Source organism: Macrosteles quadrilineatus, unplaced genomic scaffold (assembly GCF_028750875.1).
Source record: "Macrosteles quadrilineatus isolate MER2022 unplaced genomic scaffold, UCM_ALF_1.0 Scaffold_8__2_contigs__length_117827958, whole genome shotgun sequence".
Classification (NCBI taxonomy): Eukaryota; Metazoa; Arthropoda; class Insecta; order Hemiptera; family Cicadellidae; genus Macrosteles; species Macrosteles quadrilineatus.
Genome location: NW_026542601.1, coordinates 33,631,704 through 33,692,733, shown reverse-complemented (window position 1 = coordinate 33,692,733; position 61,030 = coordinate 33,631,704). Strand labels below are relative to the sequence as shown.

Genomic DNA, 61,030 nt, shown 5'->3' with positions numbered 1-61,030 from the left:
GTCAGCAACAAAAAATAAGGTATACAATAGAACTTTAGACACTAGCGCATTCTGTGACTGGCTCACACAACTACATTCTTTTTTAATAACAAATAATACAAAAACAGAACCAACACACTTTAATATAATAAGTTATAGTACAATTTTGACATGGAAAAATAATAAAACATTTGCTATTTAAATTAATAAAAAGCTGGTACTCCAGCCCCATCTTCAAACTCTCTAAGGGTCCTCCACTTCTTTCTTGTCCTCCTTAGACACATGCTGCTGGCCCTTAACGTCGCACAGATGGTTTTTACCCTATCCAGTTCATCACTAAACTGTATGGTTTTTTTAAAAAGGTTTAAATACCTGCTATCAAGCAATCCATTTAATTGCAGTTGCAACTAGTTTCAACTCCTATGTGGAGTCATCATCAGGCGGTACAAGGACTTCTTCTTTCTTCATATGAAGAGCGTCATATTTAACACGTAAAAATAAATAAACATTTACACACGACACAAAACACGTTACGGACACGAAACATTTACTGATCAGTTACGACAACGGACGACGCTAACCCGACGGAGTTTAAGTCCAGACTGCGGGTGGTCATTGCAGTGGTGTACGTCTGTTATCTTATCACTTCAGGTTAGGTCCTAGTCCTGTCTAACACACTTCCACTCTCCAGTATCCCTATGGCAGTGTCATATATAAAATTGGACGAAAACGTTAGTTGGTCGTTTAACACATTTTCGTGGTCGGATGTTACTGCCTTATAAATCTCAAATTCTTCTAAGGTGTTTAATTTAAATCTGTCTCTTGAGAAATGTAAAATATTCATGTTGTTACTAATGCTGGTATAATTGTGGCCTTGAGAAATTAAATGTTCTGCAAAAGATGAAGTCTGGTGTACTGTTGACGCTTTTGGGAGATGTTCCTTGAAACGTTTTGTAAAGGAGCGTGCCGTCTGGCCGATGTAAAATTTAGTACAATCGGTACAATTGATCTTGTATACGCCGGATCTGTCTAAGGGTTGCGTCAATGAAGGACTGCGCTCTTTTAACAATGCGCCAAGTTTGTTTTCTGTTCTGAAGGAAACTGTAATATTGTTTTTTGTCATAAGATTTTTAAATTTGTTACTCATGAAGGTGCCATATTTTGCAGAGATGTAGTTTTTTCTGTTTTTTAGTTCCTGTTTTATTTTTATGTTTGAAGATGAGTTTATCAATAATAATGCTTGGATAACCATTTGCTACAGCTATGTATTTTATTGTATTTAATTCTTCATTATAATCCTGTTCATTCATTGGAATTGTGAGCAAACGGTGGACAAAACTGTTGTACGCAGCTAGTTTTTGTGAGTAAGGATGATGGGATTCATAATTAATGGTCTGGTCAGTGCATGTTGGTTTCCTGAATATTTTGAACTCCAACTTATTTTGATGTTTTATTATGGAGAACATTTAATTTCTCAAGGCCACAATTATACCAGCATTAGTAACAACATGAATATTTTACATTTCTCAAGAGACAGATTTAAATTAAACACCTTAGAAGAATTTGAGATTTATAAGGCAGTAACATCCGACCACGAAAATGTGTTAAACGACCAACTAACGTTTTCGTCCAATTTTATATATGACACTGCCATAGGGATACTGGAGAGTGGAAGTGTGTTAGACAGGACTAGGACCTAACCTGAAGTGATAAGATAACAGACGTACACCACTGCAATGACCACCCGCAGTCTGGACTTAAACTCCGTCGGGTTAGCGTCGTCCGTTGTCGTAACTGATCAGTAAATGTTTCGTGTCCGTAACGTGTTTTGTGTCGTGTGTAAATGTTTATTTATTTTTACGTGTTAAATATGACGCTCTTCATATGAAGAAAGAAGAAGTCCTTGTACCGCCTGATGATGACTCCACATAGGAGTTGAAACTAGTTGCAACTGCAATTAAATGGATTGCTTGATAGCAGGTATTTAAACCTTTTTAATATTATTTGGCAATCCGGAGGCTACATCCACAATGAAGTATGGTTTTTTCCATTTCTCTGTTAGGCGTTCTGCAATTGCTCTGAGCAAGGTTTGAAACTCTTTGCCTTGCATTCCGTCCACAGACGTGACTAGTGGGGTGAAAAGAAGCATTTCTCGTTTCTGTTGTTGTTAAATATTTTCTCTTCTTCTCTCTTTCTGCATTTTCCAAAACTTTTTCGTATGGGAGGTTCAAGTACGATGGAGCATCATTGTCAACGACACGTACAGTACATCGAATAATGCTTCCGTCTGCTGAACCTCCCATACACCCCTACAAGCCAAGTCTGATTTTAGTGCTGCAGTATCCAATGACCCTTACTCAGAGATCATTGGTTCTCGAACACAGTTTCCCCATGCAAGCTCCATCAAGCTTCCAAGGGTATCCCTTACCTCATTATGTCTTCTTATTATCAAACCACCTGTGCGACAGTTAAGGGCATGTTCCATACTGAAGTTTTTGCCACAGCCATCACATGAAGAGGGGAGATGTATAGGAGTCTTCCCATATCTTAATACAAGAGCATCTCTGAACTCCAGTGGAGAAAGATATAACATATAATATATATAAGTTTTTTTAGAGGAATGCATGACAGCCATCCACTGTGTTTCGCTTTAGTATTTGCTCCTCGCAAGATAATTTTTTGATATTTTAGAGGAAGATTTTGAATATTCGATTTTGAGGAGAGAAGATTAGAAGAAGAAAATTCTAATCTTCTATCCTCTTTCAAGTCCTTTATTGTGATAATCAAATGTTCTCCATGTTCTTGCATACTTATTTTCCTCTTAGTTTTTATTTAAAAAACCGAATTATTCTTTTCCACATTCTCACTTCGTAGTGAAGCACGGGCAGAGAAACTATAGACATCCCAGAGACAAAAGAACCCTGGGCCATATCGAGCCCCGCAGGTTTGAAGGGTACGCCACACCTACCGGCGCGAACCACGTGATCTTTTAGTTATTGTGCAGGTTGTTTGTTCTTGGGATGTCTATAGTACCATATAATTTAATTCATTACAAAATATCCTCCAATGTCAAATATGGCTAAGAATAAATAAGCTAGACGTATATTCTAATGTTTGTTTAGGTAAAAGGTAAAATAAAACTATGTAGATGCAAATCGTCAAAACATGTACCTACGTATTGAAACGAATACATTTTATTAATATTTAAGTGAAGGAAGGAGTAAAAAATTAATAGTCTATTAATTCATAAACACCACACACACTATCAATTGTAAGCCATAAATACAGTATAAACAAATGTTGTTAATTAGATTACATGTAATAGCTTTTGCAAAGGCGTAGGGCAAATGGTGCCCCTTGTATACATATAAATATGTTAAAGAGGTTTCATGATTTAATTTCTTTCTTCTTCTCCTTTAAGGGGATTCGCCACTGAAAAGGGTGCATTTTTTTATTTAATGAGGAAAGTCGTTAAACTATTTTTTTCCTAGTAGGGTATAGTTTAACAAAAAATGGAAAAATTTTGGTTTACTTCTAAATATAAATTTTAGGCGGTAAAAAAATAAAATAGAGGTTTTTCGATCAATTTGTAAGGGGTTTTAAAAATTGATATTCTGAAGAGAGTTCTTTATGGATTTTGATAAATTTGGTGTTTTTTTAAAGACAGATATCTAAACTTAAAATTTAGGTAGATTCATAATAATATCTCAGATACTTTTTTTGCTGTGACATATTAAATATAATTTTTCTTCAGAAAAAAGAACTAGTTTGAAAAAAAACGTTATTGTTCAGTACCTAATTAACTTAGATACCTAATTCTACCAAAATATTTTCCTAATACTGTCTAGAATAAGTAGTAAAAATTTCAACAATGTACCTTTAGTGGCTCTCAAGATATATCAAATTTTGTTTTGAAAAACGTGAAATTTCAATGTTGCGGATAACCGCGTTTGAATAAGAAGGTGTCCTATGATCTTGTAGCTATCGTAAAGAGCGAAATCCCTTGGTTATAACATATAATAACATTCATACATGGATTATATCATACTGTTTGGATGTAATAGGGTCCAATGTACAATGAAATGTAAAAAAATATTTTTACAATTTTTCATGATTTTTACCTATTTTCAGTGGCGAATCCCCTTAATGTCTGAAAACCAAGCTATATACGGAGTTTGTATCCTAATATTGCATTGAAATAAACTGTTTTACTACACACTTATCTTACAACAATGCACTTAGATTTTTTTACTAAGAGTTGGTAAAACACTCGACTACAAAAATTTAACTTATGTATAAAATATACAGAAACGCCTACCTTCAAACGAGCATTCGGAAAAGGGAAACGATTCTGATGTTTGAAGGAAATTGTTTGATTTAGCAGAAAGTTTCACTTCGGCGAACTCCCTACATTGAGAAGTGTCTTTCAGTAAAATAATCTTTCATATCTATGTTTCTCTTCCTATATCTATTGATGTGCAATGGACCAAGTTTAGGAAAGACAATGTTAAAAATGTATACACCTATCAATGCGTCTGAAACAAAATGATAAACTCGACTCTACATTGCTTGTCATTCGATTACTTGGCAAGATACACTTGAAACAATCCACTTTAGAATACACTGTGATATTTTATCCATACATAATTCGATCCCTTATTTTCCATGAATATTAGATCTTGAAACTTAACAACTTATGGTAATATCTTTTAACAATGGGAAATGTTGAAATTTATCTTTGATATCTTCAAAAAAGAAACTTTCAATAAATTTATTGGTGAGAGTTCGAGGTTAAGTTTACACCATGCACTGCTGACCTTAAGTTAAAATAAGTTTACTTTTGATTTGAAAGTTTAAATCCGCTAACAAACTTCAACTTGACTCGTTTTGGTTAGCCAACAGAAAAGTCACATTAACTAGCACTTTTATTAAATGAACTGTAACGTGAAGTAATTAAATTGATTACTTCTCACTAAACCGATTAATTTTAACCTTACCAAGCGCACTGTTGAACGTGGATTTGAATAATTTTACTTACAAAAGTTAAGTAGATAAGCATAAGCATACCTACTATTATCATAATATGTCTAATATTTAGAATTAATGTGCTATAGCAGATTTTAAGAAGCAGTGACATATCGAAATACATTTTAATGAAGACAGCCTTGAGTAAATTATTACAAATCAAAAGGCAGTAATTGTGATCTGTAGATAGAGTTAACTTGTTGTAACATAATTAAATTGACTTATAGCTTACCTTACAAAAATAGAATAATAATTGAGTAACAACCAACAAAAATGTCTAATGTGCCGTATTAGTAGGTATCAAATATATTTCACAATCGTAGGTATCTTTCGATAAGGGGTTTACACCAAAACGGGAGAGGTCAGTACAAAAAGTACCTCCCTTGCGTATATTTCTGGAACAGTTTCGAGAAAACTGTCGACGTTTGCTGACATACGAGACCTGCCCGAGTCCCCGAGCTCAGAAATCAATTTAGAAATACTGTATTTCTTCTCCTTCTCGTAAAACTGATGAGTAAGCGAAGGCGACTGATACAAATATCTCTGACATGTTCCAACACGTTGTGCATAATAGTAGTGTGCTTGGAGAAATCTGCATGGATAAATATGTTATTGTAGTTTGGGTAGCCAAGTGGTTATAGTGCTCACCTTCAAACGTCAGGACTGCTGGTTCGATTCCAAGCAGGGTCTGTTATATGTTCTGATACCATTTGTCACTTGGCTATTTAATTAATGGTGTTACATATGTCTAACGAATGGTTGGAATGGTCGACGTTAAACAACAACAATCCCATAATTATAACCATTTAGTGCAAAAGACGTTAAAACTTCAATGGCGTTGATGACAACTCCAATACTAGCCATATTTTTTTTATATACAAAACTTAAAACAGGCTAATTAGGTACTTTAATATAACAATTATTAGAGAAAAATGATTTTTATCTACGTCTATCCGTCTATGGCATTATTGAGGACATTTTCCATTACGTTTTTGAAAAAAGTCTCCACAACTGTATATCTTAAATGACTTAAACTCAGGAAAATAACTAAAAAGAGTTTATATGTAGGCCTAATTGACTACATTGATATAGCGTGTACAAAAATACCAATAGACATAACAAATATGAAACATATAATTGAAACTGAGCAAATGTTTATCCTGTCCTGACATTTCTGTCGTAATTCTTGAGTTATAATGTTTTCGTTACCTTATTATTTTCATAATTTGGGGTTGCCTGACCAGGATTTGCTTTAATATATTATAATTATTATTTTCGTTATTTTGGTAGTTGTTTGACAAATTAATGGTGTCAGTAAAATGTCCTTTGTTAAATGAGACATGTGAAAAAATAAGTCTTAAATTCTATACAATATCTATCCAATATAAATAATAACAGGTTTAGCTAAAAGACTAGATGAACTTATTTAAAAAATTAAGGCAAAGCATTATTGAAGGCCGAAACATTCAAATGTAAAATAATGTTCGCTAAAATCTCCTTGAACATTCAAAGTCAGAATTGTAAATTAAAACATTACATGGTCAATTTTAATTTATCTATACATGCAAGACGGAAAGTTCATATAAAATCGAACTCAGCAGTGACAATTTATAGTTGGTTATCGATTTTTAATTTAAACTTCAATCATCACGTCCAATGGGCGTATGATCCGATAAATTAACCAATTGTTCATTCCCTTGGTCTTGGGTGGATATAAAGATGAGTATCCAATCTAAAAATTGATTGCTTAAGATAAGTTATTAAATTATAATTATGTGATATGTGTGCTTACTTGTTTTGAGTGGGTTAAAAAACTATTGAACCACTTGTGTTAAAATTTTACACCAAGACGGATAATGAACTTGGCTAAAATGTAGGCGTACCTCAGTCCATAAAATTCCATTGAAAGTCCAACGCTTTAATTGATAACTTTAAAAAGTAAATATGTATAGATAAACCTGGCAGCAAAATAAACCAAATATTTGCATTTACTTTGTTTAAATTTCTGTAAAATTACCGGCAATAATTTATTTTTGCAAGACAACTGATTGAATGGAACAAAAGAGACATTTCAGAAATCAAGCTGTAAGGTTTATCTTAATTTTATAATCCATTGGGGTTTTTGACAATGAGCAGAATATAATACTGCAATATGGTTCCATACAGTTGCTCATTTTACAATTTCATACAGCAGAATTTGGTTTAGTAAAATTAAAAATATTATTGATGCGTTAAAAAACAAACAGTTATACATAACCATCGATGTGTTGTTAGATTTTTCAGATCCAATCAATTGTAAAATAACCTACCCTGCCGATATAAAAAATATTTATTAAAATACAAGGGTCAAAAAACCTCAAATACATCGCATTGTGTTGATTTCAATCCATTCTTGCTACAAAAAATGTATAAAAACGATCTCTTTAGTAACAAACATCGTCATACCAACAACCAATATCTGAAAAGAATTTGACAGGAATGTTGTAATAGAACCAATTAAAATGCTCCTAACTTTAAACATCCCAAGTTAAATATTTATAAGCTCTAATGAGAAAACTGTAGAACCGCTGAGCGTTTCATCTGCAGCCAAAACAAACTTTGGGTTGAGTCTTTCTCTGGCGAAACGTTCATTTTAACTCTTTCAGAAAACTTTGGTGCCTATATAAATTTTGGCTATTTCGATTTTCCACTTGTAAATCTCTTAAGTGGCAATAAATCCAATCGCCAGATACTAGCAACTTTTAGCAAATAAAACCGATATTTTAATTTTCATTGATCATTACTAATGCACAGAGTTCCTTAATAAACACATATTACTTAAATTAAATTGAAATGTCAGTTACTAGACTAGTAGTTTTATGAAACAGGGCCAAGCTGTTGTCAGAAATGGTTGGCGTAAATATTACAATGGAAATAAACGAGAGAGCCTGGATAAATTGATATACTAAAAAAAAGTGAATTGTCACTTTGCTGCATTTCTTAGCAATCATTGAAAGAGCCTATTTGCAAACTATGGAAACATAAGAAAGTCATAGGACACCACAAAGGAGCAGAAATAGAAATGTTTTTTTTATCGTTATGGACAACCTAATGCGGCTCTGACTATGCAGCTATGAGTAAGGCTATCTGTAGAAAACACTAAAAAACAAGAGCAGTTTTTGAAAAATTATAAAATATTTACAAGAAATGTTGATCGTAGGCTATTGATCTTTTACGTACATCTTGAGTGTTTCCATAATCTTTGAGTTGAATCTTTTAAAGTCATCAGAAATTATGACTGTTATTACTTAAAAAAAAAAACACCTGTAATACTTAGCAATTGCTCGAATTCGAGCAACAGGGACACTAGTATTATTAAATGATTCAAGTAGTATAATTAGTATAATAAGGTATTAGCCCAGAGTATCATCTTTAGCTCCCGCATCATCACAAAGGGTCAGAGAAATGTTTAGGAGGGTAAAATAACAATTTTTGGTGGTCATTATTAGGGGGGTGGGAGAGGATCATCAATTGAGGGTAAGAGTATATTTTTTAGGGGGAGGGTGTAATTTTTTAGAGGAAGCATCAATTTTAGAGGAAAGTTTAGTTATTAGGGGGCATAATGATTGATGCGTCATAACTAAACTTCTTCTGAAAATTGATTGAATTCCGAAAACGTATTTACCTTTTCCCACGTAGAGTTTATGCATTAATACTGTAATTATTGGTAAGCACATTTTTATTCAGAAAATTCTCTGATAAACTTGAGATCATAGCTGTTTTACTTTTTGGTTTGTATGCCTGAATGTTTTTTAAATAGTTTTAAAACTTGTAAAAGCTGTATAAATAACGTACTTTAAATTATGTACATCAGCAATCATTCAGCATGTTTTTCGGAGATGTCAGTATTTTAGTTTTGAAAAAAAAAATTCTTTGGTTGTAAACGAGTTTCTTAAAATATTTTTACTTATATTTAGTAAGGACACACAAACATTGTTTTGTTTAATGTAAAATTGTCTATTTATAATGGTTTGTACAATACTTTATCATGGTTTTTTTTATCATGGCTGGTTTTTTAGAGTATGATTTTTGCAACTTTCGTTTTATCACTTTCTTTCACAAAAATGTTTAATAATTTTGCCCAGACACTATTTTTTCACTATATTATTAATAATATTATTTTTGGACGTTCTTGATGTTTCTAAAAGATCATAAAAAATATCATCAACATAAAATATAACATTCTCAAAAGAGTTTTCTACCAAATAAATTACAAAAAACAAAAGATTCATCATGATGGAACTTTTAAATCGTTATGATAGAAATGAAAAGGAAAAGTTTTGAAAAGTGTGAAAGTCTTTTGAAAAAACTGGCGAGAAATGATTTATCTTTTGATTAAAACCGCTTGAATTAGCATAAGTTTCACTTCAGTAGTTACATTGAATAGCGATCATTCGAAGTAAAATTTTCTTCTCTTTGTTCCATTTCTTACGATTTCAATAAAATTAAAAATTAAAAATTTAAATAATATCGTATACTTTATGAATTTAAGCGGGATACAAAACTATTGATTAATTGTTAAATATATAAATTTATTTAATCTTTGTCATATTAATGTTACTGTGTGAAACAACTTTTTTACCATTTTAATTTTTTATTTACAAATTTACTCATATTTTTTAAGTTCTATAAAACTAACACACCATTACGGTATATCTCATTTCTTCGTTCTTCAATGCCCCCAGTACACTCTCGCCGAGGCAAGGCGAGCGTTGGCGAGTGCGAGAGTGTACTCGGCGCGCTCGTCTTGTCTCGCATTGACTCGGGTCGCCTCGCCTCGCCTCGCCTCGTGCTCGCCGACGCTCCATCTGGAGTCGGTTTTTTGACACGAGTCAAAGGACCCGAGACTGAGCGAGTGGCGAGCGCGAGGCACCCCAGTTCACTCTCGCCTTGTCTCGTGGTTAGTTTAGCTGTGCGTTGTTAGTTTGTGGGTGCATTTTGTGTTAAAGTAAACATGGATTGGTCAAATAACACAGTTCTTGACTTTTTAGAAGCCTACCATGGTGAGTCGTTATTGTGGGACCCAACACACGTACACCACAAGGACAAACGTAAACTAACAGATGCTTGGTGCCGTTAGAGCGTAAAACTCAACCGTCCAGTAACCGAATTGAAGAAAAAGTACGCGTAAACATAATTAAAATAAGCATATACAAAAAACAAGGTTAATGTTGCTACTTCCACATCGAAGTTTGCCTCCATTTCGACTGCGAGACAAAGCGAGAGTGTGCACGGTTACCTCGCATAAGCTCTCGCCCGAATTACTCGGCGAGCACCTCGGCGAGGCGCCTCGGCGAACGTCTCGGCGAGAGTGTACTGGGTATCTATGAGTAGTATCTATGAGTAGGGTATCTACTATCTATAGTAGATTATAGGACTTTGACGAGTTAGGGCGGGGAACCTAACGATTTATTCATCCAGTGTATTTAGTTAGTTTGATCACATATGATTTAACAATTTGTTGGTATGGAATATTTTTGGGTGTTGTATGTTGAATTTAGTAATTCTGAGATTAAATATCTTTGCAAATGTTAGATAATATTGGTTGTAATAAATTTAAAGTAAACTATACAAAAATAAATAGCAAACTCCAACACACACCCTACCGGGCAAAATTATATCTAAAATTTATCTTAATCAGGTCTATGATTGTGGTCAAATGCACGCCATCCCATTGAAAATATACACTAACAGGTTTTCTTTGGGACAACTTTATGAATAAATCTACAAAATCTATTTCATTTACACAGAAGCATGGTTCTGCTTTGACTTCGAGTTAAGAGCATCGAATCAGTGAATAAATAGTACACTACGAGTAGGTAGGAAGCGAATAATATTTGATGCCGTCAGATTACAAAATCAAACACAGTTTTGTGTATAAGCTTTTCTACTTTTATTCATAATTGGAAGTTTTGGATGAAACTTACTTTTCTATTTTTGTGGAGAAATGGTTTTTAGGTCGGTAAAACAGTTTAACGTTCTGAATATTATATTTTAAAGAAAAACGTCTGCTACGCTTTTATACTTTGTATATTAGACTACGATGTTGAAATATTCGTATTGATATAATAAATATATACATGTAGGTATGTTTTTCTATCAGTTATGTTGTGTTAACTATATTTAGATTGTATGTTCTTATTATGTTCTCTTAGGTCTAACCTAGAATATGAGATGATCTGTAGAGTCGGCACAATGCGATTTGTCTGTCTCATGTATCAGTATGATGTCAATGTTCCTCTTATTAATGACCATGTGATCAAAATCTTTTTTGATTAAACTTAAAAGCAATAAACTATTAGTTTTTACACTAAAGTAAATCGTAATTTCAGTAGTACAATTCGCCAAAAATACATATCACGTATGTTATCAGATATACAACCTATTATTGGTTAGAATAAGAATAAGATTGGGAATCAAAATCAGAAACGAACGTGAAACAAAATCAAAATAACGCGGTACCTCTGTTATTGATACCCTAGTGTGCGATCCAATATTTTCTTTTCATGACGACTTTTGACTTGAACACTTTCTTAAAAGAAATGTTGTACGTAATTGGATTAGAAGTAGCGCTAGGGTAGTCTGTAAACCAGAAGTCGCCGGTCTGATCCCAAGAAAAGACAGCTGTTTAGTTCTATAACGGAGTTTAAACCAGACCCAATCGCCTCTGTCATTGGGATAGTTAATGACCATGACAAATGAACCAGCTGGTCTTTGTCAGCGACAAATCTACACAATGCATTTACCCATTATCATCTTCAATATTCAGCCTGAAAACATAACCGTATGTGTATAGTTGTACCTTTGACTTAAAAGCTTGTTTATTTTTTTAATTTGTAAGATATAATAATGAAATTGTTGTCCTTATAAAAAGGAAAGGAATAAGAGTTCGGGTGCAAACATGTTTCTGTTTATTGAAAATAAAAACGTGAGATAAAAATACATTAACTAGTAAATCAGCAATACTCTTAAGCAAGGAGGGCAATGCTTTTAAAAATCAAACATTTTTACTTGCAAATAATCTATATATTAAGAGGCAAGCATGTTTCATTAAAACTTTTTTTCTCAGCTTGTGTGCATCGCAGGGAAAATCTACGTATTCTGTTAGAAAGATATTTTCCTGTAGATATGCAGAATGCCTTTATAAATTAAAATAGCCTAAAAAATAAGCACTAAAAATGAGTTTGAAATAAACAAAAATTAACATAGGCCTTATGGGTTGTCATGCTGGTGACGAAATAACAACGAAATATAAACAGAAAATAAAAACAAATGGAAGAACTCCTATCACATGTTTTATTTACAGCGTGGGGGAAAATAGAGAAGTCTGTACATTATATGTTTTTCGACCACTGGACGACCTCTAGTTCATTATAGCATTATTATAGCACACATGGGTTTTGGCGTATTCTCTCTTGCCATAGGGTATGTAGTTAATACGGTTAGTAGTAAATACTGTAAATGAATTTGTAAAATTTTTAAAAATATATTAAACTACCTATCTTAGATGTGTCATAAGTTTTTTAACAGCTAAGTATTTATTTCAATTTAACACTACATACTATTCTTTATAACTAAGAACAGTATATAACTAAAGGAGATTTTCTTTGTATTAAATACGTACCATAAAAAACTAATTCTATAATTCTAGTAAAAGGAATGGCATAACTTTAATTTATTTAACACATAAAACTATAAAACTCATTATTTATATTTCTGTCTTCTCACCTTCTAGAAGTCGTATTAAATTAAAATATAGTTACAAAACTGTATCTACGATAACTAAAATCCTTAAGAATTTATTAATCCATCAAACAAAGGAAGTATGCAGAGTTGCTTCCAAGGGGTAATGTAATTTCTCATCTAAAGCTGAGCTAATCTCGCATTATATTCTACTCCACAATGCAATATAAAGCAATATTGCGGTATATTCCATCCGATCCCACGGCAAATTTGATTAAATCTTTCAAAAGCCTCCATATTCTATATAGGTGACTATATCATATTGGTTGCTATTCTTGAAGGTCCATGTGGTATAGAAGTTCTTAAGATGTTTTTAATATAACTTATTTACATTTTAACCATTCAATCCTAAGAAAGAAGTAAATAGTTTTATTATAAACTGTTTTGTATTTACCATCTTGTGGTTTCACAGTATATTTCAAGTGTTATTCGACGTATTTTTATTTACTTTCCGTAAAATGAATCTTAAAACAGCTCTTTACTAAATTTGGTAAATACTGATTGCGTAGTGGTAAAAACAAAGGTTCCACAAAGAGTGTTTAAGTCTGTGTAATTACAAAGCAAACTTAGTCATGTTTTGATTAAAACCTGTTTTGGTTGCGTTTTTGGGAAAAATCTCTGTTTAAATAGGTTTACAACCTGATTAGCAAAACCTTATGTCGCAAAATTTTCCAGTCAAACCACACATTACAACAATAATTATATCAAGTATATGAATATGACAGAAAGTACCTTAAACGATACGAATCAGTCTTTTGATGCTTACAATAAAATTGTACAGCTGAAATAAATAAAATCTAAGTATTAACAACATATCTGAATCATATACAAATAAAATATCTAATCATATGACTCATACACATTTACAGATATCACCTGCAGCTGTATGGTGGCGCCACAAAGGCAGTATTGTACGTGTCAGACACACAATGGTGATACAGTATATGATTCATACTCACTTACAGATATCACCTACAGCTGTATGGAGGCATCACAAAGGCAGTATTGTACATGTCAGACACACAATGGTGATACATGACTCATACACAATTACAGATATCACCTACAGCTGTATGGTAGCGCCACAAAGGCAGTATTGTACATGTCAGACACACAATGGTGATATATGACTCATACACAATTACAGATATTACCTACAGCTGTATGGTGGCGCCACAAAGGCAGTATTGTACATGTCAGACACACAATGGTGATATATGACTCATACACAATTACAGATATTACCTACAGCTGTATGGTAGCGCCACAAAGGCAGTATTGTACATGTCAGACACACAATGGTGATACATGACTCATACACAATTACAGATATCACCTACAGCTGTATGGTAGCGCCACAAAGGCAGTATTGTACATGTCAGACACACAATGGTGATACATGACTCATACACAATTACAGATATCACCTACAGCTGTATGGTAGCGCCACAAAGGCAGTATTGTACATGTCAGACACACAATGGTGATATATGACTCATACACAATTACAGATATTACCTACAGCTGTATGGTGGCGCCACAAATGCAGTATTGTACATGTCAGACACACAATGGTGATATATGACTCATACACAATTACAGATATCACCTACAGCTGTATGGTGGCACCACAAAGGCGGTATTGTACATGTCAGACACACAATGGTGATATATGACTCATACACAATTACAGATATCACCTACAGCTGTATGGTGGCGCCACAAATGCAGTATTGTACATGTCAGACACACAATGGTGATATATGACTCATAAACACTTACAGATATCACCTACAGCTGTATGGTGGCACGACAAAGGCGGTATTGTACGTGTGAGACACACAATGGTGATATATGACTCATACACACTTACAGATATCACCTACAGCTGTATGGTGGCACGACAAAGGCGGTATTGTACATGCCAGACACACAATGGTGATATATGACTCATACACACTTACAGATATCACCTACAGCTGTATCTGTATGGTGGCACCACAAAGGCGGTATTGTACGTGTCATAAGCACAATGGTAATTACACATATCCAGCACAACTGTCGTATTGATAATGTCTTCTACGATTTATGTGGGTTCAAACGAAATATTTAAACATCAGAAAATTACTCTGTTGTGTACATGGAACTATCTTTTTTAAATATTTGTTACAAAATTACATCTTGTCGTTACCATGATGAATTTGGAAAAAATATAAAATTGTTCCTTACTATTAGCTTTAAACTTATTGAAATAACTTAATTATTTGACTTGTTATTAACTGAACTACTCTACAATATTAAAAGAAATAAAATACGGCTTAAATTAAGATCACTATAAGCTCGGATACTCTTTGACCTAAAATCATGGGATAATGAACGAAGTTTAAGTAAGTAATTAAAAGTTACACCACAATATTTATCATCAAGCAAGTTTGGTCGTTAAAGTTGAGGTGGACATAAAACATTGAGTTCTGTTGGCGACAGCTCTAACTGTAGCTGTGTAGATTGGTCGCCGATTGTTAACTTACCTAATATTTTAATAGGTTTTAAACAATATAACAATCAATACTTTAGTAATTAATATTTATTTCGAAGTTTATTTGTAAACAATTTTATATTTTTACTAGCTGTACCCGCGAGCTTTGCCCCGTTTAACTTCACAAGTGAGCTCGTTCGCATGGCTCAATCACGACCTGGTTGAAGTTCGTTCGCTACGCTCACTCACCTTTAGGTTGGAGCTCGTTCGCTCCGATCACTTGCCTTCAGGTTAGCTCGTTCGCTATGCTAACTCGCTTCCAGGTTGAAGTTCGTTCGCTACGCTCAATCACCTTTTGGTTGCAAATTGGCTGAAGTCATAAATTAAAAAAATAATAGTGCTGCACCCTGTCGGTAATCCTTGTAAATTTAATGCTATTGAACATCTTATAAAAGAACCAACTTGTTTAATTGAAACAGCTGTTAAGAGTGGGAAGTGGGAGAATTAGTGATGAGTGAGTGAGTGAGTGAGTGAGTCAGTCAGTGAGGGCTTTGCCTTTTATATATTTAGATTAAAGAATAATATCGCTTTAGCATAAACATTGTAGGGCTGATTGCAAAAAAGAATAAAGCAAGTAGAGATATACAAAAAAAACTAGAAGTAACAACTTCGATCACACTGGTGGCTTAAAGTGTTAGCAAGAAGAGAGTGGGATTGAGAGATTTATATGATAAATGGCTCGACATTACAATAATACGGGTTATCTTCGGCTAGATTTTTCCCGACTCGACCGTTTTCTGAAATGCATTGCGACATTTGTCTTTGAAAAAGAAACGTCTCCAGTGGTAGCAGAATAGTAATACTTTACTAAACAGAGGTATCAAACAGTGTAAATGAGTGGTTATAGTGTTCCCCTGGTGATAAGAAGGTTGCTGAAAATCTACCTTTCAACATGGGTATACTGGGTTCGAATGTAGACTCAGTAGTCTTTGATTACTGAGCTTGTAATTGTTCTAGCGTAGAAAACAGCTGATTTTAGTGATTTAAAAAGTTTCACAGGTTGATTGATTAAATTTAAAAACGAAATCAAATCAATGATACAATGATTTTATTTGGCCAATCAAAAATACATTGATACAGGTTATGTCAAGCAGTTTACAAGCATTGCATAAATATCAAGTGTTAAAAAATCAAACCAAGCAAAATAAATCAAAACCAACCATGTACAAAATAATGAAAAAAAGTCATGCACAAAAGTCTATGAACATCATCTGTCGTCAACATTCCTAACCTAAAAATACTCATTCTGTTAATGAAAAATACGCGTTTTGTTTACATGAATATTGCTAATTAAATTATGTTATACCATTTTCTGAAGTCATTAATTATAGTTTATTTCAGTAAACTCGTTGAGCATGTTAATTTGGAGTTTTTACTGTTAAACTTGATGTTATACAGTATTTGTATTGCTGGTGCCTCGGAAGGAGAAGTTCAATCCACCCATACGGGAAATGGTTCGAGCGGCTTGGAGTGTTTTTCCATATCGTAAATAATAATAGCGTAAAAACTATAAAACAATGTTGGTTGAGAATATAATTCATTAAGCTCCAAGTGAAATGTAGCTTCAGTGCAACCGTAGTTCTGCAGTTCTGGTTGATATATGTTTTGAATTTACTGATATCTCAGCTGGTGGAGCAACCTGTAGTTGATATCTGCTTTGTTGTCATTGTCAGTGCAATTCTCATGTTGTATTTGTTGTTGATATCTCCTTAGTAATTGCCAAAGCTACTTCTATTTCTATGAATCGAAACGTGAAACAGGAAAAAATAATTTAGCATCAGTATGAATAGCTCTAAATATTTTAAAGTAGATTTTACATTGACATAGATATTAAATAATTGTAATTGGATATAATCCATGAGAATTTTAGTTTGAATTAATCATATTTATAAAACATCTCAGTTGTGATAACAAGTGACTAGTTGAGCAATTTTGTGGTGAACGTTTTAAATTATCATTTACTATTGAGTAAATGTCTTCGAATGGAAACTATTAAATTGAGGAGATGCAATAATGTTGAAACTCAAAACATCTTGTTCATTGTTGTAGCATAACGATAATAATACATTTAAGGAGATTTAAGATTGAGTGAATTAATTATTCAATTGTTACATTAATGTCATGTAACAAACCCCATTTTACATGCAGTAGATGTCTACATAGTTGTATACCTGTGATGAAGTAAAAAAGTTCAAAGTTTGCATTGGGCTTTTGCTTTATGTCTACTTATTTTTTTTAAACTAATTTTTCAGTCTGCTTGTATTCCCAGCACGCACAAACCATTTTACGATCAGCAGAAATTTTTCACAAAGACTCTCCAGGTTACAGTAAGTATATTTTCATCTTGCAATGGACCTGCTCAGTCTACATGCTTCGAAGCTGGTTCTTAGAAAAAGAATAATGATTGGTCTAAAAAAGAATAACTGTAATATTTACTTTTACTTTGGTTTCATTATTCAAATGCGTGTTATATTTAATTGCTATATAGCTTATGTAAAAAATATAATGTCTTATAAAACCATGCTTTAATTTTGTTTATTAATTATTGCTATTGATTATCCAGAATATTGAAAACTATTAATTTATTGGTAGTAAAAACTATTTGAGCAGTTTAAAACTGTTTTCATAGTTTTAAATTTATACTCTGTTGCAAATTATCTCAGTACATCTACTACTTTTACAAGTCAATATTGAATTGATACAAGATACGAGATTCAATGAAATCCTACACCTCCAAGCTGATGGTTGTAAGATTATTGTAAGCCTCTAACACAATTAATTTCAATCCATCTACTCCATATCATATTACAAAAACATATTACATATAATATGGTGTAAATTACACAATATTTTGCTTTAAGTCTAGCTTTAAAAACTAATAGAACGAAAATAAGTTAAACACGAAGTTTCAAACTTCAAATTTTCACCAGTAAAATTATCAAAAGCTTGTAAAGTTTAACACAAGTCAGTCATTTGTGGATTGTTTTCAAATGCAAAGACACGCTTTAAATTTCAAGACCGGTTGACTTTTAAAGCGCCCTAATTGTGTTAACTGGGTTGGCTTTTACAAATTATGAAAAGTATTTCGTAAGCCTGTGAGATCAAAGGAAAACGAAAACTAGATGCTCGAACAATTTCCAGAGTTGTTGTTTCTGGAAAGCCACAATTGATAGACTTAATCTCATATCGCTTACAACCGACACATAATTCATACAAGTTAAAATATTTATATAGAAAAATGTTGTAGTGTTGAACGTTTTTTTATTGACATTCTTTTATCAGAATGATATTGAATTTTTAAAGAATTTTGAACAATCCAATAAAATTAGATATTGGACGAAAGAAAATTGTAATTGGTCGTAATATAATAGAGGTACTTTTCGACAACAATTCATCGGTATATTAAATGAACAGGGTAAGATAGATCTCCTAAGATAAATAAAAACGACAGATTACAGAGAAAAAGAAAAAAACTTTTAAATCAAAAACAGAAAATACATAGGCCTGTAGTGGAAAGTTGTCAGTATATTAAAAAATGACCATAACCTAAGTCTAAAATATTTACAGTATTTGACTACAGCGTGGATTTAATTTGTTAGAAAAATTTATTTGCGATACTGGTTTTGAAAATAAAATAAAAAGTGAACGATAAACGATTACAATGGGACAACAATAATTATTACAGTTCACTACACTCCTAATAGTTTGTTTTTACGCAAGTATTTTACGTTATTTATAGTTTTGCAAAGTTTTTCCTTTAGTAGACTATCTCAAAGTAGACTCTTCACTATATACTTGTAAATAAACAATTGTTAATGAATATTAAATTGTCGTTTTAAAGTGCAATGATAATATCTACACTATATTTGTTATCTGATAACGTGATTTTATAGTGTGCTTTACTAAATGGTGAACTCGAAATTGCCAATCAACGATGAAAGGCTCAACGCTCAGTCTAGTTAATGAATAAAGTGGCCTAATCACATTTTAGAATTTGGACACGCGCGCCGGTCCACGAGCTATTAATGGAAGGGTATTGAAAGGGCAAAAAATATAGGGGAGGATTAATAAAGGCTTTTATCAAAACTTAAAATTTGGCTAATTTTTAGGATCCAAGCCTAATCCTATTTTCAGGAAGTAACAACGTTACACCACAAAATCAGTAAACAAACCTGGCACTTTCTTGAAAAAATATGAAAATAACAAATGTTGAAGCAGTCAAATGAAAATTACAAACAAAAATTAAAATACCCCCGCCACAGCAAACCTGCAGACTAAGCGATTTTCCATTTACCTGGCTGGATTTCTACTAAAATATTCCCTGAAAGTAGGTTTACACGTTTGTACCAAATTTCATCAAAATCGGATCAATTTAGCTCGAGTTATCGCGCCAACGGAGACATATTACATGATATTTTTGAACTTTAACGGAGGGTGTTTTTGGCCTCTGGGGACTTCAAAACGAAAAAGAAATCGGTCCTGCGTCTAGGTCTTACTATGAGACCTACTGTAATAGCTTATTCCCTATATGGGAAAACCGCTAAAATTGGAACATTCACTGTCTACACAACACAAAAAACCTTAAAATTCTCATATATTCAGTGGATTCAACTCTGTCCAGCTTGGTTTGTTTACTATGTCATCTTATAAATTCCAATCCAACTGAAAACGGGAACAGATTCTAGATCTCGAAACGTAAAAAAAACTTGAGCTGTTTAATAATGGGATGTGTCTGCGATGCTCCATAAACAAAATTAAGGTGTAATTAGATACCAGAACACAAATAAAGTAGTGGTTGTGAAAAAGCAAATCGATTTTGGTTGCTTACAAAAATGATAATTTATAAGAAAATACACTGGCTTAATTGAAAGAATTTAAAATTAATGTTCAAAACTGTAATCTTAGTTGTTTATTACAGGAAGAAATCGATCAACTTGATCATTAATTCTGATTACACCCAACAACCTGAGAACTGCGAGAAATTGAAAATAAACAACCAATTACCTTAATGATCCCTGTAAAACAATGCCTTTACGGGAAAACTTTGTTAATGAAAAGGGTCTGGATAAACACGAGGGCGAGTTATAATAATAACAGTTTTGAAATAACTAAATACTAACCAAGAATGTTTATTTAAAATGGAATTTAGAATGTAGATTGTATTTGAAATGTAATCAAACTAGAACACCGATTATATTTACAACAACGAAACATGTAACCTTTCAGGTACTTAAATATAAAGCCTAAGGATTAAGTATGGATTAAAATTACTTATTGCGCATTTATTAAGTTCTTATTTTGATAGGGACTTATGTCCCTATCAAAATAATGTTTCAATCTTTTGTTGCACATAAGGATAATTGACATCCTAGAATAGGGTTTAAAAAGCAACCAGCGTATAACAATCTTACATAAGATATTATTTGACAAATTGCTAAGTAATGTACATATTTTTAATTTAGGTATTATCAGGGTATACATTCCTTCTATATAGACCAGCTGTAGTAATTTCTTTATTCAACATTGTAAAATTAATGTTCATCACTCTGTATTCAAAACTAGCCCATTTCCATACAGCTGAGATCTTCGAAATCGTCAATTTCCATACACCAAAAACGAATAGTGGAAAGTGATCAGCTGACTTTTCCTGACGTAAACATTACTTTCACTACACAAACAATACTTTGCCTGACATCAATAAAGTTACGACTGGATTTTAGCGAATTAACTATACAGAGAATAAGCTATTGCCGTAGTACTCATGGTAAGACCTGGACCCAGGACCGATTTACTTTTTCGTTTTGAGGTCCCTAGAGGCCAAAAACACCATCCGGTCAAATTCATAAATAAATAAATAAATATATTTATGTCCGTTAGCACGATAGCTCGAGCGAAAATGATCCGATTTTGATGAAATTTGGTACAAACGTGTAACCCCACTAAAGACATAAAATTCTGCAATGTATTTCAAACCTGTTTTGTAGAACTCAAAAAACAAACAATTTAGTATATTGATGCGTTGATATGCACCTAATAGTAACGGAGAAAATAAAAAAAAAAACTGTAAATTTAAAATTCCCATGTTATTCTTGTGGAGAATAAGTAAACTGTTGTATTTTGCTCGATTATGAAGATATTTTGATTAAATTATGGAAAATGCATTTATTTAATACTAAACTTTTAATATTTTACCAAAAACCTACCATTTTGTTTTACGCTCCCTGTTGCAGCAAACCTATGTACTCATTAAACTAATGCCATTTAAATAAGGAATAAAAGCGATATCTTTAAGGAGATATTTTAGTGTAATTCCAATCAGGCAAATTGGAAATTCATCCAGTCTGAAGGTTTGCTGCGGCGGGGGTATTTTAAATATTTATGATTTTTTTTAAGTTTGATGAAGTAGTTTTTGTTATCGTGATATAAAGTATCGACCAATAGTTGTCACGAAAGCTTATTTTACTAAATATACTTGATGCTCGAATTCACCTGAGTAATTCTTGCTCAGTGACAATGATCTTCATATCATACACAGCTTATAATATCCATCCCCTCTCTATTCCTACTGGCATATTTAAGTTTGCAAATAAAACCAAATTTGTCTTATAAAATGCAATTTTAAAACCATTTCGTGCGAAAAAAAGTATTTAAGGGGATACTATAACATTTCTATAAAACAGTTACGGTATTTATATAACATATTTATTACTTGGTATAGCACATATGTACAATAAATTTACAATACAAAACTGCATAAGCCTTATAAAAAAGCTTGACCGCAGCATTTCTTATAATTTTCCATCCTTGCTTTGAGTCAGTCTGAACTTTTATCTGTACAAAAATACATTTCCTACTTCTTAAACAGTTGCAGATTTGGCTTATAGCATAGTGGTTAACATTTATTTGTCAGAGCCCTCGATTTTTTTGAAGTAAAACCCCTAAAAAGAAAAAAAAACTTACTGGGCATTTGTAAAAAGGAAATAACATAATTTATAATATTTAATAAACTTCTCAATAGAATCCTGGCATGAATATGACGGAAACCACTAAAGCGTAACCAAGTTTATATTACGAGCTGCGTTTAATGCACCACATGGTTCATTGCATTATCACGAGTAGAGGCTATATGTAGACTAGAGCTTGGGGTGAAAATAGAGAAGTCATTACATTACATATTGTTTGTCAAGTTCTCGACCACTGGATGACTTCTAGTTAATTTGAAAACTTCCTCGGACTTTGATTAAAATCCTGTCAGACACCATTGGATTTCAGTAATATGATAATGTAATGGTACGTTTGTTCGAAACTCTCCTTAATACGAGAGAGCATCTATATAGCTGAGTGGTTATTGTGCTCGTATGGATATCAAAAGGTCGCCCGTTCTGTCACGAGGAAATACATTAACTTGTAGGTTCTAAATAAACCCAGCTGTCCATAAAACATTTATTATGTAAACGGTCCTCACAAAAGATGGTTGTGTTGCTAGCCTAGTGGTTAGCGTCTCGGACTTCGGTGCGGGAGGGACGGGTTCAATTCCCGGCACATCCACCAAACATTTATTCTCTCGTAACTCTCTCGTTAAATGCCACTGGCATTGTATCACTCATTCAATAGTCATCCTTTACGTATCTTCGCCTTAAATATGTACAGTACCTTGAAACGTTGGCGATGTATGAATATAATAAAATATAATATTGGAAACAATGATAATATCTTATATATAAATATAGGCCTCTCAAGTAAGAAGATTTACCCAATAATGTTTAGCCCACTCAAATAAAAATCTTTAGCCTACAATAGTTTTGTTTGTAAAATATTTCATGACAACATTTTTCCTAAGACATAATGATAACTTGTATGGTTATTTTTAGTCCAATCAACAAGACAATGTTCGAATATTCATTTACACGAAAAGAATAATTCACGAAACGATGTTTTAGACCATGAAAACAATGCAAACGGAACGAGATACACTTCAATAAACCTACGTACACTGATTCCATCTCAGTCTCTGTTTTAATGTTTAAAACTTACTGTTTTAATTTTAGCCCACTATTTGTTTTAGGAAATTAATGTGCAAAAAAGTACACGGTAAAAATTAATAAACAATGTTTTTTTTTTGTTCGTTGCTGATAGAAAATAGAACCTTAAGGCATTGCGCTTTAAGGATTCACACTCAAGTTCTTTTTATATCGTAATCTAATTTATTACTTTTTCCTATTCTGTTCCCTATTCCTAAATTGTGATTGTGAACATCTTTGCCTGGTAAAGAACTTTGTAAAATACCTTTTAGCGAATTTCCCTATAGGGAAGTAGCTATTACCGTAGGTCTCATGGTAAGACTTAGGCCCGGGACCGATTTACTTTTTCATTTTGATGTCCCCAGAGGCCAAAAACACCATTCGTTCAAATTTTTATATATGTATATATATATATATAGATATATATATATATATATATATATAGATTTATATATATATGTGTCCGTGAACACGATAACTTGAGTAATTTTTATCCGATTTTGATGAAATTTGGTTTGAAGGTGTAAGGCGGGATAAACTTGAATGAGTTCGCGATCCAGCATGATCGGACCATGGGAACAGGGTTTTATGGGGGGTTTTATAGGGTAAAAAATGGTTTTTCTCACCTTTGACCCTCAAAACACAAAATTTCCCAATTTTTCTCTAAACCTTCTTAAAGAGCTTAAAAAAACAAACAATTCAGTATATCAAAGTGTTTTTGTACGGTTATTGGTTACGGAGAAAACTAAAAAAAATTTAAATTTAAAATTCCCATGTTATTCTTATGGAGAATATTGTAAAATGTTGTAGTTTGCTTGTTTATGGATATCTTTTGTTCAAACTTGGCAAATATATTCATTTCCTACTAAGCAATAATTATTTTACTTAAAACACACACTTTATTAGTTTCCTAGTAGCAGCAAACCTAGGTACTCGTTAAACCTAATGTTATTTAAATAGATCGATTGAAAATCAATTCAGCCAAATGGAAATTCGCTTAGACGGCAGGTTTGCTGCGGCGGGGGTATTAATACATATATCTATTCAATAGGCTCAAACATCAACAAAAAGAAAGTTTTTTGTTGTTTGTTTTTGTTATAAAAAATCTTTATTTTCATTGATGTTTGTTGACCTTCTGAGTAGATATAAAATCTATTAAATGCTATTTTACAAATAAATGTTATTTACCAGGAAAATATGTTCACAACTACGATTTGAGGAATGGGGAACAGAATATAAGAAAGTAATAGAATTGATTAAAAAATTCCCTCGATAAACATATTTGGTCAAAGTTAATGATTCATCAAATGCTTAGCCTAAAAAGTAATAAAAATTCAAATCCTTTTAAACAAAAGCTATCAAGACACCTGATAAAGACAACTGTTAAAGACTTTATTTAATTGAATGATTTCCATTCGAGTTGTTAATATTTCTGGAGAAATAATTTAATTTAGAATTATGCAAAGATAGGTTAAAGTTTAAGTTATAAACAATCTAGCCTTCAATAAAGCTACAGTATATACTTATTATATTTTAATAATTCATGAAAATCGAAATTCAATTTGTAAAACTGTAAATCTACGAATATAACAATGTTAATTTAAAAAAAGTTCTTTAAAGATTATATGGGATTTCAAGGATAGAATGAATTTTTTTCTCACAACATTTCCACACTTGTAGAAACTTTATAGATATTTACTTCTATAACACGTTTATAAACAATAAAACATATCTTAAACTACAAAAATTTAAATCTAATGAAGGGTGCTAAAGATAAAACAAAATACAAATGACAGCAGTTGAAATTTAGAGTTGGAATATTATTTGTCCAAGACAAATACACACGATGACATCTCAGTTTTCGTAATGCCGGGCCGTGAATCAAATAAAATATCTCAACTTTTCTCTCTCTCATTTTGCCACCAAAAAATGTAATATTTCCTGCACTTCTCGGAAAATATGATTCTTCGTGTCCGGGTTGTTTGTTTTGTTACACTAAGTATTTCCGTTGCCTTATGTGATTGGGATGCCTAAAGCTATGAAGTAAAATAGGGTCAAAATAGTTTTATTTTTTATATTTTTATTAATTCTGTTCTAAAACAAGTATCTAAGTTTTATTATTAAGTTTGCCACCCGGAAGGCGTTAACTGGTATAATTATGTCAGATAGTGCAGCAAAACTGAAATAAACTGTTGTAATGCAAAGCCATGGCCTTGTTTATGAAAAAATAAACTAGATTTACTTTAAAAACAATATTAATTTAGTACTCTTGTATTATTCAGTTAAGAAAGTATTACGTTGTAATAATTGTTAGTGTTACTACCACCTTATTATAGAGGGGGTTTTTTAGTGAGTAGTCTGACAAGCTCAGAAGTCTCACACTACAGGCTGGCTACCTGTGTGCGTAAAAGCATTTTTACCTCCTCTCCCTTATAAAAAAAAAAAAAAAAAAAAAAAAAAAACTACCACCTTATTATTGCGAAGCATAATATTGCATAATAGCATAATTGCAACGTTATATTTGATAAATCATTGAAATATTAAAGAACTAATTGAACCATTAACATAAAATTGTATCTAAAACGTAATAAATAAAAGTATGGATATCAAAGCAAGTATTGCTTTAGGAAGTAAATATAAATGAGTAAGAACAAAATATATTATAGGGAAATGTAAAATGTATACGATCTTTGGAAACTTTTGGGTTCGTGGATAGAAATGAGGCAAATTAAGAAAGAGCTCTAAACTATGTAAATAGACATACTCTCTTCATACAGTTAACTCTTATTCTGACATGGTTTTATGATGTTTTCTTCCCTCTTCAGCCAACCCAAAAGTTTTCCTCTTCAAAGTTCTTACAGCCCCAATGCGCCTTTTATCCTTTATGGCGTGTGTGTAGTTCTCATTTACATTTAGATCATAAAAATAATAACTGAATTCCATTCTAGGTGCGTAAAGTGAATATTCTTTTATACAGGACCGATTACACTCCTGGTGAATCCATTTTAACAATCTTAATGTTTGAGTCAAGTAAACCAAATACAGTAAACCTTTCCAACTAATGAAAATGAGCTCTTAGAGTGAAAGAACACTTTTGTGTATTTACTTAAAGGAATTAGTTTTATAAAACAATGAAAACAGTGTATATAGTTATGTAAATATTGATCCAATACTAAATGGCAGATTTTAAAACGTGTTTACGGTTTCATTAATGTTAAGAACAAGAAGTCGTACCTACATAACTACTCCTACCTAGACCGCAAGTGAGACTCCCTCTGTTATCCTCTTTTATAAAACCCTTTTAATGGGAATCCATTTCAAATACAAGATTTAGGTTGACCAAAAATGTATCATTTACCTACAACCGTTAATCAGTGGTGATTTCAACAAAAAACTATTTTATGTCTTTTAAGGTGTACTAGGTTTGGTTTTAGGAGCAAAATGCTTAATTAAGTAGAACACCAATAACAGTTTTTTTTTCAAAAATTAAAATAGCTGTTAATGTTTACTGGATATAGATAGTTTCTTCATTATTATCCGGGTTGCATTGTATTTTTAAACCCTTATTCATGTTTGAATTTAATACGTTACTGTTTTTAATTCAACAGTTTCAAAGTAAGACACACGATTTTAAGATAGACGAACAATAAATTGTACACATCCACGCTTACCCTACATAATGCATGGCAAACCTTCCCGAGAGATTATGTGTTCTTAAGTATGACGAAATCTAAGAGGTAGTATCATAGACTAACCAACACAAGGGAGTATGTTTTATCTATGGTAGTATGTTTTAGTCGTTTTTTTGCTAACAAATTACTGTCACTCGAATTGGTTGCCTGGTCTTATTTGTACTGTTAAATTCACGCACTGTATAAGATGTAAACTATTTTAAATGATTAACTAAAAAGTGAACTACCTTGTATAATAATTTGTAATGAACAACTATAAGAAATAAAAAATGTAAAAATTGAAACAATAAACATCTGTCTTGACCATTATTTGAAACTATACATACTATCTAAACGATATGTTGTTAAGACAAATTCAGGGATATGACACAAATAATAAAATACATTTTACTGCAGACATATATCCTTGTTAGCAGTTTATTCAAGGTAAGTATGATTAACTATGTATTTTACTTGAGTGCAAAGACAATTTAAAACTTAATTAAACCTGCCCTGCCAATTCCAGCAGTTAAGTGCTTTAAGACGACAACACTTTTGATAAACACTTTGCACCAACTTAATTATAAAATGTTCCCCAGAGTCTAAATTACCGCATTGTTGAGACAAAAATTAGGACCTACAAAAAAAATTTAACTCTACTTAAAAAGGTACATTTAGTCAAATTACAGTTTTTAGAGGGAATTATTTATTACTCATAAAAGACTGAAAATATATTTAGAGTTTGCAGGTTTGTGCTAAGTTCTATATATTTGGCTTTAGGTGAAAAAACAATTTCTTTCATACGACAAAATAAACAATACATTTTGGTGAAAACAATTCCTATTTTCCTTCATATTTTATAAGGGATTTTACAATTCAACCACCTAAAGCAGTTGGTTGCTTGGGGAGGATTATACGATTCACAAAGTTACTTAGGACGAAGGGATTAAGATATTTTAATGACAAATATTAGTTTCTTTTTGCAGCTGCCACAAAACAGAAGAATAATTCTAAACTGTTTTCATCTGTCTGCAAACAAATTACTTTCATTGTTTAAATTGATTTAGTAAAAAAACAAGAGTATTTTTTACCTTGTAAGAGAACACTACAAATTACAATATACTATCTTAGAGTACCTAATACATTTATATAACCATAAATTTAATTACATATAAATAGTTTTATTGTTTCCTTTATTGTTTCTATAACATTTTATGAAAGATTTGTCTAAATTCTGAATAATATTACATTAACTCAATTTATTTGCATTATTTCCTTTTTTAAACACACATAAATTCTATTACACGTGATTTACAAGTGTCCGTTATTATTATTTTAACAAAGATACTAACTAAGTTCAACGCCTTTTAGGAAGAAGAAAGGAAGAAGACGGAGGAGCTAAGGATAGAAGATAGATCATCACAAGAGATAGCTAGTTGTTGTAATGTTGAACGGTGAATCAAGTAAATATACTCTTTCATCACATAATACACTCTCTAGAGAGTAAAAGGTTCCAACAATGGACGTATAAATTTCAGTGTGATATTAACTTTGCGAGCCAGGTACAGTTTAGTTTTTGTTCAGGTGGTGTATTTATATTTTACATGGTTATAACTTTATTTTATTCAATGAGTAATGGCTCACTCGGACTACGAATTAATAGCAGTGAAGTCTTGGGTTCTCATTTTGTAGGCACTAACTTATCAATTCAAACACTGATCTTGTTAGTGATTTTCTATAAAATGAGATCTTCAAAGCTGTTTGCAATGAGCTTATAGTCAGACAGCCCTAAGATATCCCTTCAAAGATTGGGTGAAAGTGCTATACTATTATCAAAACAAATTATTGGTCTTATTATAGGCTCTAATACTCCACCATTCAACCAAGGTGGTTGGACATTCGGATGCAATTTCAGTTTTCTAAAATAGCGTTATTTTTTACGAAAGTCTAACTCTTCCTACTGAGCTCAGGTGCTTTTACAGTTCTGTCTGACTATACATTGAACAAAACATTAAAGCAAGACTTGATTCTTTTGAAATTGCCACTACATCGATAAGTACAAAAGTACCACCGTGTTCTTTGGTAATAGACTTTGTAGTGAGTATTTCATTATTATTGTTAGTTGGTTAACGTAACAAAACTTAGCCTATTTCATGAATTTAAATTATAAATCAACAAAATATACTTAAATATGTTCAATATCAATAATGAAACTTCTGAAACACATTTACTACCAACACTACAAGATCCCAAAAATCATTGATACTAATGAGTATGGTAGTGAACTTATATACACATTAACTGTGTTTGTAACAGCTCAAAGAATGTGTTTGGATATAATAGTAGGCTAGGATCACTAGTGGTAGACGTAAGCTTGAAGAAGATCCCAATAATATTTACGGAAGGCTAATATTTTCTAGCCATAAACACTTCGTTCACTTCAGCCTACAGCTTCCCCCCATAAATCATCTGTAGGCATTTAGTAAAACAGTAACCTGTAAATATATTATTTAAACATTCTTTTTAATTACATAGGTATTAATAAACGGAAAATTAATTGATATAAAAAATATTTTTATTTGAGTATAAATATATAAAAGATAGAATTTTTGAGTCGTTCTGTTAACCAATTTGCATGTACTCTCTCACCAAAATATGTCTAGTAAAATTAATTTACTTGTTTTTTTTTAATTACGTGGTAGTATGTTAGTATATTAGTTTTTAAAATTGTATTGATACCTGTTCATTTCAGCACCAAATGAGGTTTGTGAATATAATTAAAATTGGAATTTCTCTTGCTAATTAGTACAGTATACTTCATGGTGGCCAAGATCATACCTACACAGCCATAATGATTCCTTGGATTATTCTATCTTCTCCACTAGAAGTTAATTTCTCCACAAGATTTCTTTGTTTGACGATCTTATAAGGTTGTCAACGAATCTCAGTATTTTATGTTTTAGAATTCCCTGTAAATGGAAACACAATAAATAATCCGCTAATACACAACAAGGATTTAATTTTTAAAATGTTTTAGGATAATATATTTGAAAATAAAGTTGGCCTATGCCGAGTCAACTACTGTATCAACAATAGTTTTAAGCTCAACTGTACTTTTTGTACAAAATTCACACGGGTTTAATTTAATAGTAAAATATAAATTATAAATGTTGCCTTTGTCAATATTTATTCAAGAAATATTTCATGAATGATATTAAACTATAAATTGTAAACGATACTTGATTTTATGAACGATTTCTACATTTATGTTTGATACGTTTATCATTGTAAATTCAAAGTATGCCTTTGTAAAAAAGTTATCTGCATTGTATAAGAATATACTTTTAATCATAAATGCATTTTTGTTAACGTTATCATTTTTTTTATTAAATCACTGCTTTTTTCTGCATATTAATGGTACGTTTAAAAGTTTTGCCAAAACTAAGTAACGCTAAGGCTAAATTAACTAAAACTGCTTTATTAAATGAGTATCAATACTTACAAATAACGCCTGCTTTGGAGTAACTTTGTGAATTGGAAGTTTGCTCGGCTAAAAAATTAACAATTTCTTAATTGAAACAAATATGTTTAAGGACAACCCACAAATTACAAAACACACTACTTGTACCAACTTCATAAGAAGTCTAAAGGCTCTACTGATGAACATGCTAATTTATAACTTGAATTATATTTTTATAAATATTTTTAACCGTGGTAGGAGTTTCAGTGGTCCTAATCTTTTTCAAAGCTTCGATTTTTCTGTCAGCTGATTTTCTTATATCATTGTACTCGATGTAAAATTCCTCCTAGAAAGGAAAGACCGTGTTAAAAGTACTGAAATTTTCGCAAGCTACCTATACAGTCAATAACAAATTATCAGTATACTTTTGAATTATTATAGGACATACTTTGTTAACTATTCATAGTTATTAAATTTTTTAGATTATATTCTTCAACGATATGTAGATTAACCTACATAATATCTTTCCTTAAATGTATTTTATGTATTTGAAATGTGTAGCAATAAACGGCCTAAGAACTATTTCTCAGCAAATCCCTTGTTTTGATTTAAATTCGTAAGAAAATAGTACGGAATCTTTTGAAATGGATTAAATTTACAAGCGAGTTTTTTTGTGGATTTACAGTTACAAAACACTACAAGCTACATCCACTTAAAGAAACCATTTTTGTTTCCAAATGGATTGGTTAAATTATATATTTATCTTTCCATAAATATCACGTTTTCATATAATCTTATTAAGCTTTTCCGTTAAAGGATACAGCCATGAATGTTCTTTCATTGCAGCTTATAAATTATATTTTAAGTGTTCCAATGATTATTTAAAACATGTAATATTTATACAGGGTATTTTTTACGCAACCTTAATCAATACAACAACCGTTAAACGATAAAATCAGCGATTATAATGGTAACTCTGTTTACTTCATTGCCGATCAGCTGATATGCATTGTACTTAGCTGATATCCATAAGGTTTAGTGTTATTGATAGTGTATTATTGTGAATAAGACTTAACATTTTACAACAATTTTGTAAATGGTGGATTTTTAGCTACTTGAATCACACATTTGAAATACTATAATGATAAGGTTATATTTTGTTACATATGTTATAACAATGTTAATATTAATAAATTTTGGTTAACAATTCGAACGATTTTATTATTTATTTGTTATTGTTTTTTTTCCATTTTTTAAGAGTATATCAATGTTACTACTGCATTACATAATTGCCATTGCTCAGTATTAACATTTTCTGCCATCAAGCAAAATTGTTTAGTTCCATTTGAATATTGATTATACTGTATTTATTAGTTTAATTTAGTACACCGTGCTATTTTAATAATTGTATTACAAAGCAACGTAATAGGATTTTTTTTGCAATAAAGAAATAATAATATAATACATAACTCAATAAATAGTTTTTAAACCTTTCTTGGCATAAAAATTATTTAATTTTAATGTAGGTCTACACAACACACTCTTTAAGCTAGGGAAACACTATGTTGAGTCTTATAATAGACAAATAGGATTAAATCTTTAATATATTTTATTTAAAATATTTAATTCTATTTGTCTATGGTCTTGTTCACGATGAAATCCCGATAAGACTAAAATTATAGATAACTGCAATAACGCATATCAGCTGATTAGCGATGAAGTCAAGAACACTGGGATACAAAAATGTGAGTTTTTGTCATTAAAAAGTGTCTTACGGTAACTGGTAGGTATAATTTAGATAGCGCTAAAAAACAACATGCATAATTGCACAGTTTGAATTATATTTTTGAGCTCAAATATTAGTTCCAACTTAAATCAGCTGACCGGTGAAACAAAGCCATTATACATTCTCTCCTCCCCTACCTCGGAGGTGGTCCATTCAGAATCCCTGTCACCAAAAGAACCTTCAAGATCTTCCTCCTTTAAAACCTTTTTCATTTCCATTTTTATTTGTCTTCGTTTCTCCCGTAGCTCCTGAAAATAGAAAATATTGTAATTTGGACAGTAAGAATTACAGTAAACTAAAGATTAGGAGTGTATAAGAGGAACGGTATTTGTAGCCACAGTTAAATTTTTATAACACTGTAAATTACACATTTCTAAACATAAATTTTTGAAGTTACATCTGAGCGTAGTAAGTGCTAAGGGGAAAAAAACATTTCACAAAAGTATTCACTTCATAAATAGTTTTTTTAATTTTTTTTCATCTATGCTTCAAGTATGTTTTCATAGATTAATTATACTGATGGTATACTAATTTCTGTTTAATAATATACCTGTATAAAAAATAATTTACTTATTATTTTAACAAAGCATATCTAAAAATATACTTAGAATCTGTACCGGAAAATTCTAACAACAACAAGAATATTACTCAATATTTTTATAAACACCAGTTTATTTCCTTTTTTGTAACTAGTTGTAGCAAAACCCCAACGCACTAAACGCCTTCTATTGCGTTGTAGTAGATATATAATCAAAACGTCAACCACAGTTATACAAGTATCCAATACAAAACATAACCAAATCAAAACGAACTAAAACACACGATCTTTCCATTGATGAACAACAACTTGAACAACAATAACAAATTATTTGAATTGAATAACAACCTGTTATTCAAGGGAAACACAAATACAGCTGATTAGTTTTGCACCACTATTTGTTAATACTTAATATTTGTCAAAATTAATCTTATATTGAATCGTGTAGGTTTAAACAGGTCCTATATTATTTGATACTTTGGATTTCCGTTCGATACCAAATATGTACTCAAATCGAAACACCACTAAACTGAGAACAGGCAAACAATTTCACCAAATTCCAATTATTAGTAGTAAATAATGGTGATATAAATTACCATTTTTCTTGCAGAGACTGTACTTTTATCTGTCATCATCATTGATTCAGTTGAACTCGAAATTTCTTTCAGTGAAGACTTTTCAGTTTGAGCAGGAATACTAGTTATATGTTCGTGAACTGTAGGTCTTGTGTTAATATATTTTTCTGTTGTTGTTTTCAGACTTGAAGACGTGGTATTGTTTTCTTCAGTTGTGTGTTCGTGAATTGAAGACGAATGGATCTCCTAAAACCAATTATTGTGTTTTTATTTGTTTGCATTTTTATTTTACTACTTGAATATTTTTGACAACAATTATATTGAATCGTTTAGTTTAATTAAATATTTACATTCTATGAAAAAAAACGTATGTTTTTTGTTGTTGTAGTTTTGTAAATATTTTAATATTTTACATGCCTATTTGTTTATTTTCAGTCACACTATGTTTACTTAAAAATGTAGGCTTATATTTTTGCCAATATTAAAAAAAACCATATATGCTCAATTAATTACAGGGTGAGTTTTAAATGTCCCCCCCAACTTTTTTCTACATTTGTTCAAATATCAATCCCAGACCACTTTCAAACATTGTTGGGTAGTAAGTACTTCATTTTGACAAGGTGGTCATTTCTGGCCGCCATCTTGGATCCGCCATATTGGATGCAAAATATTTTTTTCAAAAGTAAAGGTGGGGTTGTGACCCATTTTTTTGAACTAAATTTGTAACCTGATTACAATGCCACAGTTTAAAAAAATCTTGATTCATTCAAAAGTTATGAGGGCTTTTTAAAACTGTATTTTTAGTCCATTTTAACATTGTGCATTTACAAACCAATGACCATAATCTCAAAATAGTGCTAGATAAACATAAGTATACACTACCAGTCATTGTCGACTTGTTTTCACTTGGTTATGACTGATGTAATTTTTTCGGCCGCCATCTTGGATCAGCCATTTTGAAATATGATAAATTATTTTAAATATGAAGGGGGTGTTGTGACCCATCATTTCGGATTACTTTTTTAAGCTGAACTCAATTCCATGATCCGTTTTTTCATTTTCATATTTTGATTTTTAAATATTCACGTTTTAACAAAAAAAAATGCAATATCTCATAAATAAAACTTGATAACAAAAAAATGATTGCGGCATTGAGTTTAGCTTAAAAAAGTATTTCGAAATGATGGGTCACAACGCACCCTTCATATTTAAAATAATATATCACATTTCAAAATGGCGGATTCAAGGTGGCGGCCGAAAAAAATACATCAGTCATAACCAAGTGAAAATAAGTCGACAATGACTGGTAGTGTATACTTATCTTTACCTAGCACTATTTTGAGATTATGGTCCTTAGTTTGTAAATGCACAATGTTAAAATGGGCTAAAAATAAAGTTTTAAAAAGCCCTCATAACTTTTGAATTAATCAAGATTTTAAAAAACGGTTTGTGGCATTGTAATCAAGGTAAAAATCTAGTTCAAAATAATGGGTCAGAACCCCACCTTTATATTTGAAAAAAATATTTTGCATCCAATATGGCGGATCCAAGATGGCGGCCAGAAATGACCACCTTGTCAAAATGAAGTACTTACTACCCAACAATGTTTGGAAGTGGTCTGGGATTGATATTTGAAAAAATGTAGAAAAAAGTTGGGGGGGGGACATTTAAAACTCACCCTGTATAATGAATAAAGGCTATGTTAACTTGACCTTGCGGGTGTTGTCAATAATATAGACACTCTTGTTAACTACTCACAAACCAAATTGAGCGATATTTTCGTAATGAACTGTATTTATACTAAACTACTACCGCACAAAAGAAGGCATATCTATATATATAACAGCCAAATGAACTAAATCTATACAGGAATTTATTTTCAGTTTATTATTACAAGAATTTCAGTATAAAAATGATACCGTGGGTAGTCTACCCAACATTGTATATAAATTAAACGGTAAATAATTCATAGTTCTTAATAACATTTTTACTCCTCCCAACGTTTTATAGAGGTAATGAAAAGTAAATACAAAGTACCTATACAAAGCGCTAATTTACGATTTTACTTTAAGGATATGAATCAATTACTCATTTTTAACTTGACTGATACCTTCCAACTTTGTTTTAAATACAACATTTAAATATTAAGCATAGCCTAGTCATATTTTTTTCTTAAATAAGTTAGGTTTATGAATAGAATGATCTATTGTGCTTGATAGAAAAACTAACAGGCATTTTTAGTAACTGTAACTTGTACAATTAACATGAAAAAATAATATTAGTAATCGCATAGATTGTATAGTGCAATGAGTTCAATATTAGCTCGTACCTCATTGGAACTCGAAGACGAAGATGATTCACTTGAAGAAGAACTTTTCTTTTTTAGTTCGACTGAAGCTGTCACTCTTTTCAATTTCAATACATCCTCCTTAGACGCTTTGCTGATATGTTCGCCTGATCCGTGTACATCAAACGCAAACTTTCTTGATTTCGCTTTCCTCCGTCTAGATTTCACTTTGTCCCCAGTTTTACTTTCGGCGAGTTTCTTTCGCTTCAACCGCTTTTTTATTCTTGTCTTTTTGTGTTCCAAGGAAGTGTTTAGGTTGTCAGTAGTCTTTGCCTGTAAATTTCGTGCATAAATTATAATGAAATTGTTCAAATTTTAATCATTAAACTAAATTTTTACTTATGTATAGAAATAGCTGAGTACCAAACACAATATTAGCTGAGTATTATGATGCCAGGGGTTGAAATTTTAGTTACTATCAGTTTTAATATTAATTAAAAGAATATTTATACCAGATCTATGATTTCTTTTAAGATTAGGATAACACAATACTTCATCGTTACTAGGTTTATAGCTGAATAGCAGGATTTTTAAATTATGGTTTTCTATTTGGGGTTTTTTAGGCTGCAGACAGTTGTTAATTAACTTGAAGGAGTATAAAAAATATCACAAGAAAGGCTTGTACATATTTTACTTTAAATAATTTCAACTGATAACACTGAAGTGTACAGAATTTATTAGTTTTTTGCGACTCCATAGAATCGGCCCTGCAATCCATAGTTTGGAAAGCGCCGGTCTAGGCCCTAGGGTTTTGTTCAGCTGTATGTGTAGGGTTTTGTTATAATCAGTCCAAAAGTTTGATAATGTTTGGTTTACCTCATGTTCATTTTTCTTCAGATGACTTGAGATTGTCGAGGTTATTTTATTCAGTTTACTACTCGGTGTCGTTCCTGTCCCGATAGTTTTCTTCTTTTCGTTGAGTATTTTCTTAAAAGTGGAGCCTATTTTATTTTGTTTCGTCAATATTGGTGCAAGCTTTTTATTTAGCTTCAATAACTCGTTTGGATCCAATAACTTTTTGAAGTCTTCCTGGAAAAAATAATATAAATTGTTTTCATATTGAAATATAAATTAATTTTTTGTTTTAACCAGCCGGATGGTAAATTGGCGTTTTTAACATCTTTATCAATGTAATTTGTGTTATTGTATTTTTTATGTAGTATTATGTAATAGTGTGTTTACAGCTACCACAAAAAACAATAAGTATTTTTGTATAAGCTTAACGAGGTACTTTTCAAAGGAATGTGGAACAAAAACCTTAACAAATTTTAGTACTTTAATTGGTCTATAATTTTTATAAGATTGAGCTACTTTAATTTAAGCTAATGAGGTCAAACACGTTTTTCATAGAGAGAAACGCTTATTCGCTTCAAATTTTAAATTCAATTTATCAATAACCTACGTTGAGAATTAATAAATGTCAACCCATTGTACACAAACTATTAGAATCCGTCCTGAAACAACTTAAAATGTCTATTAAAAGAGGTGAGAATACCAGCAGTCTAAGCATTGAATTGTTGTCCAAAGTCTTTGGGGTCAAAACTGGCTAAACACTAATGTCTTAGTGCACGGGGGGATTTCAGCATAATTAAAAAGAGAAATTTCCCAGACGTGTTAAGTAGTCTCCTTACTAGACAACTCCTCAAGTAATCAATTAAGATCAATACCATGATTGCATACTAAAAACTAAATGTATTTTGCTTGAATTCGCTTATACAGATACAAATATTTAAACTGAGTTACGTACATCAGAAGATGACCATACAGACTCCTCCTCTTTGATTGGTTGGTTTTGTATAGGCTTTTTATGCGATTGTTCTTCAAGATTTTTCAGATACTCCTGAAAGTGTGTTAAAGTTTAGAATATTACAGAACATGTGGTAATATTCTACATGTTTTATTTTTTACGCAGGACGTTACTTAATACAATTTATTTTATACGATACTACTAGTGAAACATTAGTATAAGGAACCAGGGGTATTATTTTATTAAATATCCACTTATATTTTTAATTTTTTGTTTGTTTTTGTTTTACATGGGGGAGCGAGCTGGCGTAGTGGTTAGAGCGCGGGACTTCAGTCTCTGAGGTCCCGGGTTCGATCCCCGCCAAGTCACCAATGGATTTGATCTAAGTGATAATGCCGCAACCCCTAGGTCTAGCCTGAAGTAATTATTTATGAACAAACCATGAAAAAACAATCCCAGGCTCTTGCCTAGCGTCGTAGGAAAAAAACCTTATATTTTTAATACAGTTTAGTAAACAAGTTTTTTTTTCGCATTCTTTTCTTTTCATTTTTAGTATAAACATAGCTTATTCTTAGTGTATGGCAGCCAAACATTTTGATAAGGCATATTTTAAGATTTACAGATTTCAAATAGCAATAGTTTCAAACGATGACATGCACTTCAATACACTTAATATAATAATACAAGAACTAAAGGATTTTTATAAGTGACAGAGGTGTAAGTATATAACTACAGTAAACTCATACTTAATTTTTCATTATAAATACACCTATAACATTTGATCTTAAGACATGGAAAATAAATATAAAAATGTTATACTCCATTAGCATTACTAAATAAATAATTCCACGAGGTCATGGTTGAAACTTAGATGATGCAGGGAAATTGCATATGGTATAAAAATACAACATTGTTTAAAGTAAGTAAACAAAAACCGGACTGAAATACCTTAGTGTTATAATTTGTTTGATTTGTTAACACTATAGGACATTTACAAGGATTTATTACAATGAAAAAGGATGTATGCTGATCGCGTTAAACAATTGATAATTTAAGAGACAACGGCAATTTTTTTATAAATTTTGTATACGCATTTAATGTTCAGTTCTTTTAGTTAATATTTTCTACTAGCCTGTATAAAGTAATATTAATAACTGATAATTGTTAATAAACTCATAATATTGTAAAACTAAACATTATTCCTTTCTGGTTCTTCTTGTTAACATGGGTTATATATTTTCTCTCTTAATTTTCATTTATAATACACAAACACTCTACATTTAAAACTAAATATGAATGCAGGGGTATTGCAAAATAGAGTGAGTAAAAATGTGCTATACATAGAACAGAATAAATTTAATCTATCTGTTGATGGCAGCCAACGTTTAAGATGTACTCATTCGACCAACCAACTCAGGTAGTGTGTGCATAATTTTATTTTGAATTATCTGTGGTTCAATTTATTACGTTAAGCATTTATGTTGTTTAAAACCATGTTCATTTTAAAGTGGAAACACGTATTATTATTTAGCGGTTAACTGGTATACAGGTTTTAAAATTTTAAGTTTGCAGCTTATTTTATTGAAGATTTTATTTAAATACCTCTTGCAGTTTGTGTTGGTAGGCCTGTAGAGGAGAGAATGACGTCACTTCCTGCAAATCGTAGAGGAAGTCAGCTGCTCCAAGGGTAGGAGATGGCCAATCAGCTGGTGGAGGTTTCAGTTGAATGGATTCCTAAAATGAACAGCGCTGTCCAATAAAAACTTTAAACTTGATTTATGAGAAAAATTGAGCTTTTGTATGAAGAAATTTTTTAAAAAGGTTCTCAACACCAATCTTGAACTCCTCCACTTTTCACATGTAAATATAAAAGTGCTTTGCTTTTCAAAAAGTGCTGTTCCATGTCTGATTTGTTTTTGCGATATAGATTCAGCTGAATTTCGGAAAAATGAATACCGAGCTATGTAAACAAATGTTGTCCAGCAGACACTATTAGGCTTCGTTATGAAGTGAAATTTTATACCAAAAAGTATTTCAGAACAATAATCAGTAAGTGAATTACCCTCCATCATTCCATTCCAGCTATTAAAATATCCATAAAAAATATAAAAGAAATTTTAAGTTTTTGGCAGATACACAAACACACCGAAAACATAAAATATGGTTTTTGAAACAATATTTGTAACAATCGTCAATACAAACTATTTGAATTCGAATATTCTGATAGAAGAAAAACTACGAATACAATGCCTGCGTACATACGAGTTAATATTAACCTAAAACAATTAAACTTTACAAAACATAGTATTGTCATAACTTATACATACTGTTAGCAATAGATGCACATTTTAATGTTAACATAACCATTACCTGCCTTCTCCTTTTTGAGTCCCCAGGCAGATCCCTTTGATTCATGTAGAATCTTTTGGTGGGGATTTCCTGGAACATGAGAATAATTTAATTTGTTACGAAGTGATCGTGGAATTTCAGAGAAATGAATCCGTTAGGGTTGTTATATGAATTGTTTTTTTTCTTTTTTATGCTTGTATCTACGCCAATGGCACTTTAATAATGAAGTAATGAAGTCAAACACCTGAGAAAGCGGTTCAAACCCATTAAAGTTTTGTGGATGTGCCGGGGATTGAACCCATCCCTCCCGCACCGAAGTCTTAGACGCTAACCATTAGGCTAGCAACACACCTCTTCTTGATTGCTTTGATTGAGTCTTGTTGTTCTTGATTGCATACTCTAGATTCTTTATCGGTGGCACATTATATATGAAGTTTGTTTTTTATGTTACTCCCTAGCTGCACTCTCTCAACCAACGAAATGTCTACTTAAGTATTACTCAATGCTTCCTGTACCATATTCCATCCATACCATATTACTATAGTTTGATACTTGTACCATGATGTTACCATTATATATCGTAAGTTTACGTTGGAAATATGAGAAATCAGGTGATGTTATAAAGAAAGGAGCTCGGGGCTATTCCCATGACGTCATATCACACCACTTATTCCAACGCTGCCTAAATCACTCCTCTTTCCATCAGTCCATACCATGTCGTAGACCAATCAAAACCTATGTACCCATATGAGCAGTTATAATGTAACACGTGTAATTATTTACACCAAACATACTTCCAACTCCCGAGTATAGTAGCATGAAACTACTTTCTTTTAAGGCTTGCTTAACTTAGTCATATAACTTTTACTGGGTAAAGATAGATAATGAAACATACCTGGGTAAGAGACTTTCCTAGCTGATAAGAGCATTGCAGTAGAGAGACTAGCAATGGAAGAATATACATTTTGAGTTGGTGACTTCATCTTCAGCGCACTGATAAGATCTGATAACGAATCACTTATTAGAGATAAGATCGATTGACTCAACACAATTATTATTGGATTAAACTACATGCACTATCTTTGAAACAATAATAAATATAATATGTTGCAGTACACAAACAACGTTGCGTTGCAAATGGCAATAAAAAGTTAAACCGTTGGTAGAAATGTTAAATTTAACATTTCGTTGACGAATATAAGGTTAATTATATTTATTTATGTTGAATGACATCTTATGGTGAAAAAACAACAAACTATACGTCTAATAACACTAGTAAATTAGTGTTATTAGACGTATAATTTGTTTTTTTTTCAGGTAATTTAATAAAACGTACGATGCTGATCAAGAAGCTATCTTATGGTGCTCTAATTAGGTGATGCATTATTTATATGGGATGTACGTGGTGCAATAATATAGTTTAATTCTTCAAACTACTCTATAGCTTAACTGTATAACGTATCTTGCCTGGTAAAAGCATATTTTGATAACTAATTTGTTTTATAGTGTACCAAATTTAAATATTTATTTCTGACTATTTAACCTTTTAAACAATTCAAAACAAAATTGCAAAACATTGCAAAATTTAAACTTTCTGTTTTCCTGTCGCGACAAATTTAATTGGCCAGTGATTTTGTTAAAATTGATTGAACTTAACATTCGCTTGAGTTAGTGTTATTATTTCATAAATAATTTGAATAACCAAATATATGAGATAACGGGTTTGCAATTTCCCCTGTTCTCGATAGATGTAGGATAAAAGCTCTAGAAGCATTGGATATATACAAATGACAAACTATAGTAAAATTTCAATAAATGATTGATTTCGTATTAATAAAAACTCTTTTTCCATCTCACCCTCAAAATAGTTTGAATTGAAGTCAAAATGAGCTTATTGATCAGTGGTCAGTGTCGCTTCCTGATAACGACTCAAGTGAACCAGACAAACCTTTAGCCTAATAATCCAATGAGATACTTTAAATGTTTAGTTTGGAATCAAGACTTTTAGTTATATATTCAACAGTGGGTGTGTACATGTTTCCTACTTTGCATTTTAAAAATCACATTTTATCTGATGCAAAGCAGAGGTAAAGAAATTCTTTCACTTATTAATAAACAATAACGTTGAATTAAATTAACACCAAGGAGACAAAAACCATCCATCCAGTGCAGTTACTATAAAAGGCCTATCATGATTAAAGTTACTTATTTGATATCAAATTAGTTTGTATTATTTGTGACACCATCTCGGTATGGTACTAATAATAATATACAATCATAGATTGAAGGAGTAGGTATACTCTTTTAATCTAAGATATAATTAAGAAATTTAGGATATTTTCAATGAGAAAACATATCAATACGATACAACGTATTTGCTTTGAACAGTCTAAAAGCACCATTTTCTATAAATAAAGCAAATGAGCTCAAAAAGAAATGTCTATTTGAATAATGAAAATTATAAGGTAATGAATTAATTTAAAAAGTTTTCCCCATTTAAGGAGGTTTTCGTTTATTTTTACATTCGAGGATTCAATTCAACTATTGAACAGAAAGAGATAACATTCGCTTTGATAAAGCCCGTCTCTAATAATCCTCTTATAACATTTTCTTCAAATGTACGAATAGTCCTTATCCAGAACATAGCACATTATTTATACATTTATAAGTAGTTTGTTCATTGAAATTTATAAATCCTAAATCAGTTTGATTAAAATGTTCAATTATTTAGGGGGGTTTAGAATAGAAAATAATTAGAATTGATTTCCCTCGGTGATAGCCTAGGGCTGTTAAGTATAATCTGTGATAATTGTTTTTCTACTTATGTTTTCTTGTAAGGCCAATAAAAAAAATTGGGTCAGAAATACTGTTTTTTTTGTTCTATAAAAATATTAATAATAACTTTGAAACAGGACAAAATTTATGAAAATCGATTGATTTTAATTAGTTATTGCGTGAGAACCCAAATCACAACAATACATTTAAAAGGGGAATTTCGGAGGGAAATTCATTCCAGAACGGGTTTAATCTGGGTTGAGTTTATGCATGTAAATTTTCTCTGTGATTGTAGTTTAGTAGTCTAAAACAATAATAAGTAGATTATTAATGATTAGAAAAATCTTCTAACTATTGAAGGGACTGTTAACTGCAAAGAAAAAAATCACTCCCTTAGTATTTAGATGAAATCTCAGTGATTTAACAGTTTAAACTTTCACCATTCAGTTCATAAACTTTCACGGATTACACTGATAATTAATAATTGAACTTAATATTCTTCATGTAGATTTACTAATTACAGACTTGGAGGATGAAATCCGTCTTAAGAGTGCAATTCTCTAAAAGAAAATATCTGTTAATGGTTAAAATACATTCATAAAGTTGAAGGCTTGTTAAAATTATAATTTTTGTAAATAATTAACTAATTTAAATTGAAAAGGGATTAGTGAAGCAAATTGAAACTTAATAAACTATATTTTATGATATTATTTCATTTCCCTCCACCTATTCCACGTTAACTTGGCAATTTGAGATTCCAATCCTGCAACCTTTGTTCCATTGTAACGTCTTGTTGTAGATACCGAGTAAAAATGTAGTTCTCGAGAAAAAAAAACTAGTAAGGGATATAAATTAAGTCATAATACAATTTTTAACATATACTATTTGTGTTATTTTATGGTTTCTTTTCCGTCATTCATTACATTGATGTTCACATACTCATTTAAACGGGATGTACAACCGTTAAAATACGTGTTTAAATCAAAGTAATAGTCTACAATAAATTTGAGAAAAAAAATCCTGTAAAACATTCAATGATAAACTTCAGTGAAATTATAAGATGTAATAAAAAGAAAAAAAATACAAATAAATAACTATGTGAAGAAATAATACTCTACAACAGTAATAACATGGTAGTATTTTAAATACAACAGAACAAACACAACCAATAATATGGATATAACTGTGTATTAGAAAGCAAGTGAAATAAAAACAAGAATAACTGCAACAATTACCAATACAAAGGGACTTAAACACGAATTGCGCATGTTAATAGAGTTAGAGTTTTCTAGGCAAAAGGAAGGAAGATTAATAATTACAATAAATGGGATTTGTTGATTGTAGATATGCCATCAAGAGTGGCTTGTCTCACTCAATCAGGCTACAATCATCGCTAAAAGTAGCCTAAGCTATATAAAATCCATTTTCATTATCAGTTACGTTTCTTAACTACTATCTGCCTGTGACTTTAGTAAATAATTCAACTGAAGGATATTATTTAATTACAGCTCACTTTGAAAAATCTTTATAAATATAGTTGGTCATCATCAATGCATCTCAAAATAATTAAGCTCTAGAAATCATTCAAACGCTCGAGGGGTGAAGTTTCAAATGAAATTGCCATTCGTCCTTCGGCTAGACCATTTGATTAAAGTGACATCTAAATTGTAAAAATCGGTGTAAAAAATCGTAGCAAGTAACGGAGGAAACCCTGATTCTACTAAGTGCATGGATATAAATAAATTTTCCAACAGTTACCAGACACATGATTATAACACTGATTTCCTTGTACTGAAAACAGCACGCAAATTAGATAATTGCTGCATTTACTTACATCCTTACCGCACTATTTTTACCGCAGACATTTTTTTGTCGCACCCATTTTTTTGTTGCACTCATTTTTTCTGCACTCCAGTATTCCAACCAAACAACACAAAACAGTCTGCTTTTATTATGCACGTAATACGTGTACGCTTGAAAATAAGTTGGCAACACGACTACGATCAGCTAGGTGGTGCAGCGTTTTCCATTTAGTTCAAGGCTTGGACTTCAAAAACGTGTTGTATATTGCTTGAAAGACTTATTATTTATTGCTTTATAGTAACTGTAGGAAAAACGCAAAATCCTTTGCTACACTCGAGAAACTTTCCACACTCGCCCGGGGCTCGTGCTAAAGCATTTCTCTAATGTGCAGCAAAAAAACCTTCTCACAATATTTTTGGTAACACAAATAACTAATAGAAAAACCTTCAGATTTTACGATGGGATAAGCATTTTCCCCTCACCAAAATCATCGATAAACCATTATGTTACAAAAAGACGTGTAACTATCGTATTTAGTAAACAACTCTTTTACATACAACTGGTAGTGTGCTGATTTAAACTTTAAAAATTCATAAACAATTCAAATAGATACACAAGTATTAAACTGCCACTGGCTAGGGATACAAAATAACTGTCGTAAACTAAATGAATGAAACAGCTGATGCGGATAATCCGAGCAATAAATTATGCAACAGCATTGCCAATCTAGGCTAGTAACAAATGAGGCTGTCTGAATTCGGTGCTCAGATATTGTTCATACCACCACTGCTGTAATCAAAATATTGTAAGAAAAAAATACCCCCGCCACAGCATACCTGCAGACTAAGCTAATTTCCATTTGCCTGATTTGATTTTCAATTAAATATATTTCAATAACAACGAGTACCTATGTTTGAGAATTTTATCAAAATACATCAATAAACAAGCAAACTACACCAGTTTACTCATTCTCCATAAGAATAACATGAGAATTTTAAATTTGCCATTTGTTTAAATTTTCTCTGTAATCAATAATTTGTTTTTTAAGCTCTTCAAAATGGTTTAGAGAGAAACCGAAAAGTTTTAGTTTCGAGGGTCAAAAATGATAAACCCCAATTTTTACTGCATAAATCCCTCATAAAACCCCGTCCCCGTTCTGATAACACTGTTCGCAAACTCGTTCGAATAAACGTAGGTTTACACGTTTGTATAACGTTTCATTGGAATCTGATCACTTTTCCTCAAGGTATCGTGCTAGGACACACTCACACACATATATGGATTTGAATGAGTGTCGTTTTTGGTCCCTAGGGACATCAAAACGAAAAAGTAAATCGGTCCCGGGTCCAAGTCTCACCATAAGACCTACGGTAATAGCTTATTCCATTGATGGGAAATTCGCTTATAAAATAAACTGTTGTATATATTATACTATAAAGTTATTGACTTTCTGTTGGTTTGATCGTATATTTTCGTCACTCTACTTCTTCGATATTTAATATACCAGACTCGGTCGTTTATGTTATTGGTAGTTCAAGACATCTTATCACTCCGGCGCATTAAGAGTTATCACAAAGATTAGTACTTTGTCAATTTTACCTTTTACACTTTACCGCTTTTAGATAAACGCTCAAACAAATGGGTGTGGTAACAGGAGAGCGTTAAAAGATAAAAATGCCACACGATGAAATATATAATGTCATAACTTCAGGATGTGTAGTGATGTATCTTAATCTTTAAAGGGCCAAAACCTTGGACAATCAAACTTCGAAACTGAATCTGCCCATTTCTTAAACTATAAAATATTTCCCGCTAAATAAATGTTTGAATCGATCTCATATACATGTCAGTGTTTTTTATTTATCAAAATGGTGTATAAGTTTTATTCGTGTTATAATTTAGGAGTCAGGAGTCTGAAATCGAATCAGTTTTGACTTCATAAGAATAATTTTATTATATTATCTTTATTTTTGCAGCCTGACCTTAGCAACTTGTGCCTTATATAAATATAATAAAACAAAATAAAGTAATTAAAAGAAGAGATGATAACTCATTGAAACACTTTTGTATTAAGAAAGAACAACAATTATAACATAAACAAGAAGTTAGCTGATGATATGATAATTTAACATTTAAAATATAGTTGGGACAGTAAGTAGCAGACTCATGTCAGTGGTAAAACTATATAGCCACAAAGTAAATGAATGTATTACAAGATATTTTTCTAAGGTGATAAATTTAAACGTTGGTCAAGTCATCAAGGGTGCAAGGGCAGCGGAACGTGCCTGGTTTGCTAAAAATGCTTTACCACATTTGTTTCATTGCGGTGTAGAATTTGTAAAATCTTACTTACAGTAACGGTACAACTGTTTTACTTGAGTTTACATCAGTTCAGTACTTTAGTGCATACTTAAGTTTTAATCCCTACTACTTAGTAATAGAATTATATTACATACTGTTGCAACAATTTAGTTAAACAATTAATTATACCATGGTTATGGAATTTTAATTAGCTATAGAATATAAATCAATGGTATAGGGTAAGAGCTAGAGTTATTGGCACTACCACAGTTATTGGCACCTTTTTTTCAAAGCCTCGTACACCTAAATGCAAAAGTCGGTGGAAGAGGGGAGTTAGTTGCTGAGATGCCCACATGATTTCACTGTACTTCAGTGTGTGTTTGGTTATTCCAGAGGCCATGCTAACCTGCACAGAATTTTTTTTTCAAATGCTTAGCCGATTTTTATTGATTCTTCACATTTCCTTAAGAATCTGACAAGGACTTACATACCTGTTTATTGTTTCCTATTAAAACTGAACGTTAAAAATTACGTTTTCATTATTTCATTAGTATTAGGAAGGACTGATTTGTCTATTCCCGCCACCCATTTACCCATATACTTAAAATTACCTAATATATGAGGGTGCCAACAACTGTGTCTAAAATATGTAGTGATTTAGTTATTGGCACAACCTTGGCACTGCCAATAACTGTGGTAACTGGCATGCCAATAAATGTGGTAAATACACTAATGCCGATTGGCACTGGTAATTATTGTGGTTATTGGCATGCCAATGACTGTAGTCACTGGTAACAGGTGACACTGCAAGTAACAGCATTTACTGTCATGGAAGTCTCTAAGTTATCGTAACATGGTTACACGAGTATATGCTATATTACAGCTGCTGAAGAGGTAATTATCATCCAAAAATATTTTTTAAACTCCAAAGTGATTTTAATTGAAATATCTAGGACACTGTGGGATTATAAATTTTCTTGGTAGTTTTCAATTGTATTCCAAGGGAGTTCATGGAAGCCAAAGGCCATTTTGGATTTGAACACCATAATATAAATGTTAATTTCTTTAATTTCAAACAGCCACTGAAGAGTTATTTACCATCTCAAAAGTTTTTTCAAATACCAAAGTGATTGTAATTGAAATTTCTATTGCACTGTGAAATAAGAAACTTTATTTGTAGTTTTATAATTGTTTTGTGAGTTAGAACGTCTAGGCTCCAGGGACTCTTAACTCCGTTAACTTCAAATCAAGAACTTAATAACATTTTGACGTGGGATTGTAATTTGCAAGTCTAGCAATAGTTATAGGCTTAAGTTTTTCCTTAAACGGCCCATGACGAGTTTTTGTATAGTAAACACCATGACTTGTAACAAATCCACACAACCTCGAGTAAAAACCAAAGTTAGTTGAAAGGAAAGTTTGGTGTCGTAGGCTTTGTTGGACTTTAAACTTATTTGTGCAACTTTTGATGTGCTTTATTCAGCAAATTAACTACATTGTGGATAGTTTAAGACTAAAGAAACAAATTAGTAAGTCTATTTATTTCATTTCCCCAATTTTAAATTGAATTAATTACATAAAATGTAAACATGTGTGTTTTGTTTTACTTATGTTTGTAGATAGCATTTTACTAGTTACGGTCGCCTCTTCCTTCAAGTTTTCATAACTAATTATTAAACATTTGTATAAATAATTATAATATAACAATAAATATAAGATTATCCAAATTTACACTTAGCACAAAATTTGACATTCCCGTTTTTGTCAAGTGCAAAAGGTGTTTCTAAAAGTGGAAGTCAAGCTGTGTTTTGCTGTTTGCAAAAGTCAAGAGTAAAACTGATTTTTTACGCTGTATCGAAGATATCAGTGACATGGTTGGGACCAGTGAGTTGATGGTTGGTATTGGATTTGTCATCAATATCACATTTTGTTTCATTTAAGTAACTGATATTTGCAAATGGCGGTTTTATATAAATGATTTTTTCAATGGCATTTGGGCAATACAAAATTGAATCCCGTCTGTGTGGACTTTTTTGCATATAAACCTCCTCAGAACTGTGGGTTACCCTAAAAAGTTTTTCGTTAAAAATGTATATATTAAAAAAAAATCATATAAATATAAAACCACAGGTTTTTAAATTTTTTTAACTGATTTTAAAGGGAAAAAAAACTATGTGATCTACAGGTTACTTTGGGTCTGTAGAGGTTTTAAAGCAAAAGGAGCATAAACTATGGAGTCTTTTCGAACGATATTTATTTTATAATAATTACGTCTTACTGCTACATAGGGTCTATTTTAATTAAATTAGTTACATAATATTTAGAATCAAGAACAAATAGATGTTTCTTGAAAATCCTGTTTAATTTGCTGTTTGAACGTTTTAACCGTAAAAAAATAGATATCAGTAAACTGATAATAAAATAGGTGTTTTATTTAGATTTTTATATTAAACTCATTTAAAATGTCTTCATTTTTCGTGTATGGAACAAAAGTAAAAATCCTTAGCTACTTACAAACAATATAAATCAATAGAAAACGGCGTAGAAATAGTAAAAAACATTCTAAACAGCTTACTAGACTAATACTTAACCTAGTTGTCTGATTCCGTATAATATTCAGTGCTTAGTCGTAAACAAGTCAAATTAAATACGATGATTTCATAGTTACATTATTCATACGTTACTAAACATTAGAAGGAGCTTAGTTGCAGGAAGCTTTGGAGTGGGAAGCTTAAAAGCTCAAATCTCTTTGTTATTTCTTGTACCAAGTCTATAATCCTCCTTTCACTGATGGAATTTATCTCAATCTCTGAATGTGAGTTTGAGACTTTTTATATTTCCTATTACATTCACATGTTTTAAGCTTGTATGATAAATAATAAACTGAATATAGGATAGTTTTTACTTTCTATCGTAACTTCTGTGTGTTGAAAATTGTTTCCCAGAAATACCTTAAAAATACGATTCATTTAATGTAAAACCATTTTATATCGACTATAATAATTATTTTGTGTGTAATAAATGTATTATAAAATTATCTTTGTTTAAGTTTGTGCCGTACATTATAAGACATACTGTTTGAATAATTTTTGGTTTATAACAAACTGATTATAAACAACATAATAAACCTCATCTCAATTTTGCTGTACAAAGAAAAACAAAATATTATTTAAAAAGAATTATACTCATAGAAACTTAATTGTATGTAGACAATAAGATTATCTTTTGCAGTTATGACATAACATAGAATGATATAATTGGTTTAACTGTGTCAAATATGTAAAAACTTTTGGGTTTCTTGTTTTAATGTTTATTGTTACTCTTAGTAAGTACCTCTGGCTTTGGTCAAACAACACTCTACTTATTCTTAAATATACTGTACAATGAAACAATCCAGAATAATTTCCTTGTTGGTTAGGGTTAATATACGAACATTTTAAAACGTTTTACTGCCTTTTAACTTACATAAATATATACTATTCAATGTAAAGTTCTAAAACAGTAATGATGCATGTAATATTCTTACGGTGCGGTGCACTAACATATTTCAACGAGAAATTATATTAAATAGATAAGGTTGTTACTATTGAACATTATAGAGTGACTCTTGTAAATATATTTAATACGGGTAAAGAAACTGAATGTCCAATACTTGTAATAATATTATGCGATTTATTAGTACAATTATGTCTTCAATGTGATATTACTGAATGTGTGGTATCAGTTTTGTAAATTATGTCAATACATGTGATAACACTTATCAAAACGAATTAGACTAATTAAGGTAAGACAATTCTACAGGCTTTAGTGACACTTTATGTGTTTTTATCCTAGGTCCAAAAACCTTAGTCCATACATGTGTAGGTATTATGTACAATATAATATCTTAGGTAGAATGCTTATAACGGTTAAGTCTGTACCTTCACAGTAATATGCTAAAGTGCGGGATATTATTCAAACCACATTTCCTCTGAGCCTATTATACCTCGGCCATATTCATGAACTTACACCCATCCTTAGTCTAGAATGGGAGATGCAATTTATACTGGTTTAGGTGATTAATATCCATTTAGGGCTTTAATCAACCTGTATTTCAAAATATAATTGAATATTTATTTTATAAGTATCGACGTACTACCCGAAATGAAACTATGATTCATTTTATCTCTATGGAGAGCTCCAACAAAGATTATACACTAAATTTGGTTGATTTTAAACAAAATATCGTGTGTAGATGTATGATACATGGTTATATTTGTTTAGTTAGTAACAAAAACTACAATCTAGGATGAATTCACAATTTTTCTTGCAGTAAGAACAGACCGTAATTTTTCTATTAGTTATGTTCAAGTTATTGTTTACAATTACTTCCATAATTAAAAACCAAGCAAACTTTTATAGTCATGATAATAAGTGCGTATATTATACTCATGCAGGCCTTATAAATTCTGGAAGTAATGAATACATTGCTATAAGCTACACTTTTACACTAAATTTTCTTTTTCAGTTGGGTTTTAAGCTGGTTTTGGAGAAACCTTCTCAAACTATACGTACATAATATCTTACAAGTTGGGATAGGGATGCCATCTTGTACAGCATTTTAACCTACATATGAGTGAAGTATTAGTGTAGGATGAATCTGGGTGGCTTTTGTAATTTTGTTAAGATCAGCTTTTTCTGTTAAGATGGTTTACTGACGTACTTGCTGAGTACAATAATATTAGGACGTTAAATAAATAGTGCGGATTTATATAGGTGTAAGCGCATTTTATCCACCGCAGCAAACGCGCAGACTAATTTAATGTTAATTAAATTTAAGCGAATTTTAATCTGTCTAACTCTATTTTTGTAATAGCTTTCAAATAAATCTCTTTAAATTTTCAGATTAATTTCCTATTTAAGTAGTATTATATATAACGAGTACTTAGTTTTGCTGCTACAGGGAAAGAAAAATGCGGGTTTTTGTAAAATGTTAACAATATAGAATGAAGTAAAAACTACGTAAATGCTAAAACGTGAAACTATGAGTAATTGAATAGCCACATCATTAAATAAGTTGTAAGAAGAAAGTATGTTTTAAAATAGTTTTAAAATAAGAATTTTCAAGATTGAATATTATGAATGCAAAACGAAACGGAAAAGGCCCGCAGGGATTTTCTTGGAATTAAATTGCGGCGAAAAGGTAAGAGTCCTACGACTTGTACTGGCTTACCCTGATCTGATTATCAAGTAACATTTGGAAGTAATCTTCTCCATTTTACAATTTTGTCTTTGACGATGGGTTCCTGGCAAGAGATTAATCCAAAGATGTGGTTTTAAATTATTTCACGTTTTTACAACTGATTAAAATAAGACAATTTTAATTACAAAATTTTTATAAAATCTAAAATTATTTTTGGTGAATATATTCAATATAATCGTAGTATTTTAAATGGACGTATTTAAAAATATCAACTTATGATTCTATTTACCGTCTATTTTTATCAGTTTACGGTACCTGATCAGTTTCCATACATTTTATGGATGGAACATCCTGTTACAATATTAATCAGAATGCCACCGAAACGGTTTCAAAATAGGTCAGTAGTCTTTTATTTGGCTATGAAATATGTATTATTATAAAAACAAATAGATCAAAATCAAAATCCACATGATTTGTTATGATTATTTTTTTGTGTTTTCATGCTATTGGCATTGTTTTAAGTGTTTATAAGCCAAATGTCCAATACCTGGGCCTTTTAATGTCGTCGACCTCTTCTTAGAAAGCATCATTTATTGATAATCTAGTGAAAAATTCCTTTTAAGTCTAGACTTTATGCCCCTCGTGAGTACTGTGACCACTCGGCTACCCTGACGGTAATATTCTGTTGTGTTTAAAATACACCACCAATGAAAACAGCAATGCAACTTGAGGAAAAAAAACTATTCTATGCACAATAAATTATAGAACCATTTCAAGAACGGCCTTAATTTTATTGGAAAAATCCACAATCTTCAATTGAATATACTGTATCTTATTTTTGTGTAAAGTTTGGTATTAATACACATTTGTTCATCCACGCCAATGGCATATCCTTCTAGGCTATATTTTTTCAAGATAGCGGCCCAAATGTTGGTAAAAAAACTTGGTATATTATATCAAAAGAATTAAAACTTGTAATATTGCTAATATAACGATCAGTCAACATAGGGTTTCAATATTTGATTGATCTTGTCCAATGGTAAACTAGGCTGATCCATCATGGCCACGTCACACAAACTCTGCTGATCGCTAACTTAGACAATCACTAGTGAGTGCGCTTCGCTGTTTAAATGTATTAAAAACCTTCTTTCGATGATGAATATACAAATTATTGGAAACATCCATACTTTTTACATTGATAATATTGAATTAGGAATTTGAGGTTAGATAATCAATGGAAAATTTTAAAACTAAATTATGATTAGATTTGTTCATAATATTAGTAAAGAAATCGGTTTGGATCATAAACATAAACAAATGACGTACTTGCCCGAACCCTATACTAATAACATTAACATATGGTTTAGACATTTCCATTTAATATTAATATTATTACCACGATAACTAGAAAAATACCAGTATGGATCGTAAACATAAACAAATGACGTTTTTGGCCCGAAAATAAACATTATTTAACATTGCTTAAATGGAACTGCCAAAACATATGTTCAATGCTATTAGTATAGGATTTGGGCCAACAACGTCATTTGTTTATGTTTATGATCCATATCGGTATTTTTCTAGTAATCGTGATTATTACTAAGCAATGGTAAAAATGTGTACTTTCGGACCAGTGACATGATTTTTTTATGTTTATTACCCATACCATGTCTCTTCTAATATTCGTGAATTAACCTAATAATTTTTACCGTTTCGTCTATTGTTTACAGTCTGACTATGACTAGAAATTACACTGTAGGTAAACCGTTATTTATTACAATTCACGATCAACCCCGCTAATACACAAAAGCTACGGGTGCCCGTGCACTAGGCTAAATCATAATTTTAAAAATGATACCTAAATCGTGAGATCAGGCGAGAAGCCTTTCTAGTTTAGTTATTGACTTTTTCATCCAAGATCATTAAATTAAGAGCCAACTCACTAGTCTTAAACGTTTTAAGGCCAATATAAAATGAATGTTTAACATACCTAACACTGCCAACAATTTGTGTTATAGCAAATCTCTGATTATAATTAATTTGCGGCATAAAAAACATTCTGAATCTCTAAAAACGGTGAGTGTTGTGGAACATTCTTTCGTCAGCCTTGCTGAAGAATATTCTACAAGAATACCTACACGTTATCACTAACTAATTTAAATTTTGTATTGAAACTTTTTAAGATCATGTGTGTTTGTTTGTACAGTGCGAATCGATTCCTATTGAATAAATTCAAATAAATAATAACTCATATTCAACTGCATCAACCCCAATTAATTCAAGGATTTTTGAATGGTTACCAACCAATTATTCATTTTGGTTTTAGTCACGCCTTTTCAAGTTGTCATTGATTGAACATCCCGATTAGCTGAGCACTAAATTACATCTCTAATCAAAGCTATCTGAATAACATTACGGTTGCTAATGAATTGTGTCCTAGTAAGTGATACAAACTGTAATTACTCTACTATTTTACCAACACGATTCTATCACTTTGAATTTATACCATACATTATTTTTTGGAATAAAATAAATGCTCTTGGGCTTGATATAATTTGAAATGTAGTTAAAATATGAATGAGCGATTTTGTAGTACAAATAATTTTACACTGTTGGTTTTTAGGACAAAAAGTCTTGGGTGGTTTTGATAAAAACTGTTACGAGTGGCGTAAACTATTTGCGCAATACAATTTAATCTTAGTTTAAAGCTCAATATAAAGGCCCGGATTCATAAATGATCTCTTCATAACAAAAACTTATGAAAAAATGTGAATATTTACTGTTTTTGACTCTCCTATCTTAGCTTCCCTAGGCCTAATACAGTACTAGGCAAAATAGAAACAACGTCGACAACAGTACTGCAATAGTCAATTAATAATAAATAAATCTAAAAACCTAGTAAATTTTGTATTGTACTTTTACGAAGCATAATTTGTACCTATAATGAGAAAATAGATTAGTTAAAAAAAGAAAAACAAAAGCTACATGGTAATAAGATTTACGTAAATTAGTTTCATGTCGTCGTCTCGATTTTCGTTTAATCCTGAGCTAGTCCTCAGGCTCCTTTTCTCCTTCTAATTTAAAATATTTCCAAATTAATAATGAAATGAGTTTTTGTAAATTGTGTACAAAAATGTTTTACATTTTGGAAAAGATTTGAAAGAAAAATCTACATGATACAAATTGAAGGAATATTCTAAAACCATACACAATCCTTGTCCATGTTTGTTGGTTCGGTTACTACAGGTACTATGTTTGAAGGTCATTTTTTGTTATGGTAACTTTATGTTATTTAGGACATTTTACTTTAAAATCAGTGAAAATTGAGTTCTATCAATATAATCCCATCCTTGGGCTAGAAAGTACACAGTATAACACAAACATGATAATTCTCATGATAATTCTCTTTCAATCTGGTAGCACATCTTACTCAAAATTGCATTCTAAATCATTTTGCTATAGAGTTCCAAGATGTCTTTACAAAATTTCAAGAAATACATTTCAAAAGGTTCTGAATAAGTTAGTTTTATAACAACACAGTAAATTCAAAAACGGTGTTGTTAGGTTTAACTATCAAACAAATCAATTTTATTTGAAAACATTATTATTTGCCACTGACTGATAAAAATAGTAAAAAATAATAACTTAGGTGTTTTATTGGAGAATAATAGGATATAACAGGATATTGGTTAAATAATAAATATGAATTAATAAAAATAAATTGAAAATATTGTACTAGGAACAAAAAAAAAAAAATAGATACTAGTTGAAAATTAAATATTAAATCAATTTAACGTTGAATATAGACATTTTAAAATATTATATATACATACATAGGTGAAGTATTAACTGTTGATAATTTTACAACCAATAAAATGGTTGTAAAAAAAAGTGTTTTACACTCTTTGTTACGTATATCCTTGTTGAGGGTCAAATTTGAGATAAACCCCAATTTTTTCCCATGAAACTTTCCCGTAAAACCCCCTTCACATGGTCCGATCATGCTGGTTCAAGTGTACTCATACAAGTGTATCCCGCCCTACACATTTAAACCAAGTTTCATAAAAATTTGAAACAAAGAAACAATTATTCCCTCGACAATTATTTCCTCTATATACAAATTTGAACGAATTATGTTTTTGGCCTCTGGGGACATCAAAATGAAAAAGTAAATTTGTCCTGGGCCTAGGTATTACCGTGCCACCTACGGTAAAAGCTACTTCCCTATAGGGAAATTAACTTCAAACTAAATCGTTTATGCTAAAATAATCCATACTATACGTATTTATAAAAGTAACCATGAAGAATCAGTTTTTAGATCCTAAATTTCTTTGTTAAAATGTAAGCTTATAATATTATCAAAAATGTAATTTAGTTTAATTGATCCACCGAAAGTGTAAAGTAAAATACTGTATGTTTTATCTATGATACTGTACACTGTTTGTTACGCATAAATCTTTTAATCATGCCTAACGAAAAATACAAACTGGAATAAAATGTCATGACATGTAACATGTCGAATAACATGTATAATAGTATGTTTCAATCAGCGAGCACAGAATATAAATAGAGAGGGCATTGGGCGAGAGAAGTGAAGCCACCCGAAAATCGGCGTTGCCCGTGTAAGTGGTGGGGAGAGCGATGAGTCATCCTAGTAGCGCGCGCTTCAGGCACTGGCGCTGCGCCACCCTCAACCAGCCAGAGCCACTACGCTACCCTACACACTGTCGACATACTAACGAATAGTGAATTGGTGACACTGCCAATGGATGAAAATATTAAGGACACCACTGGTGCTACAACATAGATGACCTTGGTCGTTGGTGTTGTTTTGTTATTACTGTTTTAGCTTTTGTGAATGTCTTAAAATGCCTGAAAGTTATTCGGCATTTGGCTGTACAAACCGTGGAAAAATCATGTTACTTTGTTAATAAAGGCTATATGTCGGAAATATTTTACTGTAAGACTGCACCACTACAGTAAGAAGTTCAATGACAAGTTGTAACTATGTGTATATAACACATGTAAGCCGAGTCAGGCGCCACCTAACAAAGGTTGTAACATTTTTAGGGCAATAAAAGTATTTTTGAACAGCCTTGTCTACAATATTTTGTTTTCAAACGTTTTAATTTCAAACTATTGTTGTTAAGAAATGTAATTTACAGTGCAAAATCCTGTGTTTTCGTAATGTATAATTCATTTATTGCCATTTACACTCACTTTATTTGTAGTTGTTTAGGTAAGGTAAAACAAACACAAAAGGACATTTTCGTTTTAAAGTTAAATGAAAGTCAATTTAGGCAACTCTAATAAAGGTTGTGCCATTTGTAGTACCTATAGTAAAAATATTTTGCAACAGATTTATGGACAGCATTTTGTTGTCAAATGTTTTATGTTCTAACTATTATTGTTAAAACATGTAATTTACAGTGTAGAATTATCTGTTGTTGTTATGAGTTATTGGTTTATTGCCATTTATACATGATTTGTAGTTTTTTTTTGAGCGAAGTAAAAATTACCAAACAAAATAAATTAAATTTAATATACTTATTACAAGTTTGTAAACAGGCTTCAATGTATAATTCAATATGGGGCCGATTTGGTCGTCATTAAGTTATTATTTACCGACACAAAATAATAATACACTAATGTGAATAGCAATTTTAAGTATACAAATGTTACCGTACTTATATTATAAATGTATAAATTAGAATGAATATTAAATGCATCAATCACTGTGTGCGTAGTATGAGAGACGTTTAGTCACAAGGCAGCGCCCGAGCGTCGGGGTCCCAAATTTTGCTTCCTCTTCTACCTGAGTTATTTCCAAAACTGTTCATCATAGATTTTTCCAAAAAATATATGTTATGATTCAACTCAAGCTCTCAAACTTTGCCGCTGACGAAACTTTCCTGACCAAAAAATAAAAAAATTCTAGATCACTTACTTTTTCATGTTCTAATTCTAAATTTAATGATTTCTTTGGGTTTTAACGGCTGTTAAAATTACAATGAAATTATTTTTCGCATTCCCACCTTACTGTCAGTGAGAAGTACTAATTAAGAGTAGCTGTGCCAAATTTGGTAATTTTAAGTCTACTCTAAGTGTGGCTAATCATCGTACATTTGGAAAAGGTGATCTACCGCTATATGCAGCAGTTGGCGCCACTTGCCCGTGTAAGTATTGGCTACAATGCCCGCAACGCTTGCTGGATATACGTAGCCCCTCTATTTCTATTCTGTGCTCTCTGGTTTCAATCCTATAAAGGTGTATGTAGATTAACATTGGTTTGTGTGATTGAACTGCACTATATAAAAAATATGAAAATAATAAAAATCTAAATGTAATGGTAATGGATGAATATTTATTGTTCAGTACTTGTAAACCTCAGTGGATTCAAATGTGCATAGCTACATAATTCCAACCCACAACATGATCGTGGTTGTACAATGTTGTTTCTCTCTAGAGAACATTATTGGGTAAATGTTGCTCTGGGATAATGACGGTAAATGTCTTTGGTGAATGTTCACACCATTATCAACCTTCTAAATGTAATCTTGTAAATGTTCATTTGGCAGCTGTACACTTCTCGTCTGTTAGCAGAATTTTTCAACCTTAACATTAAAGTACTTCTTTTTACATTAATATTATTCAGTATAGTTTCAATTATTGTGGAAATAAAAATACAATATACAATAGTCATATAATAGTCTTCATATAATAGTCTTGGCTGTTTGTGAGGGATTTAGGGCTGGGGTACTATTTTGTATTTGTTAGAACATATTCCAAATCCGTGTGTTTAAATCTGATCAAACACTAATTGCATTTGGTTTTGCAGTAATGTTTAATTTACTTTGTGCGTTCATCTAAGCACCAACCACACTATTTACAACGCATGTGCGTAAAAGTTTTTATCTGTATTAAAAAAAATCTCTTCAAAGTGTAGAGTTTGACTAAAACCTTTATATTTTCATGTCATGTTGCATGTATGTTATGTATGTTATGTTACATGCTTGTCATGTAACATTGTACCAATGTTACAAAGAAATACAAAAAAAGTTTTAAGGTTCAGTCACACACATTTATCTTGATCAATGAGAACCATTGAAGCCAGCAAACCATTCAAACACATCTTATAACCCTTCGAAGAGCAGAAGATATTAAATGTGTAAGCCGATGTCAAGGGAGACTCGCATTTCTTATTCTAGGGGCGAGTCACAAAAGTTAGGGAGGATTAGAGATTATTAGGGATTTACACTTCGAAGGTTCAAAGAAAGGCTTTATGTAGAAACTAATCTATGTTACCAAAGGATATTCTAATTTTGAGATTTTATGGTAGATTTCCTGAAAACCCATAAAACATCAAAAACCGTTCGATTTTGTACAAGAAGGTGTAACACAAAACACTGTAAAACTTACAGTTCAAAAGCTATTGTAATGCCTCTGACTTTCCATAACTACCCCTGCCATACCCACAAGGGGCTGTTTTAATCATCGTTTTTTTAGCTTGTTTTGAATTTCTTGCTCAGAAAGGTAGTAGGATGTTTAATTTTGATGTCAAGCAAATGAGAGAATGTGTATGTGTCAGTTTGTTGACACCGTTTATTTAGTTAAGCTTTGATGGTTGCCATCATACCACTGAGTTTCCATTAACATCTCAACCAAAGTTGAGAACTTGACTGCAAGTTAGCTCCATCATTCTCACAATGGGATGTGAGGAGGTTGACTTTGCTCATGAAGTTTGACAGTTATTGAGTTTCAGCGAAGTAATGGCGACACGATGTGTTTTGATGCGTCCCTGAATAGGGATTCAATAGGGGTTTATACATGAACACAGGGGTGATCATTTATAAACTAAGAAAAATAAAGTACCGTAAGTCTGATTCTGATTCTTGTTTAAGACAAGCGAGGTTTTTACCGAAGTATGATTTTTTGTTATCAGTTAACCGAATATAGACATTTGTATTGGTAGAGATGATTCCAGATTTACCTGGATTTTTTAATTGACTTTGGGAAAATATGTTTATCCAAACTTCTAATATGCTTATGTTTGCAAGATAGCCTTTTTAAAATGCCATAACACTTTAATACTGCTCTATAATATTAAAGCCATGGACTTTTTCATTGAAATCAAAAATTAAGATTAAGGAAATAAAATAAATTAAATTCGGAATTTTTGGCCCCTCTCAATAATTTGATAATTGATCATCTAATACTGATGTTATAGTATATTTAGCTTATTTACAAATATTAATAAAGTTCAAAATTTGTACAACACTGTAACACAGTTTATCTTATAGCACGATCACCGGTTGTGGAATAATAAATAAATTGCAACTCAACTTGATAGAAAGCAATTAACTGAGGGCAGTCAAACTAGCTGCATTAATCAAAACGTTCACTAACTTTAGGGTTGACTCTTTTAGAAATATTTTTAACAAAACTTAGAGTGTATTGTGTTATATATGTGCTTGGAAAACATAATTATGTTTACTTACCTTAAAAGGAAGTGATGATATTAATGTTTATCGAGTTTATAGGTTTTTATTTATTCAAACATTCGTTTGAATATCGTTTGGAAGATGTTGAATTTTGAATGTAAGATAGTTCTCATACTATTAAAAAAATAAATAATAAAAGGTTGACGGCTATGGCAATGGATTAATTTTACATCGTACACAAGTTGTGACCCTATAAAACTACGCACGGGCCCCTAGTATCAACTTATTTCTTTAAAATACCGTTTAGTATGTAAACCTATTCTATACATCTGTGAGGTCACATGATGCATGGGCATCACAAGATGCCATTTTGTTTTAATTCTCAGATAAAGAATGACACCTTGAGATATCAGTGTTGAGTACCTGATAAAAGATAAAACAACTCAATATAACACACCTATCATTTGAGACCTAGTCATTTGGACTGAATCGCTTATCCAATAATGGTAAGTTTCAAATATATTATTCCGGATTTTAAAATTTCCAATTTCAGGCCAACTGGACTTCTTTACTTTTGTAGGTTTGTAATAACTTAGGTAGACGATTAACTTAGTAAAGTTAAATTCAATAAAGGTTCAAGTAGGTTTTACGGAATGATTTGGTACTAAATTTGGTGTACACTAAATTTTTTATTCCCTACGATATTTTCGGA

The 61,030-nt window shown here is 31.4% G+C and overlaps 1 protein-coding gene across 1 annotated transcript; it reads right to left on the bottom strand.

The window, feature by feature from the left end:
- Window positions 1–29,573: 29,573 nt before the first annotated feature.
- On the bottom strand, window positions 29,574–40,780 carry LOC129000308 (tyrosine-protein kinase BAZ1B-like). Its single transcript, XM_054427270.1, has 10 exons — window positions 40,712–40,780; window positions 39,838–39,906; window positions 39,070–39,201; window positions 37,468–37,560; window positions 36,537–36,749; window positions 35,703–35,993; window positions 33,395–33,619; window positions 32,398–32,508; window positions 30,517–30,564; window positions 29,574–29,983 (listed from the first exon to the last, which is right to left on the bottom strand). The coding sequence occupies exons 1-10, from the start codon at window positions 40,778–40,780 to the stop codon at window positions 29,903–29,905; spliced, it is 1,332 nt and encodes a 443-aa protein (XP_054283245.1). The 3' UTR covers window positions 29,574–29,902.
- Window positions 40,781–61,030: the final 20,250 nt, after the last annotated feature.

Excerpts from the sequence above, each read along its gene's own strand:
- LOC129000308 (XM_054427270.1), bottom strand. The coding sequence starts at position 40,780 with ATGTATATTCTTCCATTGCTAGTCTCTCTACTGCAATGCTCTTATCAG. Across the intron at positions 39,907-40,711 it reads TAGGAAAGTCTCTTACCCAG|GAAATCCCCACCAAAAGATT; the intron begins GTATGTTTCATT and ends CTCATGTTCCAG. Across the intron at positions 29,984-30,516 it reads CTCCAAAGCAGGCGTTATTT|GGAATTCTAAAACATAAAAT; the intron begins GTAAGTATTGAT and ends TTCCATTTACAG.